Raw genomic sequence first — 71,177 nt, 5'->3', positions numbered from 1 at the left:
GTATTGGGCATATGGGCTAATATCCGATTTATGGACTCGATCTGGACTGGGATAGGATGTTTTCTCAATACTCAATTGCTCTTGTATCTAGACCTCTTTCTTATACACATATGCATCTTCCTGGATTTGTTTCTCTAGTCTACCCAGACTAACACAGGCACCATGAGCCAGAATGGACTCAACAGCAATCAGTTGGGTTGGGTTGGGTCTTGTACCTTCTGATTCTGACAACTGCAGTCAGGGGAAGGCAGTGGTGGCGGCCTGCATCCCTGGAATGCCCCTGGCCCGTGGCTGGACATCGCTGAATGGTGGTGATCCAGCGTCGGGGTCCTCCTCCTCAGGCTTTGAGTGCCATTACCGTCACCAAGAACCGCCTCCTTCTGCAGCGATGGTGAAGTCTCTGGCATTGTTTCACCCAGCGTGGCTTCCCTCTGGGCTGTGATTGGTAACACCCACCCCCCCAACCCAGATTCCACTGCAATCCAGGCATCCCAGCTATGTCAGCGTGACTCAAGTTGTATGAGCCTGACATCTGCCTGGCCCCATAGAAGGCAGCCTACAGACGAAGGTTATTTGGAACACTGGTGAATGTTTGAAGGCTGCCAGGTGTTCTTTCTGGGGTTAGGCCATTAAAGTGGCATCAGACGTTTTATGGAACAAATGCAATTGAGTTCAAGTTGAAACCCATGGGCGGAGAGTAAACCAGAAGGAGATTTTTACAGAAGTAGACACAGCGGCAGTTAAATAAGGGTTTGGTGTATGTGTGTTTTCAAAACTGGGGTGTCTAGGTGATCCATTAAGAACTTGGGGTGATCTCATATCTCCAATCAAAGAACTCTGCTCCATCCTTAAATTCTCTACCCAATCACCTTCACACGCTCTGTAGGAAGGCTCATTTTTCAAGCACACCCAAGTGCCTTTTCCTTCCATGCCTGTGACCTCTCCCTTCATCTACTCTCAACCCTAAGAGGACCAGTGCTTCACCCACACAAATGATTCCTGATCTTCTGAGCAAGCTGTGAGGAGCCCCGGTAGTGTAGTGGATCTGTGATGGGCTGCTAACCGCAAGATCAGCTGTTCGAAACCACTGGCTGCTCCGCAGTAGAGACGAGGCCTTCTATTCCTGTGAAGAGTTCGTCTCAGAAACCCACAGGGGGCAATTCTGCCTTGTACTATAGGGGCACTATGAATTGGCATTGACTGAATGGCAGTGAATAGTGAGTCAGCTGATCATACTATGCCATTCTTCCACCTCCATTCTCTACCCAGACCATTTCTGTCTGAGATGATCAGCCAGATGATCCCACAAAGAGTCAGCTCCAAATGGACACACAGCCAGACAACCATACAGAGGACCAAGCAGCACAGCCTTCCAGTCCTTTCAGTTCTGACTCGAATGCCACCTCTTCCAGGCAGCCTTCTGAGCAATCTCCTCAAGGGACCCCCTTGGTCTTGTGTTGCCCTGTCTTCCTCTCCTGCTAGAGGGAAAACTTCCTGGGTCGGTGTTCGCTCCGTATGTGGCTGCTGGAGATAGGGACGTCAGGGAGTGCGTTTTCTTTCTTGGACCAGAAAATCTCAGAGCTTCTGGCCTCCCACTGATAATGCAAATGTACAAAAAAAAGGACAACGATGCATGATAGGAGTTTATTTATAAAAGCAACAAAAAAAATGGCGGGGAGGGAATGAGCACCGAAATCCCAATGAATCCTAAGAAGTCGTTAGATCACGGTATGTCCTGACTGGGACGAAGCCTTCCTCCGCAGTTCTCCTGAGTGAGGTCGACCTGCTGTGCATTGGCACGGATAGACCCCAGCAGAGCGACACTAGCAGCAACACAAATCAAGGAACAACACAGTACTTGTTTGTTGGCACGGTTCTAGGTTACCTTTTAAACTCCGATGTGCAAGAGAAAAAGGTAACTGTTAAAAGATCTCTCAATAGGACTGAGAAGGTTATGGTTAATCAGAAACTGTTGGGCTAGGTGATTTTTTAAAAAAAACGATCCTGATAGACTTGAGATATTTTATTTAAACTTAATGTGTATTTATTTACCTGTCTTTTGATGTCAGTCCAACCCCTTTTTTTTAGCATAGGTCTGCTGATTGTAGCTCGATCATCATTCATGTGTAAACCACACCCCTTACTGTACTGCCCAAGGTTTCTGTTTTCATTTGCTTTAAAGGGGAGGGAGAACTTCAATCCTGGAGCCAATGATTTGGGTGCAGGATCCTAAACTCTGATAGGTAGAGGCTGTGTGACCTATACAAGTTAAACCACCTCTCTGAACATCCATGTCTTATCTGCAACAGACAAGTAAGAACAGTACTTGGCAGTCCCTGAGGTAAGGGAGATGATTCTGTGTGTGCACTGCCTAGTGCGCAATAAGGCTTAGCTCGTCTACAAAGCCTTTTTCTTTCCGATGACTAGAGCCTCCACTAGCCTGACAGCTTGCTGTACTCTGTTGACGTCCGTGTTGCTATGGTGTTGGAAGTCTACCACCAGCCTTTCAAATACCAGCAGGGTCACTCCTGGTGAACACATTTCAGCTGAGCTTCCAGATTATGAACAGACTATGAAGAAGGAATGGGTTGGGCATTCCTGAAGGATTAGCAACTGAAAACCTGATGAATAACAATAGAACTAAGCACTGTCCTGACACAGTACTGCAAGATAGCCCCTCCAGTGATGGGTACTTCAAAGACAACTGTGGAAAAGCTGTGTGTTAGTCTGGGAACTTTAGAGAAACAAATCCACAGAGACTCATGTAATAAGAGAGAGTTTTATATAAAGGTTAAGTGCGCATCAAGAAAATATCCTAACCCAGTGCTGCCCAAGCCCACAAGTCCAACATTAACCCCTATGTCCAACACCAATCCACAAAATCCTCCTCTATCTCACAAAACAGACATAATGATGCTGACTGCAGGAAGAAAGCCAAGTCAGTGAATGTGTAAGCATCTCACCACTGGCAGGGGACTCCACACGGTTGCTCCAGCACCCAGGGCTGCATTGGGGTAGGTCCATGTGGCTTCTCCGCAGGGATGTCTTGCAGGAAGTGAGCCTTGCCAGCTAAAACAGGGAACTGGCTAAGGTAGCTGCACCCTGGTCCGACCAGCAGAAAATAAGAGACCCAAGAACTAGAAAGACGAGGCTCACTGAACCATGTATCCCTCCACCCTTCAATTAGCCCCACATGTTTGTCGGCCAGGTTGGCACAATAAACTATCTACCTCAAGCTGTCTTCTCAAAGTACAGTTGACCTTAATGAGAGCTGGAGCAAAACTTTGGAGACCTTCATTTACTGATGGGACATAACTCCAAATGAGGTGGCAGGGAAGCGTAACCAGAACATGGAATGTACTAAGTATGAAACTAGGAAAATTGGAAGACATCAAAAATGAAATTAAATACATAAAAATCAATATCCTAGGCATGAGTGAGCTGAAATGAACCGGTGTTGGCCATTTTGAATCAGAGTTTATGATTCCAGGAGTGACAAATTCAAGAGCAATGACGTATTCATCAAGAAGAACTTTTCAAGAAGTGTTTTAACGACCAGTGTGTGTGATAGGGTAATATCTGTCTGTGATAGGGTAATATCTGTCAATCTACAAGGAAAATCAGTTAAGTCAACTATTATTTACACTTATACATCTACCATGAAACCCAGTGATGCAGAAATGGAATATCTCCACAAATGTCTTCAGCCTAAATTTGATCAGGCATGCAACCGAGATGCATTGATAATTACCAGTGATAGGAACGCAAAAATTGGAGACAAGGAAGAAGGCACGGTACTTGGAGAATATGGCCTTGGGGGTAGAAATGAAGTTGGAGGACAAATGATAGAATTTTGTCATGAAGATAACTTCTTCATTGAAAATACCCCTTTCAACCACCAAAAAAACAGTGACTAAGCACAACCTTTCCCAGATTGAATGCATAGGAACCAAATGGGCTCTACCTGTGGGGGGATGGCAGTGGAGACGCCAAAGCATCACAAGCCAAAGGCTGACCAGGGGCTGATTATGGGACATAACTGTCGGTGGCTCACAGGCAAGTGTAGGCCGAACTGAAGAAAATTAAAACAAGTCCTCAAGAGCCAAAATATAATCTTGATCATATCCTGCCTGAATTTAATTGATATCTCAAGACCAGGTTTGATGCATTGAACACCAATGACAGAAGACCTGAGGAAGAGTTGTAGGAGAACGTCATATATGAAGAAGGAAAAGTCACTTTAAAAGGCAGGAAAGAAAGAAAAGACCAATGCAGATGTCAGAAGAGACTTTGAAACTTGCTCTTGAAAGTATAGTAGCTAAAACAAATGGAAGAAGTGATACTGCAATAGCAGTGAACAGAAAATCTCAAAAGGCAGCGTGAGAAGACAAAAAGAGTATGAAAATGAAGTGTGCAAAGATCTGAAAATGGGAAAGCCAAAAAAAAGAACATACTGTCCATACCTCAAGATGAAAAAATTAAAGAAAAAGAACTCAAGCCTTAAATTAAAACATCAAGGAATGCCATGGGCATGAAACATTGAAAATCGTGGGAGGCATCAAAAGATGATGGGAGGATTACACAGCCACTGAACCATTTCAAGAAGTAGCATCTGATGAAGAGCCAATGGTATTAAAGGAAGAAGTCCAAGCTGCACTGAAGGCATTAGCTACCAAAAAAAAAGTCAGAAATTGACAAAATAGCTATTTAAATATGTCAACAAGCGGAAGGAGCGCTGGATGCACTCAATCAATCATCTATGCCAAGCAATTTGGAAGACAACTACCTGGCCAACCGACTGAAAGAGATTCATATTTGTACGATTCCAAAGAAAGGTGTCCCAACAGAACGCAAAAATTATAGTACAGTATCATTAATATCACATGCAATAAAATTTTGCTGGATAATTAAAAAATGGCTGCAGAAGACAGGGAGCTGCAAGAAATTCAAGCTAGATTCAGAAGAGGACATGGCACAAATGAGTCGTTGCTGATGGCAGGTGGAACTTGGGTGAAATTAAAGAATACCAAAAGATATCTACTTGTGTTTTATTGACTATGCAAAGGTATTTTGGCTGCGTGGGTCATAACAAGCTGTGGATGTCCTCAAGGAGGATGATAATTCCAAAAACAATTGTGCATCTGCAGAACCTACACACGGACCAAAAGGCAGTCACTCGAACAGAACCAGAGGGTACTGAATGGGTTAAAATCAGGAAAGATATATGTCAGGGTTGTATTCTTTCACCAGATAGTCAATCTGAATGCTGAGAAAATCATCAGAAAAGCTGCACTATATGAAGACAAATGTGGCATCAGGATCGAAAGAATGCTTATTAATGACCTGTGATATGCAGATGGAAAAGCCTTGCTTGCTGAATTGAGGACTTGAAGCATTCGCTGATGAAGATCGAGAATGGCAGCCTTCAGTGTGGATTACGACTCAGTGTAAAGAAGAGCAAAATCCTCACAACAAGACCAATAGGTACCATCATGATCCATGGAGGAAAGGGTGAAGTTGTCAAGGATTTTGTCTTGCTTGGATCCACAATCAATGCTCACAGCGGCGGCAGCAGCAATCAGGAGATCAAATAACTCATTGCATTGGGCAAAACTGCTGTGCAAAATCTCTTTAAAGTGTCGAAGAGCAAGGAGGTCGCTTTGAGAACCACCAAGGGGCACCTGACCCAAGCCATAGAAATTTCAATTGCCTCGTAAGCATGGAAGAGTTGGTGAGTGAATAAAGAAGACAGAAGACTTGATGTATTTGAACGATGGTGTTGTCAAAGACTGCTGAAGGTACCATGGACTTCCGGCAGAAGGAACAGCTCTGCCTTGGAGGAAGAACTGCCAATGAGGAGATTGTGTCTCATGTTCTTTGGGCATATTGTCACGAGAGGCCAGTCCTGGGACAAGGACTAGTCGGCTTGGTGAAGAAGAGGGTCAACGAAAAAGAGGGAGACCCTGAAGGAGATGGATTGACACCATCGCTACAACACGGACTCAAATCCAGCAACTGTGGTGATGGCATAGGATCAGGCAGTGTCTCATCCTATTGTACACAGGCTCTCTGTGAGTCAGAACCAACTTGAGGGCAGTTAAAAATAGCATCCTTAGCGCATAGAAGACGACGGGGTAGCAGAGGACCACCATAACGGACACCCTGACCACCACCTCATTCTGTTTCAATGATGGCCAAAGGCCAAAGACCTCAGGAGGAAGTGAATGTGCTAACATTAAGTGTAGCTGAATGAGGGACTATTATGTGCATTTGATGTTGTGGCCATGTAGAGCTTAGTAAGCGAGTCTCTGTTCCAAAGGGCATTATAATCCAACAGTAGCTAGTTGGCTATACATGAGGTAGTGGTAATAATACGGAGTTATCAATAGTGCTAATAATATGGAGTTTTCAATGAGAAGATTTTTTGTTGCAAGTGGCAAAACTAATAAAGAGTCCACATCATCAAATGGAAGTCCTGTGAGTGGCTTGGAACTAGCTCCATTCATTTCAACACTAACTCACTCACTTGGCAAATTTGTCGGGATTACACTGATTGTGTTGGGACAATGAGGTCTCACCCATAGATCTGGTGATGGGGTCAATGTACTGAATGTGCCTTTCCATATTCCAGGCACTGTACTAGGTGACTTGATATGGATTATCTTTACATAGATTTGTCTTTACCTACTAGGTCAAGGCTAATATTGTGTTGAGTATATGAACAAGGAAATTGAAGCCCAGAGAAGTTAAGTGATTTCCCAAGATTGCGTAACATAGAAGTTGAAGCATCAGGATTCATAGTTAGGTCTCTGCCTCCAGATCCCACACTCATAACCACTAAACCCTAGCATATTGTGGCACCTAATGTGCTGCCTTTGCTGGGTCAATTGGGAAGAAGGAACACATAGCTACATCGGGAGATGATAGAGCAGTAGGGCCTTAGCTAGGCTTTACAAAGAAGTGGGACTAATTGGTAAGGTAAACGTTCAGAGATGGGATTCATGCTATAGTAGAAATAGCCAAGTAATAACAAGGGCCGGCCAGACTGCCAATTCTGCAATGTACAATCAAGTGGCAATTTCTGAGTTACTTGACTTCTGATTCAACAGGTGCAATACGAAGCCATCAGAGTTGAATTTAAGGTTTTGGGGGCAGAGTCTAAAGAAGTGCTGGCAAAACGACTTGGAAACACAAAATGAAACCAGATAAGTCAGATTCTAGGAAAACTGGAAAGTCCCTTGGGAAGGTGGCGAGTGGGCAGCTACAAAACTATGGATTCGCCATAGTGGCAAGCTTCGAGACATTACTCTACTGCTCTCTCAGCCCGGCCAAACCAGAAAGCATGCAAGACAGGCGTACAGATGAAACCTTACACTCTATGAGAATGTCCTAGTAGAGAGAATACCTGCAGTCGCCCTAAACGGGAGTTGGATGGAACAATGGACAAGTAGTACAACTTGCTTCATTTACACATAAGGAAGGAGATGTATTTGAACACTTACGCATGGCTTGGCGGTAATATGCCTCCCACAGTGCTTGGTAAATCCCGAGTGTTCAATAGATAGTACCTTTTATTTTTTGAACTGACATCTCCAAGGTCTCAGATATTGGTTAGTGACCAAAGAAGATGAAAATTCATGTCCTCCCCTCGATGCAAGAACACTTTGTTCTAATAACCCAGCATTCTGTGATGCTCACCTTCCCAACAATCACTGAAGACAAAGTGGGTGCATAGGCAAATGTGGTGAAGAAAGGTGATGGTGCCCGGCTATCGAAAGAGATAGTGCCTGGGGTCATAAAAGCTTGAAGATAAACAAGCGACCATCTAGCTGAGAAGCAACAAAGCCCACATGGAAGAAGCACTCCAGCCTGTGTGATCACGAGGTGTCGAAGGGATCAGGTATCAGGTATCAAAGACCAAGAACAAAAATCATATCAATGTGAATGAGGGGGGAGCACAGAATAGAGACCCAAATCCCATCTGTAGACAACTTGACATCCCCCCCAGAAGGGTCACCAGGAAGAGATGAGCCAGTTAGGGTGCAGAATAGCACCGATGAAACATACAATTTTCCTCTAGTTCTTTAATGCTTCCTGCCCCCACTATCACGACCCCAATTCCACCTTACAAATCCTGCTACACCAGAGCATGTACATGGGTGCAGGTAAGAGCTGGAAACACAGGGAATCCTGGACAGATAAGCCCCTCAGGATCAATAATGAGAGTAGTGATACTAGGAGGGGAAGGGGAAAGTGGGGGGATAAAGGGGAAATTGATCACAATGATCTACATATAACCCCCTCTCAGGGGGACAGACAACAGAAAAGTGGGTGAAGGGAGACATTGGTCAGTGTAAGACATGAAAAAATTATGAATTATCAAGGGTACATGAGGGAGGGAGGGGGGAAAGGGGGAATGACCTGATAGCAAGGGCCTCAAGTAGAAAGAAACTGTTTTGAAAATGATGATAGCAACATATATACAAATGTGCTTGACACAACGATGGATGTATGGATTGTGATAAGAGCTGTAAAAGTTCCTAATAAAATGATTTTTTTTAAAAAGAAAATGCATGGCATCAAATGCTGAGTTTAGTTCCTTCCATTATTATTTGTTAATGACATACAACTCACATATCACACAATCCAATAGTTCAATGATATTAATTTTAGAATGTGTTCTTTTTTGGATTCATTGTTGTTAGCTCCCCATTTCCCCCAACCTCCCTGCCCTGCGCCTAGGTAACTACAGAAAACCACACAAAACAAAAGCAAGGAATAAACAGGCAAAAAGCAGTAACATTGACAAAATGAAACAAGAAAGCCCCAGTAGAAAAGAAAGCAGAAATTATTAAAAACTGGAACAAGAAAATATGGAACACTTCACAAATTTACATGTAATCCTTGTATAGGGGTCATGCTAATCTCTGAGTCATTCCAAATTTAGTAGATGTGCTTCCGAAGTGAGCACTCCCTCCACTATTCCTAGCGTCCCGGTTCATTCACAGTGAGAACATACCAGATAGGAAACAGAGATAGCACCAGATGAAGAAAAGGAGAAAGAAAACATGGTTCATCTCTTTCTCATCCCAACCCATCAGAGGACTGTATAGAGTACACATCTCACAGTCGACCCACATACATAAAACACAGGGCTGTCATAGAGTACACACACAGCTCACAGCCGACCCACATACATAAAACACATGGCTGTCATAGAGTACACACACATCTCACAGCCGACCCACATACATAAAACACATGGCTGTCATAGAGTACACACACAGCTCACAGCCGACCCACATACATAAAACACATGGCTGTCATAGAGTACACACACATCTCACAGCCGACCCACATACATAAAACACATGGCTGTCATAGAGTACACACACATCTCACAGCCGACCCACATACATAAAACACATGACTGTCATAGAGTACACACACATCTCAGTCGACCCACATACATAAAACACAGGGCTGTCATAGAGTACACACACATCTCACAGCCGACCCACATACATAAAACACATGGCTGTCATAGAGTACACACACATCTCACAGCCGACCCACATACATAAAACACATGACTGTCATAGAGTACACACACATCTCACAGCCGACCCACATACATAAAACACATGGCTGTCATAGAGTACACACACATCTCACAGTCGACCCACATACATAAAACAAAGAGGGCTATCATAGAGTACACACACATCTCACAGCCGACCCACATACATAAAACAAAGAGGGCTATCATAGAGTACACACACATCTCACAGCTGACCCACATACCTAAAACACAGAGGGCTGTCATAGAGTACACATCTCACAGCTGACCCACATACATAAAACACAGGGCTGTCATAGAGTACACACACATTTCACAGCCGACCCACATACATAAAACACAGGGCTGTCATAGAAGGACAGTGTTGCAAACACCCCGCACAAGTGGTTTGCTAAGCAGGATTACAGACCTTCTCCTGACACTAACTAATGGTCTGAATCAGGTTAGTCCTCAGTTTACTCTTCTGGATAAGTTGACGTTCAGACAAGAGATTCTCAGCTTTCCTCCAACTCTGAATTTCTATAAAAGCAATTGCCTTGGTAAATCCCCTAGCTTTCCATCAAAGTCAATGTGATGGGTCCCAGGACGAGCTTTATAGTGCACCGGAGAGCGCAAAGAAAACAATAAAAGTGGGACAGGACCTAGGGTTGGTTTCAAATCCCTCTCGTCCATACAAGCCAGATTTGCTGGGCACGAGGGCTGAGGAGCAGATGGAAGAGACCCAGGAGTCTACATGAAGAAGGAAAGGTTTTTTAGCTATGTACATGGGTCGGTTGTGCGATGTGTGTGAACAATGATGTGCTCCGGTTCACCCTTTTATCCTTATAAGATGTTCTTGTCTCTAGGGCAGTGGCTCTCAACCTGTGGGTCCCGACTCCTTTGGGAGTCGAACAACCCTTTCACAGGGGTTGCCTAAGACCATCGGAAAACACAGACACGGCTCCCTCTGGCGTCTCCAGATGGGTCCACCCACATACAGTTATGTCCCCATGCAAGTACTCGGTGTGAAGACTGTTACCCATGCTACACCGTGCTTCAAGACAAAATTTCATTTATTTGTCATTAGAAATAAATATTTCACAATATGTAATTACATATCGTTTCGTGATTCATCACTATGCTTTGATTATGTTCAATTTGTAGCAACAAAAATACATCCTGTCTATCAGATATTTGCATGATGATTCATAACAGTAGCAAAATGACAGTGATGAAGTAGCAATGAAAATAATGTTATGGTGGGGGGGGGGCACACCACATGAGGAACTGTCTGAAAGGACCGCAGTGTGAGGCAGGTGGAGGACCACTGCTCTGGGGAAACATTTAGACAAAGACTAGATGGTGCCCTGCCGCCACTACCCACTGCTCTGAAAACATTCACATTAGAATGTTCTGGTTAGAGTGGGAGAGACACATGAAACAAAGCCCAACTCCTAAAAGAAACCAGGCTGACTGCTTGAATAAAGACGGGTGGAACCCCCCAAGACTATGGTCCTTAGTCAACCTTTAGGTCTAAAAGTAAACTCACCCTTCTACCTGGTATTAGGATAATCAACCACTTAAGACCAAAAGGTTAAATTATTTGCAGGCATGAGTTGCCGAGCCTGGAGAATCAGGACCATAGAATAATCAAGGACAAGAAAGTCTAACATAATCCCCAAACACGGTGTTGTATGTTCTACTTGCGTGAATATCAACAGGGCACTTAAAAGTTTGTGTGTGGCCATGATGATGCAAACCCTAGTCTGTCCTTGTTTGGGGGAAAGGAGATTGGTGAAAATCGAAAGATAAATGGAGGCGGTTAGTGCAGCGGACTAATGGACCACACCATTATCAGTCTCCACAACCCTCAGACCTGAGGAACTAGACGGCTCCCACTGTCACTCCAGGAACAGGAACGGTGACATAAGAAAGTCCTGGAGAGACTGGGAGAGGGGATGTGAAATAGGGCTTAGAATCCTAAGAGAGCAGACTGACTGGTTGGAGAAAGACAGGAGGACCCCATGAACTCCCCCATGTGGTAGAATAACCAACCAACTAAAACCAGACGGGCAGCATTAACCCAAGGACAAAGTTCTGAGGGTTAGGGCAGAGGTAGGAGTGGAAACAGGAAACACAGGGAGAAGGTGGGACAGCGAGGGCACCTTGAGGGCGGCAATGGATGAGTTGACACAAAATGTGGATGGGCTATGAAATGTAAACTGATGCTCTGCACTGTAAACCTGCTTAAAAAGACAAAGAAATAAAAGATATCCAGTTAGGGGGAGTTCTTGTCACTAGTAATGTTTGTGGTAAAGCCTATTTTGTCTGACAGTGTATAGTCAAGCCAGCTCTTTGGGTCATGATTTGTGTGGGGTATATCTTTTGTATCTCATTACTTTCAACCTCTTTATATCTTTGACTCAAAAGTGTGTCTCTTGAAGACAGGGTATCATTGAAAGTCCATTCTGTCAACCTCTGCCTTTTAATGGAAATGTTAGTTCATTTGCATGTCTTGTAATTACGGATGAGGTAGATTTATGCTTATTATTGCTCATCTGCTATTTTAAAATTTGTTTTCATCTTTTCAGCTCCCCTATTCCTTCATTACTTTTTTGTGTTGAGTAGATCCATTATTAAAATTTAAGTGTTCAATTCTGTTATTCCATCATCTCCTCTGTTTTAGCTACTTTCTTAGAGGTTACCATGGGGATTACAATAATTAACATTTTCAGTTAAAATATGCTGTGGTTGTTAGGTGCCTGTGTCAGTCTGGGTAGACTAGAGAAACAAATTCATAGACATTCATATGTGTATTAGAAAGTGTTGTAGATAAAGAGTAATTGTATATTAAGAAAACATCCCAGCCCAGTCCAGATCAAATCCATAAGTCCAATATTAGTTAGCCCATATGTCCAATACCAGTCTATAAATTCCTCTTCAGAGTCAGGCAACACATGCAATGATACTGAGTGCTGGAAGAGCACAGCCCACTGAGTGAAAAATCCTGAGTATCCAGTGGTGGTGGATGCATCTCAGCGCTGGTGTGGGTCTCCATGTGGCTCCTCCAGTTCCCGGGCTCTGGCTCTATCGGCGCAGCTCCACATGGCTTGTCAACAGGAATGTCTCACAGGGGGTGTGTCCCAACTCCAGTGAGCTATTTATCTCCTTCGTACCTCCAAATGAGGTCATCAAGCGGCGACCTGATTGACAAGCCAGACTCCACCTCTTCTTCAAGTTGACGGATTATATAACTGCCACACTGTGTCAAGTCAGTTCCAATGGAGAACACATGGCAATACGTGGGATACTCAATAGTCTTTGCCAACACCATGGTCCAGATGCAGCGATTCCTATCCAGTCCTAGTTACTACCCAGCCTTTGCATGCATATATGGTGACTGAAAAGACCATGACTTGAGTCTGGTGCACCTTAGTCCTCAAAGTGACGTCCTGGCTCTTCAACACTTTAAAGAGGTCTTGTGCGGCAGTTTGCCCAGTGCCATATGTCGTTTGATTTCTGAACTAATGCTTCCTTGCACATCGATTGTGGATCCAAACAAAATAAAATCCTTGACAATAATGTTGTCTACTGGGCCAGTTGTAAAGATTTTTGCTATCTTCACATTGTTTCTTCGCTGTGAGCCATACTGAAGGCTGCATCCTCAATCTTCTTTTTTAAAAAAAATCATTTTATTACGGGTTCATACAACTCCTATCACAATCCATACACACATCAATTGTGTAAAGCACATTTGTACATTCATTGCCCTCATCACTCTCAAAATATTTGCTCTCTATTTAAGCCCCTGGCATCAGGTCCTCACTTTTCCCCCTCCCTCCCTACTGCCCCCTCCCTCATGAACCCTTGATAATTTATAAATTATTATTTTGTCATATCTTGCTCTGTCCGACACCTCCCTTCACCCACTTTTCTGATGTATGTCCCCCAGGGAGGAGGTCACATGTAGATCCTTGAAATCGGTGCCCCCTTTTTCAACCCACCCTCCCTACGCCCTCCCAGTATTGCCACTCACACCACTGATCCTGAGGGAATCATCAGCCCTGGATTCCCTGTGTTTCCAGTTCCTATCTGTACCAGTGTACATCCTCTCTTCTAGTCAGATTTGCAAGGTAGGATTCAGATCATGACAGTGGCGTGGGAGGAGGGGGACAGGGGAGGGAGGAAGCATTTAGGAACTAGAGGAAAGTTGTATTATTCATCGTTGCTACATTGTACCTGACTGTCTCATCTCCTCCCCCAAGACCCTCTGTAAGGGGATGTCCAGTGGCCTACAAATGGATTTTGGGTCTCCACTCCGCACACCCCAGCTCATTCACTATGGTAAGATTTTTTGTTCTGATGATGCATAACTGATCCCCTCACACCTTGTGATCACACGGGCTGGTGTGCTTCATCCATGTGGGTTTTTCTGCTTCTGAGCTGGATGGCTGCTTGTTTACCTTCAAGCTTTTAGGACCCCAGACACTATCTCTTTAGATAGCCAGGCACCATCAGCTTTCTTCACCACATTTGCTTATTCACTGGCTTTATCTTCAGTGGTCCTATCAGGGAAGTGGGCACACAATATGATTTTTTTTGTTCTTTGATGCCTGATAACATCCCTTCAGCACCCCGTGGTCACACAGGCAGGTGTGCTTCTTCCATATGGGCTTTGTTGCTTCTGAGCTAGATGGCTGCTTGTTTACCTTCAAGGCTATAAGACCCCAGATGCTATATCTTTTGATAGTTGGGCACCATCGGCTTTCTTCACCACATTTGGCTGTTCACCCTTTGTCTTCAATGGTTGTGTCAGGAAGGTGAGCATCATAGAATGCCAATTTAATAAAGAATTCTTGCATTGAGGTAGTACTTGAGTGGAGGCCTAATGTCCTTCTGCTACCTTAATACTAAACCTATAAATATATGCACATTGATCTATTTCCCCATGCTCATGTATAAATATATTTACATATGTACATGTCTTTATCTAGACCTCTGTAAATGTCCTTTGCCTCCCAGCTCCTTCCTCTGTCTCCTTCGACTTCCCTCCTGTCCCACTATCATGCTCAGTCCCCACCAGGGTTTCAGCAATTCCTCTTAGTTACATTACCCTTGATCATGCCCAACCAGGCCTCCCACACCCTCCTCACCACCAATTTGGATCACTTGTTGTTCCCTTGTTCCTGGGTTTATTAACACCACTACCTTTCCCCCCACCTCTCCCTCTCCCATGTTCCCATGGAACTATCAGTCCCGTTGTTTTCTCCTCCAATTGTTCATCCAGCCTGTCTTATTTAGACAGACCTGCAGAAATAATAACATGCACAAAAACAAGACAGAGCAAAACCAAGCAACAATATACAACAAACCGATGACAAAAACCAAAACAAAAGAAAGAAAAGCTGTAGTTTGTTCAAGGATCATTTGTTGGCCTTTAGAAGTGTTTTCCAGTACAGTCTGTTGGGGCACCACGCCCGGGCCCCAAAGTCCTCTTCAGCATTCCCTGGGAACCTCGTCGCTCCATTCCCTTGCTGTTCTGTTGCCCATTTAGTGTTTTACCTTGGTGTGGCGGGATCAGATCGGGTGCAATTTCCACACTGTGTCTCCGGTGTTGTCCCCTGTCGGGCTATGGGTCAGTGAGGGACGTCGTGTCTCATAGTGGGGCCTGCTGTGTGGTCTTCTCTGTGGACTGGCTACTGTAATTGGGAACATCATCCTCACCGCCTGATGGGCCAGAATGTGCTCCATTCTCTCCTCCTCTCCTTTCATCTACTCCTGTGTCATCCGATCAGATATGTCCCTCTCTCAGAGCTGCATATTCAATCCTGTCCTTTGAATAAATTATTCTGGGGCGAGGGGCAGATGTCCCCTTAGTAGTTGGGATAGGGGATGGCCCCCCAGATCTCTCCACTGGTTCTCTACTCCATGCCGGTATGTTGCATTCACATCTTGGAGCACTGGGTTGAAGTCTGGTCCCTCTTTCACTGTGGAGACACAAACAATACCCTCCCCTTGAGTGGGTTAGTGCCCTGTGCCCCCACTACCCTTTTCTTTTTTATTATTATTTTTTTCCTTTCCCCACCTCCTTTTTAGTTGTCTACCATGTGTATCCCTGTATTTGGTCTGGTCCCTGCCATATTACGGGGTCCTCACCCCAGGAATGTTTGTATACTGTAGCTTTTTCCCTATGCCCCATTTGCCTTTTTTTTAAAGCTTACCTCAGCAGGCTTTCAAGTCTTTCTATCTTTAAGTCAATGCTATCTTGAGGTCTGTTTTCTTTTTTGCCCTCTGGGTGAAGTTGTTCTATGTGGCGGTCTCTTATTTATGCTTGGTGAATGTTGTTCTGCCCATACTGGGTCAGCAAGGATCTTTTGTAGGGCTGGGTTTCTTCTAACGTATTCTTTGAGTTTTTCCTTGTCTTGGAAGACTCTTACTTCTCCGTCTATCTTGATCGATAATTTGGCTGGGTAGTGTATTCTTGGGTTTGCATTGTTTTCCTTTAATTTTTGGAATATGTTACTCCACTCTTTCCTCTTCTCCATAGTTTCTGCTGATAGGCCTGAGCATATTCTTATATGGGAAATTTTATACGTGATTGCTTGTTTTTCCCTAGCTGCTTTCATGATTTTCTCCTTTTCCTCAATGTTGGATAATTTAACTATTATGTGCCTTGGTGACTTCTTCTTGGGAACCAATCTTGCTGGGGTTCTTTCAGCCTCCTGAATGGTTGCCTGGTTTTCATTCACTAAGTTGGGGAAGCTTTCCTCCAAGAATTCTCTCACTATTGTTGCAGATGACTTCTTTGTTGTGTCTTCCTCCGGTAAGCCAATAATTCTAATGCTGTTCCGCTTCATAGCATCAGACATAGCTCTTAAGTTTTCGTCAGCTTCTCTGATAATCTTATTAGATTTTTGTTCGCGTTTGTTAAAATCTGCTTGGCTGTCCTCCAAGTCACTGATGTGGTTGTCTGATTCCTCCAGTCCCTTCTCAATGTCCATGAGTGTGCTGCTGGTTTTTGTTATCTCCTCCCTAAGCTCCTGTATTTCTCTTTGATTTATGGCTTTTATCTTTTCTATCATTTCATCCTTTTTCTGTATTGTTTCCCTCATATCCTCTATGACTCCAAGTAGCATTCTGAAAATTTCTTTCTGTGACAGCTCAGTGTCTGCTTCCTCTATGCATGTTATTATGTTCAGGACATCTTCTGGCATTGCCTTTTGTTTGTCCCGTTTTTTTCGTTGAGGTCATTGGGGCTGATGCCTGTTTGTGTTGCGTTGTTTTAGAGGAGCCAGGTGCCATTTTCCAGGGAGTCAAAGAGCACTGGCTCTCTCTGGGCGACTTGGAGGAGTGCTTCTTCAAACTGCAGATAGCTTATTTTACTATGGGATTAACCTACCACATTATCCTCCTGTGGCTTCCCTCTCAGGGAAGTGACCCAGAAGGGTTGCCTGCTTTGGTGTTGCGGAGGTTGAGCAGAGGTTCCTTCAGCAGCTTGGAGCATTGAGGAGTGTTGGCTGAGCTGCCTTATGCCCCCAGGCACACAGGCAGGAATTGTGCAGTAAGAAGTTGAGCAGAGTATCCCCCTAGTGGGGTCAGCAAGGTTTTTCCCAGCCTAGCTAGCTACACAGGGTGGAGCTCACCTAGCTGGGTGTGGCGCCAGTGTAAATGCCCTAGGCTGAGGAGAGTGGTCTGGAGGTTAGCAGTACAGGTGAGAGACCAAGAAAGAGATAAGAGGAGAAAAAAATGTTAAAAAGCAAGCCCGCTGAGCCTGAGGATTTTATTTTTTTAATCTCCCTGACCAGCTAGAGTATAATCAAATGAAATTGTCTCTCACAGTCACTGGGCTGCAGCTCCTTGAGGTTTAAAGCTGACTCTTGCTACAGTGGGTCTTTGTTATGCTAAAATCTCCCAGGCCCTGTAGTAGAGTTCTGGCATTCCTTAGCTAGGTTGTTTCTTATGCTGATTTATGTTAAGGGCCTCTGCCTATGTGATCCTTGGAGCTGAGCAACCAGACTTGGGTTTCAGTTTTAAACCAATAATATATATTTCACTCTTTTTAATTATTATTATGCTTGTGATATGCTATGATTTGGGGACTGTCAGGCTGGCCCCAGAGGGGGAGATCCAGCTTATTAGGGGGATTGTTTCCTTCACGGCCAATTGGAACTAAATTTGCTCCCTGGACTCCAGACTTTCTCCCACACTACAATCTTCCTAAGGTAATACTATATTTTTTCTTTTACTCTAAATTATGGCTACCTGCCACCACTTCCCTGGCCGTGAGCTCAAGGCAGCCAACCACGCAGAGAGCTCCGGAGTGGGGTTCCCCTTGTGCCTGGGATTCTGTCCCCTCTTGGGTGTCTACCTGCAGAAATCACTGCTCCTGGCAAGGGCACAGCCCGTGCCGGCGGGCTCATCAAAGCTAGAGTGCTTTAAAGCGTTCTTAGTTTGCTTTGTGAGTGGAAATCCCACACAAAAAGGGGTTCAGGATAAACCCTGGTACTCTAGTTCTAATTTCAGGACTCCACCTCCCCATTTCCTTCGCCTTACCTCCCAATTTTCTGGTCTGGCAGCAGGAGCTTCCGATGGATGAGTCCTATCTGGTCGCCATTTTCTCCTCCCTACAGTTATCTTTTAAATCATGTAGTGGAAGAAAAACATTACACACAAGCATAAATTTATATAGTCTTTTATATTTATGTGGTTACTTCTACTAGTGTTTTAGTTTCCTTGAGATTTGCATTATTGTCTACTGTCTCTTCATTTCAGCGCAGAGGGTTGTATTTCTTTTTTTTCTTTTTGACAATTACTTTAAAAAATAATATTATTAGGGGCTCATACAACTCTTATCACAATCCATACATACATCAATTGTGTAAAGCACATTTGTACATTCATTGCCCTCATCATTCTCAAAGCGTTTGCTCTCCACTTAAGCCCCTGACATCAGGTCCTCATTTTTCCCCCACCCTCCCTCATGAACCCTTGATAATTTATAAATTATTATCTTGTCATATCTTACACTCTCCAACTTCTTCCTTCACCCACTTTTCTGTTGTATGTTCCCCAGGGTGCAGGTACAAAATATCTACTAGTGACAAATTCTCTCCATTTTTATTCATCTTCAGAATGTCTGAATTGCTCCTCTGTTTCCCAAGAATAGTTTTTCTGGTTATAAAATTGTTGCTTGGTGATCTCTCATCATTTTGAATATCCTACAGAGCTGCCTTCTGGCCTCCATGGTTGCTGATGAAAAATTGCACGTTACACTCATTGAGGGTCCCTTGTGCCCCATAAGTAGCTTGTCTCTTACTGCCCTCAAGATTCCCTTTTCACTGGCTTTGGCATGTTAACTATGATGCATTTCGATGTCAATTTCTTTGGATTTGTTGGAACTTCTTTTGTAGATTATTTTTTCTTCCTATTTTAAAACTTTTCAGCAATTATTTCTTTTTTTATTTTAGCAGTTATTTCTTTAAGCATTATTTCTGCTCCTTTCTCTTATCTCCTCCTCTGAGACCCCCATCCTACATGCACTGGCAGGCTTGATAGATCTCTGAATCTCTAGGGCTATGTCTCTTCTTAAAGATGTTTCTATCTACCTGAAGCTGTAGTCATCTCATTTCAAGTTGGTTAATAATTTATTTTGCCAGCACAAATAGTCTGCTGGTTCCATCCAGTGAATTTTTAAATTTTAGTTATTATGCTTCTCAACGACAGGATTTCAGTTGGAGCATTTTGTATAATTCCCATCCATTCAACGATGCTCTCTATTTGGCGGGACATAATCCTCCTGGTTTCATTCTGTAGGAAGTTTCCTTTACGTCGCTGAGTGTATGTATACTAGCTGATTTAAAACCTTTTATCTACTATAACCACTGACTGACTGGAGGTCCTCAGGTGTTTCATCGACTGCCTTTCCCTGTATGTAGATCATACTCCCCTGGTTTTTTGTGTCTCATAACTTTTTATTGAAAACTGGACATTTTACATAATTCAATGCCAATTAGACCCTCCCCTTCCTGAGTTTATTGTTGCTGTTTGTTTTTGTCATGTACTTACTGACTTTTCCATTAGACATTTTGAAAGTCTATAGTCTTTGTCAGATGTAGGCACTGAAGTTTCTCTTCAGTTATCTTAGAGCTCAGCTAATGACTAAACAAAGATTTCCTTGAACCAGTATGTCTCCAGGCTTTTCCAGGAATGCATATTGAGACATGCTTTCAATATTTTGGCTGGCAGTTTAAAATTGTCCTTAAGCATCATTTCCTGCTACAGTGATCCTCAAGGTCAGCTAAAGGTCAAAGATGAAGGTCTTCTCAGGTCTTTCCTAAGCTATCAAATGGCATCCTAGACTCAAAGGATGTGTTGGAGCTTTTACAGGCCCTGATTGACATCACCTTCTCCAGGGTTTCTTCTCAAGTTCTTTGGTTAGTCTTTCATTAGGATTGACTCATATTGCTGCCCCAGGTAGCTGTAATGTTAAACAATTGTCACTGATTATTATGCACAAATGCTCTGCTTATAGGATTGTTTCCAGCTAGAATAAGGTCTGATTCAGATCAAATAAAACTCAGCCCTGAGAATTGACTTGACCAAGGAGTTTCCAGATAAGTCATACAGCGACAATTCTCTGGAGATGGGGTCTTGGGGGGTGTATGTGTCGGGGGGACAATGACTAAATCTGTTCTGCCCCTTCTAATGGCTGCTGTTTTTTGTAACTACCATGATCCCGAAGTTGTTGGTTCTAAGCTACAGTAGACCTGTGGAAAAGGAAATGAGAACAGGTGAAGTTAAAAGGTCACAAAGCCTGGTTTTCTGACTTTCCATTGTTTTTCTTGAGTAACTATCCTTAAGACCGTTGCAAGTGATTACCTTCAACCATTATTTTAAAAGTTGACTTTGACCATCTTGCTGCTTTTTTGGAGGAGATTTTCAGAGGCCCTTAACCTGCCAATCTGCAAGAACGAATTTCTAACAATTCTGTATGCCCAGCTACAGAATGGATAGCCTTTAAAGTGCACATCCCTTCTATACTTCCCCCAAATCTCATATAACATAATTGTAGGACTCCACACACCAGACACAGCTGTTGAACACCCCCCATACACATAAACCATCCTGTTCAAATACTAGGTTCTCCTTCAAATATTAAGAAAATATTGGGAAGATAGCAGGGTATAGGAAAATCCACCTGGAGAGAGAAAAGTCACAGGCAATGGTGCTCTGGTTAAAAAAAAAAAAAAAAAAAGCCTACCAATTGTGAAGTCCCAAGCATGGAAAATCATTAAAACTGAATGAGCAATAAGAATTTTCTAAATTATACATGCACACCCATGTTTATTGCAGAACTATGCACAAAAGGAAGAAAATGGAAACAACCGAATTGCCTGTGTTAGTCCGGGTTGACTAGAGCAACAAATCCAGAGACACTCATATGTGTATAAGAAAGAGCTTTATATAAAAGAGTAATTGTATATTAAGAAAATATCCTAGCCCAGTCCAGACGAAGTCCATAAGTCCAATATTACCCCATGTGTCAATACTAGTTCAAAAATTCCTCTTTAGACTCATGCAGCCATGCAATGATGCTGAATGCAGGAAGATCACAGGTCAGGAGGTGGAAAGTCTTATGGATTCAGAGGCAGTGGAAGAATTTCAGCACTGGTGTGGGTCTCCACATGGCTCCTCCAGCTCTCTGAGTGTCTCAACAGCAGGAAAGGAAGGCACAGTGTGTGTGTGTCCTGTCTCCAGGGAGGAAGATAGGAGTTCCAGGAATCCTCAGAGAGCCATGGTCACACAGAAACATTATTGGCTATGACCTGATTGACAGGCTGGACTCCACCCCTTCACAAGTTGACAGGTTATGTAACTGCCACAGCTCCCACCGGTGGAAGCAAGGGTAAGAAACTGTGGTCCATCCACACAGCGGAAGACTACGCATGGTTAAAGAATAATGAGGGAACTGGGAAGCCTTCATGACACAAATGGAGCCGGAGGACATTAAGCTGAGTCCATGAAAGGACAAACATTGCACAAGACCACTCATATATAAAAAAAAAAAATCACACATACCCTCACCAAGTACTTTCAGTAACCAAATATGGGGGAAGAGGTTAAACATGATGGTGTAAATTACCACCAAGTAATAAAACCAGCTAGGACCATTCTGAGCAGGGATCTTTAGATCTCCTACAGCACCCTTTGCATTTTTATTTTCTTCAATGACTCTAGCACAAACACTGCCCATTGTCTTTGGTTTTCAGATCATTGGCAAGTGCCAACTTGATTCCCATCTATAGTTATCACAAGACTGTTTGTGCTCATTTAGTAAGGGCTTCCAGACTGCTACGGACCCAGTTGCCCCAAGATGAGGAGCAGATGCTTAGGGCACTGAGGAATTACCCCTACATGGACCATTCCCACCAACACATCCGTCTTTCCTCGTGGCACTCTGACCTTGTTCAAGGAGCACCTGTACCTACTTCTCAGTACATTCAACACGAACGGGAGAAAAATTAAGATAAAAATAAATAGACTTTGATGGCTACCAGGAGAGGGAAGGATGGAGGGAGAGGGACATAATAGGGTAGCAAGTATACAGGTGTCCACTAGGTGACGGGGATGACAGCAATCGACAAAAAGGAGATGGGAAAAGGGCGAAGGGGTGCCAAGCTAATGGGAAGGTTGGTAAATGAAGTTATCAGTTCCAAAACGGATAATGTGATAGGAAATCCCCACCTAATTCCCAATTAAACATCTTTCACAAACTAAAAAAGAAGTCTCTGAAGGTGTTCAGAGAGCAGAGTTCATTTGTGAAATGGAAGAGAATGCAGGAACAAAAGAAAGAGTAAACGATAAGGCTACTGTCGCAATGGAAAGCATCCATAGGAACGCGCTCTGCTCCCGCTCTAGCAAGGACAGGTATGGGATGTGGCGCGCAGAGGGGCTCGGACCCTGCCTGCTCTTCTAAGGAAGAGTCACAGCCAGGATTTTCCAAAGCGTAGCTGTCCACACACCCCAGTCTTCATTAAAAACAAACAAACAAACAAAACAAAAACAAGCATCTATAGTCCAATCTGGGAGAAAGGCAAAGCCCATAACATTAGACCTGATTTGATTTTCAACATTTTCTGTATTTTTGTTTTGTTTCTGCTTGTTCTTATTACAATGTTATCTCGGAGGTGTTGTGTCATTGGGGGGGGGGGGGGTCACCCTCCTGAGGTTGTGTTCTGTGTTTTCCTGTGTTCTGGTATGTGAGACCCAGGATTGGTGAACCTATAGGGGCAGCAAGTAGAATAAGAATTTTGGGGAGGGGAGTATATTGAGGGTGAGGGGGCAAAAGGAAGATGATGTCCAGGAGTCCAGAAGAAAAAGAATGTTTGGAGAGTGACGGTGGTAGCTATTGCACAATTCTGCTTGACGTGGTTTAACTATGGAATGATATATGTATTAATTCCCAATTAATAATAATTTTTTAAAAGCTACTCTCTAAAGCCCAGAAGGCAGTTAGTTCTACCCTGGCTTATGGAGTCAGCAAGTCCTAATCGATTTGATGGCAGTGAGTTTATATCTCAAATGATCCTCTTTAGTGTTTAAAAACTGCTTCCCTCTTTAAACATACACATTACTTTTTTGTTTTTTATTATTAATCGTTTTATTAGGGTCTCACACAACTCTTATCACAATCATACATACATCAATTGTATAACTCACATTTGTACATTCATTGCCATCATCATTCTCAAAACATTTGTTCTCCACTTAAGCCCCTCATCTTCCCCTCCTTCCCACTCCCCCTCCTTAATGAACCCTTGATAATTTATAAATTATTATTTTGTCATATCTTGCCCTGTCCAACGTCTCCCTTCACCCACTTTTCTGTTGTCTGTCCCCCAGGGAGGAGGTCACATGTAGATCCTTGTAATTGGTTCCCTCTTTCGAACCTCCCTCTACGTTCCAAGTATCGCCACTCACACCACTGATCCTGAAGGGATCATCCACCCTGGATTCCCTGTGTTTCCAGTTCCTATCTGTACCAGTGTATATCTTATGGTCTAGCCACATTTTTAAGGTGGAATTGGGATCATGATAGTGGGGGAGGAGGAAGCATTTAGGAACTAGAGGAAAGTTGTATCATTCATTGTTGCTACATCGCACCCTGTCTGGGTCGTCTCCTCCCGGAGACCCCTCTGCAAGGAGAACTCCACTGGCCTACAAATGAGCTTTGGGTCTCCACCCTGTGCTCTCCCCCTCATTCACTATGGTAAGATTTTTTTTGTTCTGATGATGCCTGATACCTGATTCCTTCAACACCTTGTGATCGCACAGGCTGGTGTGCTTCTTCCATGTGGGCTTTGTTGTTTCTGAGCTAGATGGCCACTTGTTCACCTTCAAGCCTTTAAGACCCCAGATGCTATATCTTTTGATAGCCGGGCACCATCAGCTTTCTTCACCACATTTGCTTATGCACACGTTTGTCTTCAGTGATCGTATCATGGAGGTGAGCACACAATGATATGATTTTTGTTCTTTGATGCCTGATAACATCCCTTCGGCACCTCGTGATCACACAGGCTGGTGTGTTCTTCCATGTGGGCTTTGTTACTTCTGAGTTAGATGGCCGCTTGTTTACCTTCAAGCCTTTAAGACCCCAGACGCTATATCTTTTGATAGCTGGGCACCATCAGTGTTCTTCACCACATTTGCTTATTTACCCGCTTTGTCTTCAGTGGTTGTGTCGGGAAGGTGAGCATCATATAATGCCAATTTAATAGAAGAAAGTATTCTTTCATTGAGGGAGTACTTGAGTGGAGGCCCAATGTCTTTCTGCTACCTTAATACTAAACCTATAAATATATTCACATAGATCTATTTCTCCATCCTCATATATAAATATATTTGCATATATACATGTCTTTATCTAGACTTCTGTAAATGCCCTTTGCCTCCCAGCTCTTTCCTCTATTTCTCTACTTCCTTCCTGTCCCACTATCATGCTCAGTCCCCACCAGGGTTTCAGCAATTCCTCTTGGTTACATTACCCTTAATTATGCCCTACCAGGCCTCCCACACCCTCCTCACCACCAATTTGGATCACTCGTTCCCTTGTCCCTGGGTTTGTTAACACCTCCCCCTCTCCCATGTCCCCCCAGAACTGTCAGTCCTGTTGTTTTCTCCTCCAGATTGTTCATCCAGCCTATCTTATTTAGACAGACCTGCGGAAATAATAACATGCACAAAAACAAGACAGAGCAAAACCAAGCAACAGTATACAACAAAACAACAACAACAAACCAATGACAAAAAATAAATAAATAAATAAAACAGAACAAGAAAGAAAAGCGTGTAGTTAGTTCAAGGACTGTTTGTTGACCTTTAGGAGTGTTTTCCAGAGTAGTCTGTTGGGACACCACGCCCTGGCCCCAAAGTCCACCTTCAACATTCCCTGGGGACCTTGCTGCTCTGTTCCCTTGCTGTCTGTTGCACCCTCTTAGTGTTTTGCCTCGGTGTGGTGGGATCAGATCAGGTGCAATTCCCACACGGTATCTCCAGTGCTGTCCTCTGTAGCGGGGCATCATGTCTCATAGTGGGGCCAGCCATGTGGTCCTCTCTGTGGACTGGCTGCTCTAATTGGGGTCATCGTCCTCAAGGCTTGGTGGGCCAGGATGTGCTCCACTCTCTCCTCCTCCCCCTTCATCAGCACCCATGTGCTCTGATCAGATATGTCCCTCTCCCAGAGCTACAGATTCAATGCCGTCTTTTGAAATAATTTCTTCTGAGGGGAGGGGCACTCTTAGCAATATTTGTAAGTTTAACATATATCATTGCTCCCCAACACCTCAAGCCTCTGAAATAAACAATGTTCCCTCATATGCCACCTTCCCTCTGTTGAGAAACACCAGATATGATGTCTAGGGTTCTTTACACTTTGGTGATTGTGTGGATGGGTTTGCCCCATTCCTTTCATCCAAGTTTGATGGTGACCTCCTGGGACACATCCCTCAGAGGATTAGGCCACCTGGAGCATGGACTGGACTCCTGTGAGACTAAGCCCTGCTGGTAAGCAGCCCCTGAGAAAGTGGGATGTGTTCCAGAATCTTCCACACTGTCATGAAGGCGATGAAAGGCACTGACAGCCTCATAGGTCAACTCCTTGAACTAATAAACTGGTTCTGAAAAAATCAGTGTCATAAGAACAACATGGTGCCTGGCTATCAAAAGATACAGCATCTGGGGTCTTAAAGGCTTTAAGATAAACAAGCGGCCATCTAGCTGAGAAGCATCAAAGCCCACATGGAAGAAGCACACCAGCCTGTCTGACCACGAGGTGTAGTAGGGACCAGTTATCAGACATCAAAGAACTAAAAATCTTATCAGTGGGTGCCCACCTTCCTGATACGATCACTGAAGACCAACGTGTGCATAAGCAAATGTGGCGAAGAAAGCTAATGGTGCCCGGCTATCAAAAGATATAGTATCTGGCGTCTTAAAGGCTTGAAGATCGACAAGTGGTCATCTAGCTCAGAAGCAACAAAGGCCACATGGAAGAAGCACACCAGCCTGTGTGACCACGAGCTGCCGAAGGTATCAGGCATCAAAGAACAAAAAATCATATCATTGTAAATGCGGGTGAGTCAGAGTGGAGACTTAAAGCCCATCAGTAGGCAACGGGGCACCCCCTTACTGAAGGGTTATGGGGAGGAGATGAGCCAGTCAGGGTGCAGGGTAGCAATGATGAAATATATAACTTTCCACTAGTTCTTAAATGTTTCCTCCCCCTCAATATCATGATCCCAATTCTATCTTATAAATCTGGCTAGATCAGAGGATGTAGCAACTGGAAACACAGGGAATCCAGGACAGATAACTCCTTCAGGACTAGTGGTGAGAGTAGTGATACTTGGAGGGTGGAAGGAATGTGGGGTAGAAAGGGGCAACCGATTACAAGAATCTACGTATAGCCTCCTCCTTGGGGGATGGAAAGCAGAGAAGAGGGTGAGGAGAGACGTCGGACAGTGTAATATATGACAAAATAATAATAATTTGTGAATTATGAAGGATTTATGAGGTAGGGGGGAGTGGGGAGGGAGGGGGGAAAATGAGCAGCCGGTATTAAGGGCTCAAGTAAAAGGCAAATGTTTTGAGAATGATGATGGCAACAAATGTACATGTGCTTGACACAATGGATGGATGGATGGATTGTGGTAAGAATTGTACTTGCCCCCAATGAAATGGTTTTAAAAAGAACAACAACCCCCTTTGAGCTTGGTCCGTTCTTACTGCTTGCCAGGACCTTATGCAAAGTCATTACACATGTTTACTCCCTGCAGTCACTGTGTTTGGTAGCCACTGCCAGCCTCTGTTGTCACAGCAGAAATGAAACGCAGAGTGAAGAAGCTCAACAAGCCCAGGGAGGGATTTGAAGGAGGGTATGTAAGACCCTCTCTAGTCTACTAAGCACACCAGTGCTTCCCAACCCTCAGCCATCAAGTACGACCATGCACTGCTGCAGCAGAGTCCCATCTAGACCAGGAGCCAGCCAACTGCGGCACCAAACCATAGGCGGTTCCTTCGGTACCTACAGGTGGCTCTGAAGTAAAACTGAAAATGAAAATAAAACTATCATAGTTTCATTGATAACCGTTTAAAGGACATTCCTCATAGAATAGTGCTTTAATTTGTTTGTAAAAAATATAGTTATGGCGCTCAAATAATTTTTAATTTTTGTGAGGGACAAGACTGGATCTTCTGTCTCAAGAGTTTGCCGAGGCTGTTACTTAACTCAGTTTTGTTTTTATTTTCTTAAGTTGACTCACTTTTAAAATTCAAATAGCTTGTTGTTAAAAGGAATCTTATGTCACTACTCAAAATGGCAACTCAGCCCGATTATCTGAAGAATGTCAGGCTGGTGTGTTAATTGTATTAGTATTATTTTAAATGCTAATGTGAGGCCACTGGGAGCCCTGAGGTATAGGGGTTACACATTGGGCCTAACCATAAAGCCAGCGGTTGGAAACCAGCAGCTGCTCCTGTAGAGAAAGGGACAGGCTTTTCCACAGAGCTGCAGTTCTACCCTGTCCTACAGGTCTGCTTTGAGTTTGCATCCAATCGATGGCAAGAAGTTTATAGTTTGGATTTTGGTTAGTAGGAGACCACATCTACTCAGACTAAGAATGCTCTTCCATCTACCCCATAAAAGCATCTTGGTTCTCCCTCTGGAGAAACAACACTGCCCCATCCTGCTGTCCAGTCCAAGGCCTGAGAAGAACCACAGACCTCTGGTGGAAGCCTCAGTTAGCTGCATGGGTTCCCTTCTAACATCCCGCATGAGTGGCCCCAAGTCCTTTATCAACACTGCCATACTCAGGGAACGTCGGCTGAGCAAACTCATTCCATGAGCAGAAACCTGCCTTCCCTGAAAGTGTTATCAGAGACAGTCGTCTTGTTTCCCAGGGCCAAAGAACAATTCTAATGGACAGATCAAGAAAATCAAGTGTAAGCTTGTGTTTTATGAATCAGATCAGTCTGCAGAAGATAGAATGGAGCCATTTCCCCTTTCTTATTGAGTCAAATGTGTTCCCAGCAGGACTGGGGGTGGGTGTGGGGTTTTTGGGGGGCGGGGTGTGTTTGCTCCAGGAGAGTAGAGCTGGGGAAGGGCCCCGTGTGTTTTGCTGTGACTGATTTCAGCGGCTGCAAGTTTCTGAAGTAGCTTCAAGTGGCTCTTTCTTATTAGTTACACTTTCAGGAGACTGCACTGTAAGGTGGCTGTCAGTGAACCAATCAGACCCAGAGGTGAGCAGTCTGCTGGCAGGTGGGTGAGGGGAAGGAGGAGTTTTGCACTTGGGGGAGTAAGAATGAAGGAATCCCATGCCCACCCCAATATCTGACCAACTGTCAGCATCAGTGAGGAGGTGGCTGGTTCTACCTTGCTTCAGTGGCCTGAGGAAGCACTGGGGGGTAGAGAATGCCAGTAACTTCAGTAAGTCAGTTGACCTATTTGAACTTCAGGTGCCTAATGTCACGTGGTACTGGAGAAGATTCCATCAGGCAGGCGAAGGACAGCACAAGACCCGGCGCATTGTAAGTAGATGCTCATCAACGTGGCTGTTCAGATGTGGATGGCCCATTTCGTCCAAAGAGAGAAATGTCTAATATAGACAATGGCTCTCTGGGACATGACTCCCCAGCAACAGAAATGTTTTAAGAGGCACCACCACTGATGACTGCCCTCCTCCTCCTCCTTCGTCGGGGAAGTTCTAAATGGTTCCTCCATGAGGGCTAGGAGTGGACCTGGGAGGCCCACGGGCTTCCTTACAACCTTAGAGTGCTGAGCTCGCCTAGGAGACCTGCCTCAGGTTATATAGTTAGTGGAAGAGTAGGACCAGCACTCATCCCCCCACGCCCTCAGCCCCCAACACACACACACACACACACACACACACACACACACACCAAGCAAGCCCTTACTCCCATCATACTGGATACCATGGGATTTTAAAAAGTCATTCTCTGGAATCTTATTTGGAAGCCATTCCAAATGTGATTATTTATTAACTACCACTGGTTTCTGTTTTGTTTCTTTCTTCTCAAGAAACCAAACCAAACTCTATGGCCATCAGGCTGATTCGGACCCATCACGACCCTAGGAAGCCACGCTTTAAAAAGCAACCTTGTGTCTGAAAACACACCGTATCCTGTTACACAGAATAATTGACAATAGCTAAATGGATTTCGTGGGAGAGCACAGAACCCTAATGGATGAAGTAAGTCTCTTGAATATTCAAAAGCAAGGAAAAATGAGGGAGGAAAGCAGGGGAGTGGGCGGGAAATGTTAACTTTTTTTAACCCCCTATTTAGGAGGACTTGCCTAAGACTGCACTTCTGAGAAGTACACTGTGCTCCCCTCTCCCCAACCAGGTCACCTAATGCTTGCTCCATGAACTCCAAGTATCTCAAAACAAGCCTTGTGGAAGGAGGCCCATGAAGACCCGGAGCTGTCCCTGAGTCACCTGCAGAAGTCCACACTGCGTCTCTCCACATGCTCTCCCAGGGGTCTGTCTGAGCTGTAGAACGGCATTTCATCACTTCAACTACGTGCGGGCCTGGGCTTGCTGACACGGGGTTCTCCGGAGCTCAGAGGTCTGCACCACACATCTCTGCCGAGGCCATCATCAGACTCTGTCTCCCCATCAAGGAAAACCACCCTCTCCATCAGCTGCCAATATGCACCGAGGACCCACCTGTATGAGGAACCGCATGTAAGGACTTCAAGCCCTTGATCAGTTACTACCCGGGAGTGGAAGTCTACCAATGCACAAAGGAGGCTAGCGCCTGTGACTCCTAGGAAAGATGATGGCTATGCTGATTAATGATCACCGGAGCCGCAGACATTTAGAGCTGGAAGGGAACTTCATGATCATTTATGTTAGCAAACTAACTTCGTACTTGGGCAAGCTCAGATTCGGAAGCATGTCCACCCCCCGGGCCACAGTGCTAGTTGGTGGCAAAGTAGGACAGCGAATGCAAGCGTTCCGACTTCTAGCTCTTCCCGTGCGGGTGCAACTGCACAAGGCTCAGAATCACAATCCTGTAGCACCAATGCCAGGAGATGCCCTGGCGGATCAGCAGAGAGCTGTGTTCTGCTCTGTCCATGTCTGGGTGACCTAGGACATGTAAGCGAGCCACGCCGACCTCAAGGCCCCTAACGAAAGGAGGGAATCAAAATCAATACACTGTCACATCCAGGAAGGCTTCACTCCGACGAAAAACAGATGCTTTGGGGAACCCAGAGACTCAAAAAAAGGAATGTTGCTCAGAAGGCGGACTAAGGGAACAAACATCTTTATCTTTGGCTACTTTAAAAGGACTAGCCCAGCCAACAGATAGACACCCAACTAGCGAGTTCTAACAAATGAAGAACAAAATTTAAAAACAACTTCAGGACCCAGTTTAAACACCCTAGGGGTCGGAGGAATAATTACTCAGCTCCACAGAGGTTCGATGCAAAGGTAAATTACCACCTCCCTGGTAAAGGGCACATTATGTAATATTAGATCCGGCACAGCATCGCCTTCTTTTGTCTTTCTCATGTGTGGTTTTATTCTTTATTTAAAGACATCCTCCGCCCCTTTGGGATTAATTTCTTCCCATGTGTAAATCACATGGTAAGGTGATTCTCAAGAGCAGGCGTTTTTTTGGTTCACTCTTTTTCCCTTCCCGTCTGCCTTCCAAAATATTTACTGAGCATCTGCTATGGGGCTGCTACGTCCCAGACGCCTTGCACAGGGTGTATTGCATACTGCGGACTCCATTACCACCAAATGAGTGAGTCGACCCATCACAGAAGCCAAAAGCATTCTCCACATGCACAGAAACCTCAGCCTCTCTGACTTTTCCGTCTCAACCATTTAAACTCTATCTTACAAGCTCAAAGCGTGTCCCTGACGTGCTCCAATGTCTCTCTGCACAGTCCTGTGATGTTATCGGTTTAACACGTATGTGATCTCTCGGCATGAGTGACCTGGATAAATGCTGTATAGGATTTCAGTTGCAGATCCCAGACACAGAAGGCGTATTCGATGACTGGCCAGGATGTCCTGAGGTTCTCCAGTGCATGTCCCTGTCTCAATGCCAGACTGGATCTAATCGCCGGCAGAGAATGATGTTTCCCCAGATCTGAACGATTTCCACCGAATGAAACTAACGGTCTGCTGCGGTCAAGCCGTGAGTGAGTATAAGTGGGAGGACCGGCTTTGAGTTCTTCAGGTGAGAATGGTTTTCATTGTAGCACATCTCACTGAAGCTCTGTTTACCGACTTGTTTAAATCATGTGCTAGATGGGATAAAATTGCTGATAATTACATACCAAAGAGAAATCACATGAACTCTCGCAGGGAAGCAAGTACATTTGAGTTTTAATCAATACTCCTGTTAGGGAAATTTTAAATTAGATATACCATTTTGTTTTTTAAAAAGACACGTGTGAAGGTATCTTTAGAGCAAAGCATGCAGGGGAGTGGGGGGGCAGGGGGGAAAAACCCCGCGATTCCCCAGCTTCTTGGGGTCGCCCGGTGGAGATCACATGGTGCTACTTGATATAACTGAATTTCATGAGTTTAAATGATTTTCGGAAAATCCACAGGTAAAGTGGCCTGCACAGGCTTAACCCATGATCTCAACGCCCACCTCCCTCTATATATTTTTAAATAATGTATTGTAAAATAATGTTTCCTGATCCAAATAGTTGATGAGCATGGGATGGCAGGTGGAAGGAATGCATTTCATCTGAATCCCTATGTAAACTGACCCAAACGATCTGCTTCAGGCCATCTTCCTAGGGACCAGGCAGAGTGTCAGTGCTGGGCTTGCTTTTTAGCTGATGGGCCAACTGGGCGCCCTCAAGAAATGGAAAACATATGTAGGCAGAACAAAAGGGAGGAAGGCTTTAGCAGTGAGGCAAAGGGACTTTCTTTCTCCTCTTTCACCCCTGCTTGGTTTTAGTAGCTGTACGATTTTGGTGGTTTTCCTCTTTTTCCAAAGGAAAACCTTAAGACTGCTTGCGGTGGACCTTCCCAGGACAAGCATTTAGCTTTAAGATACATAACTTCCTTAGCGTTGGTAATTAATGCTATTTCACGAAAGGCATACAAGCGAAGGCTACCACACACACTCTCTGCAAAGAGAAGAAAGGGATGAAGGAGGACCATGATAATTAATATACTAACTACTCTTACTGCCGTTATTAAATATGGGTGGTAGGCACTCACTCCTGCACATCACAAAAAATTCATTGGTTTATGGCTGATCTGACCACAATTAAAATGAGATGTGAACAGGCTAGCGTCAGAAATAAACTTGGATTTTCTAATTTCACCTTCCTCGTAAACCTGGATTTGTGCTTTTCCAGGCTGTTTACCTACTATGGAAGGCTGAGGCTTTGTTTCAAAGTTCCTATAAGAGGAGATGTCCTTACTTAATGCTGGGCAAAGAGGAAGTACATTCCTCATAAGAGTCTAAATTCAATCTAGCTTGGATTGGACAGCGTACTTCTACACTAACTGCTTGCTTTCAGGTCAAGCCTAAAATACAACGTACATCTCTCTCCAGAGGTGCACATTTTGAAATTTATAAAAATTTTAAAAACAACCTGTTTCACATTTCAAAACTCATTCCTTTAGACATTCACAAAAGGTTACCCAAAAAATCATTTTAGAAATATTTTCAATCTTCCCTCCGAAATTTGTCACCCGAAGTGGAGGGGAAAACGATTTCTCTGGTTTTCACAAATTAGTTTCTAAAAGTTTCGAATATATGAATTCACCATGTTGTAAAATTATGCTATAAATCGTAGTAACAGATGCTAACAATCCTTGTGTTAAAGATTGAAAAATAAAATATGAAAGGACTATTTACTAGATATTTTATTTTGCTTCAATTTGGTTGTAAATAGGTAGGTAGCTAAACCAAACCATGAGACCAAAAGACTATCCAAGCACAGTGGGAAAATGGAGATTTTAAAGTCGAATAAATGTTTGAACTGGGGCACAAAGGTTTCAAAAACCCAATAATAATTACTAACTCACCAAAACAATTTCTAGTGCAGATAATCTTGACATTTTACTGAAAATTTACATCGACCAGGGGCTTAACTTGACCTTACCTAACTTAAATGTCCAAAATGATGCTGGAACAACATTTAAAGAATGTGTATCCTTTGGTTTCAAGTGCTTTCTTTTGCGCCTTCCTTTTAAGAAATTTTAATAACTGATTCTATTTTTTTCTTATCTTGGGCACACGAACCAAGTGTCTGTAAAATCAGGCACCACACAAAGCAAAGCAGCATATTTCTAAATAAAGTCATCCAGGTTCTGCTTCAACAGAAATTATTGGCATTTTAATTAATTTTAACCTTTTTTCCCAGAAGAAACCAAACAAAGTCGTTTGACTCAGGCTAGCAAGCATTAAACGAAAAATAAATAAATAATAAGTGAAAAATGGAAAGAACACGTTAAAACGAAGGAAGAAAGTACTGTTCATAAGCAAACTCAGTCATCTTTAAAAAAATGAACATGTCCACACTTCCTATCAGATTCAAACAGAAAGCATCTCCCTTACTTACGTGTGAAACAAATAATCCCACCTCAAATCCACATTTTCAAAGAAACCCCTAGTTTTCTGCTAGTTTTTCTTTTCAACCTCATTGAGATAAAAGTCAGTTCCCAATTGCTATTTTTCTTCCATGTGTACCCATTAAAAGTTCCTTGTAAATTTTAGCATCGATCTCACTACGGGTTAGGAAATAGTGGAACATTTCAGAAATCGCCCCTCAATTAAAAAAAAAATTTTTCCCCCTAATTGCCAAATTTTGGGAACATGAAGGTGCGTGGGATGTTGGGCTTTTTTTTTTTTTTTTTTGGCTATTGCTGTTTGTCTAGAAGGTTCCCCAGGAGGTATGATACCACATGGGTATCCAGCCAGGGGGAGGGGAGCTGCCCTCCATTTTTTTGCCCGACTATTTCTGACAAGCCTGTCTCTTCCTGAATGTGTTCCCAATAGAGCAAAAGGCACCCTGTGGCTCACACCCACCCGCTGGAGACAGCTTACATGCCGCTTTCATAGCTTCAAGCGAGCCAGCTCGCAGGCAACTAGTGCATGGGGCAGCAAGGGATATGTCGCGCGTTTAGAACTCGTGGCGTTAAAATTTTTAAAAAATAAATAATTTTAAGCAAATGTGCAACTTGCTACCGGATGAAGAGAAAAATACATTCGTACTTCCCTGGCTGGGAGGGGGGATGGGATGGGGGGTGTCCAGAATAACTGGCCAGGCTTCAGGACCAACAATCGCGACTTTCGGTCTGATGTCTGTATCAAGCGGAAATGGACCACAACCGAAAGAGACATTTTTTTTTTCTTTTTCGGGAGCAAAGTGCTGTCCTGGATTGCAAGGGGGTTAAAAGAAAAAGTAAATAAAGATACTCCTTGGGAGTGAGGAGCTGGGAGGAGGGCGGAGGGCGGAGGGGGAGGGTGGGGGGGGCGGGGAAAGATGGTAACGCCTGGGGAGCTAGCCAAGGCAAGCCTTGGGCACCTGGCGGGCCAGCCAGGGACCAACTGCACGGCCCGCGGGCTCCTGCACCGCTCGCAGCGCCCACCACCCGGGCGCCCGCAGCGCCCACCGCCAGGCGCCTGGGGCGCCGCGCCGCCGCTCCCCGCCAGGGCCCCCGCCCCCGCCGCTTCCTCTCGCTCTCCCAGCCCCTTCCCCCACGTGTGGGTGACGTCAAAATTCCGCGAAAAAGCCGCGTGGTGGCTCCCGGAGCAGAGGCGCGAGCCCGCCGCCCAGAGGCCCCCTCCCCGGGGGGCGCACGCGGCTGTGGAGGAGGGGCGGGGAGCTGGCGGGGTTAGAGGAGGGAATGGTCCAGCGAGATGGGCCAGTCCCTAACCCCCCTTCCGGGCCGTGGCCCCCTGCCCACAATTTTTTTTGGGGGGGAATGCACTTTTATTAAAAAAAAAAAAAAGGCATCTCCAGCGCTATTTGCGATCAAGTGAGGCATGTCCCGAAGCAGAATCGGGCAGGGTTTGGGTCATTTTAGGTCCTCCCCACAAACACCCCCCCCCCGCAGGGAGGGGAGCAAAAGGCAAAGTGGGGGAACAGACGGCAGGCGAGGCGGTCTTGACCCACGCCTACCGCATCTGCCACACCAGGAATACGCCCGCTCCAAGAGAACACCGATCGGGTCGTTTCAATCAACAGGCCAAGCTAGTCCCCCCCCACCCCCCGCCACCACACACCCCTCCCAGGTCCTGAGCGCCCCGTGGACCTGACAGCAGGCGGGAGGCGGTGATTTGAGGGCCCCGGAAGCGCGGGGCAGGGGACCTCCGGCCCCGCGTTCACACCTGGAATGGCCACGCCAGAGAATCCGGGAGCCTGGGACCGCCTGCCCCCACCCCCACCCCCTTCTCTTAAGTGTTCTTAAGCGCCTCACCTTTTCTCTTTCCTTCCTCTGCGTGCCCCCCCGCCCCCTATTTCCCTTCCCGCTCCTCTTCTGCTCTTTTTCCAGTTCCTTCCCCACGCCTCCGGCGGCGGGAATCAGGAGCCGAGGTTGGGAGCCCCTTCACCATCTACTTAAGCGACTGTCGGGTTTTTCTGTTTTTAATTTTCGGACCCTCCATCCCTCAATGGAGAAACACAGACGTAGCTTTATTCGTCGGGAGAGGAGGGGGGGGTGATGGTCCCCCAGCCCCAGTCCTGGCCTGCGCGGCTTTGCGCACGGGGCGGTGGGCGTCGAACCCGCGTGGCTCCTTCCTGTGCTTGGAGCCAACACGGGATCACCTGGCTGCCTGGCATCCGCCAGGTGAGGTTGGGAGTGTGTGTGCTTAGCGTGGCAGGTTCTTGCAAAGATGTGCCTATAAACTCCCAACACCCGGCTGCACCCTATACCTACAGGGTTTTGTATACTTTCCAACCGAAACTCGGAAACACGAGGAGTGGGGGGTAGGGAGTCCGCCAGGAGAGAGAGGGAATAAAAAGCCCAATAAAAGTTACGTTTGCAAAGGTTTATCACCGATCCTACTAGGGACAGGATTCCCCCCGCCCCCCTTTCTTTGAGAAGTGAAAAAAGGATAGGGACGAACCAAGATCCAACCCCCCACCCCCGCCCCGGTGCCATAGCAAAGACGCGGGCGCTGTTTCCCTGCAGTGGAGGTACCCTCAAGGGAAACGCGCACAGATGCCCAGGAGGGGACGTGCCTTCTCCCGCGTGCTGGGAGGCGTGTTTTTTTATCCAGCAAGGTTCAGGTTGTAACCTATGTGCCCAGAGTCCAAGTGGCGAGCAAAAGGGAAAACTCAATTTCCAGTTCAGAGTTCCTGGATGAGCTCCTGCCAGCCCCCAGGCTCCCCTCCCCCCACCCCACGTGCTGGGGACTGAAATTAAAAAGGGGGGGAAAGACCCGGACGGCTTCGATGGAAGGTTACTGCTTGGGAACGGTCTGTAATAGGAAGGGGAAGTGAATGGGGGGACTTACAGAGCCTTTCAAAAGGCGAGCCTGCCACCGGGGAAGCGCCCGAGCGCACAGATCTCCCGGAGTGGAGCGGGTCGCCAGGAGGGGGTCATCTGCCGGACCCCCAGATCGCTCCCTTTAACCAGCCCCCACCATCCACTGTGGACTTTCTCTGTCCAGCAAGACTGGGGGGGGCAGGGGAACAATGAAGGGGCGAGGGGCTCACTTGAGGGGCAAGAGCTCTAGCCACTCAGTGTTTCTCCCCGCGACACCACCTCTGGCTTTTCCAACCTAACACCCCCGCCACCCGCTGCACCCCCCGTCCCCCCAGTGTTGCCTGAACTGAGATGCTTTCTCCGCTGGGAGGTGGAGAAATAGACCGTGCACGCTCAACTCTCTAGTGATGTCATGAGCTTGGAAGTCCTCGCCCGCTTCTGTCCTTGCCGGTCGGGTTAGATTGATACTTTAAAAATACCTTGCTCAACCCACACCTTCTCCGGGTCCCAGCAGCTCTCTTTGATCTGCGCAGAGGTGACTGCGGTGCCTTTTAATATTGTTATGGAGGGGTCTTACGTTATTTATCCGGAGTGACTCAAAAGCTTAAGTCGGGAAGTCCAAGTTGACTCAAATGAATAGGTGATTGTGAGCGACCCGACCGGGTTCCCGAGAACCCGGTACTCAGCCACCCGCGTGTCATCCGCTGCTCAGAACTGTTGCATTCTGAGTTTGCAAGTTGGGTTTTACACTGAGGTTTCTCAATTCCCGAAAGCTAATGGCTTCCACAGCAATTAGACATTTTTCTCGCCCGCCCCCGTCCCTCCCCTTCTTTACAGACCCTAGATCGGATACTAATTGCCCGCAGCTATTGATAAGGTCGTCGGCGCTCCAGCCCCTGCCTGCCCCGTCCCCTCTCCCCCCTCCGCCCTCGCCTGGCTTCCTTTTGATGTAGCGGGGAACGCGTCCTACTAAAAAAAAAAAAAAAAGTAATCTGCCCGGTAACAATCAGCGCGCAGTAGCAGGAGCCCCAGAGCTATTGGCTATGCAAATAGAGGGAGGGGAGACGGCGCCCCAAACTCTTACTCACCCTTTTAAAGCGATATCTGCCCCCACCCCGCTCCCCATAGCCACCCACCCCTTCCGCCCCACCCTCGTTTTAAGAGGCTGGCTCCGGGGCCTGTGTTAATCGCCCGCACCTCTGGTTTATTCTCTCTCCGCCTTCTCTTTTCCACTGCCCCTCCTCCGCCTTTCAGGGAACCTTGTGAACAGCACACCCAGCCTGGCCTCCCTAACCCGCCCCCCTTCACCCCGCTCTCCCTGCCCCTGTCCGGGCCCCCATTCCCCGGGAATGAGGTCTACGGTCCACCTCGGTGTGTCCAGAGAGCCCTAAATCGCGCCAAGTTCGGTGCACGTGCCAGCCAGCCTGGCGGCCGACAGGTTGGGGGCGCTCCCCTTCCTCCCGGAGTGAAAAGCACTGACGTGCAGGGTGGGGGACCTCGGAAAGAAAGAAGGCGATAGGAAACGCTCGCCGGTCTCCGGTAGAAACAGCCTTGACCCGAGGATGCGTTTGAGCACGTGTCCGCGCCGGCTGCTCTAGCAGCGTCTGCGCTGCAAGCCTGGGGAGAAAGCCCTGGCTAGTGGGCGCAGCGTGAACCCAGGGGGAGCGGCGGGGATGCAAAAGGTCCGAGGGTGGAGATCTCGGGGCCCGGAGAAAAGGAAGAGGTGGTGGTGTTTGTGCTCGGGGAGAAGGGGAGCCACCCCCCCTCCCCTCCCCCTCCCGGGCCATTTCCTAGAAAGCTGTATCAGTGTGGCCATGCTCGGCGCAGACACCTCGGGCGGCTTGTCAGCAGATGCAGGGGCGAGGAAGCGGGTTTTCCTGCGTGGCCGCCAGCCGCGGAGGAGCCGCTGGTAGCCCTGCCCCCCCCACCCCCTTTGCAGCAGCCCCGGGCCGTTAACCGCGCGCGCACGCGCGCACGCACGAGACTCCTAAAGTGCCCCAAGAACAGAAGGGTCACATTCTATCACGTCCAAGAAATAGCCCCCTCCCTCCAAGGCCCACCTCTTCCTTCTCTTCCTCCACATGCACATCTGGGGCCATGGGGTGGGGGCGAGCCTTTCTTGTCCATTTCATCAAGCTTTGAGGTTTTGAAATAGCTTCGAAATGACCAGGAACATTAACTCCCAACTACATCCCCCATGCCTAACCTTTATCTCTAGGTATGCGCGGTTGCCATTTTCCAAAATCACTCCTATTGTTCACGTACAAGGTCAATTTCTGAATCGTCCGCGCCTACCCCATCTCCCAGGACTCTACCGCCATTCCTTCATTTGAACCCAGGGTCCGGGTTGTGTTGGATCGGGGTTAAGGAGGCCCCGAGTTGGAGGGTCCAATGTATTGGGGTCTGACACACCTCTAGAATGTTCGACATTGGAGGCCATACAGAGAGATCGCGTCTTTTTCTTTTTCTTTTTGGGTTCCCCTCTCCGGGGGCCCTTGGCATGCGGGCCTGGATGAGGGGGAGAGGGCCTCGGAGAGCCCGGGAGTGGTGGGGGTGGGGGGCGGGGGACCGCGTTTGAAGTTAGGTCGGGCCAGCTGCTGTTCTCCTTATTAACGAGCGAGGGAGGGAGGGAGGGAGGAGGGAGGAGGAGGAGGAGGAGGGCCGAGAGGGGAGGAAAGGGGAGGAGGAACCGGAGAGGGGAGCTCAGCTAGAGGGAGGAGAGCTAACTGCCCAGCCAGCTTGCGTCACTGTTCCGAGTGCAGAGCGGAGAGCGAGCTGGGGAGAAGGAGACAAGTTTGAAGGGGTGGGCAGGCGCGAGATCGGCAGCCCCCAGGGCGCCCATCCCTTGCCTCTCTTCTCCTCAAGCTTCTCTCTGGGCCCCGGACTTTCTCCCCCAAACCCCCGGCTTAGCCGAAGGAAGGAGGTACGGGGTCCCCCGCCACTCCCTCCTCCACAAAAAAGCGAGAAAAAACTTTTTTCAGTCGGACGTGAGCGAGGACGCCAGCGCGCGCCCGGCTCGCCATGGAGCTGCTGTGCGGCGAGGTGGACCCTGTCCGCAGGGCCGTTCCGGACCCCAACCTGCTCCACGACGACCGCATTTTGCAGAACCTGCTGACCATCGAGGAGCGCTACCTGCCGCAGTGCTCATACTTCAAGTGTGTGCAGAAGGACATCCAGCCCTACATGCGCAGGATGGTGGCCACCTGGATGCTGGAGGTAAGACTGTGGGCGACGCTTTCTAGGAACCGTACCCCAACCCGGGCTCGCAGCCCCCACCCAGGGACCCTAAAACTGGGACCCCGTAGCCTCTGCACCGACCTCTCTCCAATTCTGGACACGAGGTGACCCCCCCCCCCAGCCCATTGGCGGGACGCGTGGCTTCGTCTCCATTCCTGGCTGGTTGCAAGATTAACTTGGGGGAGGGGGAGGGGGGAGGAAAATCTGGGAGAAACGAGGCTGTCCTGGGGCGGGGGTGAGGGAGCATCCCTCGCGCGTGTGCCTGCCTGTGGCTTCCTCTTCCCACCCCCATCCCGACCTGCCTTTTGCAAAGTCGCGAGTGCTTTCCGTGCGGCGAAGAAGGCAGTAGGGGGTTCAACATCAGAACCCACAATAAAAAGCAGCCCCCCCCCCAAACGCCAAAGCAAATTCATCTGAGCTTCAAGTCCCCTCATGTGGTCGCGACACCGCGTTGGCACTTAATGGGGGGGGGAGCGAGGGAGGAGAGGCGGGAGGACAGAAACGGGGGGATTCAGGAGCCCCGGAAGTCGCATTGAAGAAACGTGTTTTAGGGGAACCCAAAAGAGTTACTTTTTCACTCTTGCTACAAATCTTTGCCAAGCAAGCCGTGTGCCCACGTATGCACAGCTCTGGACCTGCCGGGGTTTCGCCATGTTGCTTTGCAAACTCCGGCTGGAGAGGCTGGAGAAGTCGCCGGCGTCCCCTGTACCCCATTATCTTGGCCACCCCACTTATAATAATGCCCACGCCCCGACCCCCACCTCACAAAGTTTACTTACAGTTTGGCTTTCCAGCTTCCTCTGTGCGGAGAGTTGGGTGGGGTAGGAAGGGGGGAGGTGTGGGGGGGAGGATATCGGGGCACCCCGAAACTAGAGGTCAGATTCCCCCTGTGCCTCATCCCAAAGACACTCTGGCCTCCGTTCTTTTCCCCAGATCGCCCCCACGTTCCCTAGTTTCTGCCCTTGTGGGCCGCAGCCGGACGCTCCTGCCGCGGCTCTCACCCCTTCAAGTTTCCCCCGGGGATCCATAGCCCCAGGGGACGGGGTACAGACCTTTCCGGCACCCGAAACCTCCGTTTCAGGAAGCCTGGATCCTTCTTGGGGTTTTCAGGCCAAAAGGGCTTTTATAGGTTATTTCCTCGATTTTTAATTATTTTTTGAAACCATCGCCCCCCTGCTCCGACTCCAGCTGCCGAGGCTGCGGCGCGCTTCCTCCTCCTCTCCCTCCCCTCGCTTCCACACTTCTCCCCACCCACCCCCCTATTAGCGGCGCCTGGGCCGCAGGGACCCCCTCGGGCAATTTTTTCAATTGTCGGGAATGATGGAGCAGAGTCTGGGGAACCGAATGGGACCAAGCAGGAGACCCCCGGAGCCTCCAGAATATTTTTATTGATTTTTTGAAAAGATGACGAAATCCAAAAATGAGTGAGTTCCAGTGAGCAAAGGAGCAGCGAGAGGGGAGCGCCGGGCAACCACTGCGCGTTGCGCGTCCACCAACCCCCCCTTTACCCTCAGCTTGGAGGATGTAATTCACCCCGTTTGTTAGACTCCAGCAAAATATTCGTATTTGGAGGGGCTTGTTTAGATGTACTCCATTGCCTCTTTTTTTATTCTTATCGCACATTCTCCCCTCCCCCCACACCAAAATTAAATTTTAAAACATTTCTATCATTTTTTCCCCATTCTTTTTTCCTGTATTGTTTCCTCTCTCCTCCCAACCTTTCCCTGCTCCCTTTGTAGGTCTGTGAGGAGCAGAAGTGTGAGGAAGAGGTCTTCCCTTTGGCCATGAATTATCTGGACCGCTTCTTGGCTGGGGTCCCGACCCCTAAGTCCCATCTGCAGCTCCTGGGTGCTGTCTGCATGTTCCTGGCCTCTAAGCTCAAAGAGACCATTCCACTGACTGCCGAGAAACTCTGCATCTATACGGACAACTCCATCACCCCTCAGGAACTGCTGGTAATCACTGGCCCCTTCTTCCCTCCCCCTCCCCCAAAATAAATTCTTAGGATCCAAAATGGCCCCACCACTAGAAGTTTGACACGTTTGGACACTTTTTTACTTTGGTGTGTGTGTGTGTATGTGTCGACTGTGTGCTGGGGCACTGCCCTCAGCACCAAGGCAACAGGGACGCACTCAAGACCACCTTGGAAATTTTGCGTTGGTGCCAACCTGTTTGCCAACAGGATGCTTCCTTTAGATTCCAAATGTTCAGTCACTGACCTCTGAAGACCACAGCCTGGTCTCTCACAAGATAAGAATGTGTTTCACATCACAGGCATGTGTTGGTGCTGTGTCTGAGAACCCTGGGGGTAAAGGCATCTATCAGTCTAGACTCAGTGAGTACCTGAACTTAGTGGCTGTTCACTAAGTATCAGCTCTTTGCTTTTGAGCCAAGTCATAAGTTGGCCTTCATTTGAAAGCCCCTGAGGCCTGGGTTCCTAGTTGAGGAAGGGGTTGTGACCTCTTTACCACCCTGGTGGTCCCGGCTTTGCCTCTAGCTTTCTGCACAACCCCCACGCACCCCCCAGGCATTTACCCCACCAATTCCCTGCAAATCCTGCCTCCTTAAGATATTCACATCACCACCGCACTGGAATGGTGTGGAAGGAGCTCGGAGACCACGCCCACCCTACCCCCACAAACCCCCTCCTTTGTGGCCTCCACACCTTTCGAAAGAGTTTGGAAAAGGGGCCCCCATTCACCCCTCCCCCTCCTATTGGCTGGGCCTGCGCTGCGTCCGGCGCCTAGACGGGCTCCTTTGTGCGGAGCCTGCCTTTCTGGGGCTGTGGCGCCACCTGGTGGCAGACACGCGCGCGCCCGGGGCGGCGGTGCCGAGAATGTGCAGCAGGGCATGAATGACTTCACCTTTGAACCGCTGCCAGGTTTCAGCTGCTGCTGGTTTGGGCCGAGAGGCCCAGAAAGGTACTTTCTTCTGGGAGATCTGCAGCCTTTAGTAATGGTGCGAGACGAGTGGCTGGTGCCCACGTTCCCCTATGAGCAGAGGAGGCTGGGATCTCCCACCATCTCTGAAGACTCGGATTGCCCAGCAGCCTGCCCGGGATGCCCGCACCCTCTTTGAAAAAGCCCAGGCCAACGCGAGCGCACATAAAGAAGAACTTGGGAGAGCCGGGGGTCCAGCTTGTTATTCTCCTGGGGAAATTAATCTTGCATCTGATCCATTTGTTTGCGCGTGGCCAGGCCCAGAGGTGTTCTCCGCGGAGTCCGACGGGTTCCACACGAGCCAAATTCATTGATATTTGCTCGAAACAAACCTGCCTTTATGCTGCCTCCCATGTCTTCAGTCGCAAAGTACATCTCTGGGTCTTGGGGAGTGGGGGTGTTCTATTTTACAAAAGTCCCGCTAGGGAAGGGGGCTGCCTCCTGCCACTTGGCCACTTGCTGAGTGCAGCCAGAAGAGGAGCCCCCCCTCACCTCCCCCCACTGGGAGCGACTTGTCATTCTGAACTGGTGGGGAGAGGGGGCGCTGGTGAGCCATTCTCCATAGTCTCATGCTGGTGAAGATGGACTGACTGCCTGCCCCCTCCCCGTCCCCACTGCCCTGATTTTTAAAATTTTCCATTTAGACTTATTTCCTTTTATTTCTCGCTCTCCCATCAATCCTCCAAAAGTATCTCCCTCGCTGAGAGAAACAAGGTTTTTTACCAGAGGGTCTGCTGGTCCTGAATTTGGACAAAGGGTTTCTGTGACCTTGGATGGCCATTCATACCTTGCTAGAATGACCTTCCTCTGGGGCCTGAGGGCGGCTCAGAAGAACCCTGGTGCCCCTAGTTAATACAAACCCCCAACAGGCTCGCTGCTAACTGAAAGGCTGCAGGGTCAAGTCCCCCAGATGCACCTCAGTGATTTCCTTTTAAAAAATAAAGCCATCGAAAGCCCTAGGTGCCTAGCACAGCTCTCTGAGCCACGTGAGTTTGCCGTGAGTCTCAAGCCCACTAGTGGACAGCTGATTGAATGGCACTCCTGGTCCTGTAGTCATAATTAGGAAGGCCTGAAAAGCCATTCGGTGATGGGGTGCTGTGGCCAATTGTCATTTCCCCATCCCCCAGTTTCCGCCGGATGTGCCAAGGGGAAAGCTCAGGATGGAGAGAAAAAGCAGCACTTTGGGGCACCAAGTACGAGCAAGCTTACCTGGTTGCCCTACAGATAACCAGAGAAACTTTATTTTGAATTTTATGTGAATCGGTTTTTTTCCTTTGAGTGTTGAGAGGACTGTTGATCCAATGACAGGGACCTTTACAGTAAAGTACCATGATGACCTTGGCAGTGTCTTAGAGGTCAGACAGGGTGGGCAGGAATCCAGAGCATCGCATGGAAGTGAGAGCAGGGGTTCGTAAGCGAGCTGGTGAGGGAGGGGAACTGAACCAGCCACAGCTCGCTGGGCCCTGGTGATGTCCACAGGGAAGCTTGAGAAGAGCCAGTTAGAACTGCAACCCTTCAGGTAGGGCCACTTGACACTTTGGGCCCCATCCAGCCTCAGACTTGGAGTCAGGTTTGGGTCAAACACTCTTGATTTTCCTACCTTCCTCATCAGGAGTGGGAGCTGGTGGTGCTGGGCAAGTTGAAGTGGAACCTGGCCGCTGTCACCCCTCACGACTTCATCGAGCACATCCTTCGCAAGCTGCCCCAGCCAACGGACAAGCTGCCCTTGATCCGCAAGCACGCGCAGACCTTCAGCGCTCTGTGCGCCACTGGTACGAGCCGGCTGGAGCCCCAGAAGGGAGGAGGGGGCAAGGTCTGGGGAGGGAGACGGAAGGGGAGCGCGATGAGCATGGCGGGCGGGGCATGACGGTGCTATAGGGCTCATGTTTGCGTGTTTCCGGGAGGGTGGTCTAGAGTCTCAAGGGCATTCACTCCTTGGGTGGCTGTTAGTTCTTTATCTGAGCCCGTACATTCCCTCGCTGCTAAACTCATAAATGGTTTATGAGGACAGGTGTGGGGAGGGGGGGAATAGTGTCTGTTAAAGTCTCCTTTATGATGTCTAAAGTGCTCTTTGAAGATTATATACATGGCTCGCTGGGGGTGTGTTTAAGTCTAATCTTTTGAGGAAAAGGATGGCTTGGAGTTAAGCCCAAGAGGAAATTTGGGAGGGGGGTGGGAGCCGACATAGGTGAAAGGAACTGTGTCCAGATAAGACGACGACGCTGCCGCAGCTCCCTGGTCAGGAAGACCAAAGGAATTCCTTTAACCGGACAGCCTTTACTGCTTTCTAGTCTGTTCCTCCGGCCATCCGTCTATGGGGCTGGCTGGCTTTTTGAAGTGCTGTGTTTATGACACCCTGACGGAATGGTGGTGTTTTCGGCGGGGACACTGTAACCATTGCCCTTTTCCTGGTCAAAGCGTTCTCGCCAGCCATGTGGACGCCCACCGCCCCCACCTGATCATCTAGCTCCTATGGGCCCCTTTGCTTCATAGTGGCCCAGTAAGCCAAAGGCAATCATGTTGCCTCATGACATTGAACCTTGGCCAGTTCCTGGGCTCAGTGAGCTCCCTAGAAACCCTGAAGCCTCCACATGCAGGGGAGAGAAGGTGGCCGGGGAGCTCCTCATGTCACAATCAGTGGCGTGCAGGGAGGAACGCGCCCATTGGGAAGACAGACCTCTGAGGGCAGTGCGGCTCACAGTTGTCAGGAGACGATTGAATTGCATTGGGGGTCGGCGGGGGGGCACGATTGTTTTTCCCATAAGCTGATGCATTTGTGGACACGATCACGAGTAGTGGACCACCACCCGCACGGTCGGAGTTGGGATCCACCCAGTGGTTCCTTGGAAGTCATTCTGCTCCTGAAGGTCGCAACCTTGGAAGTCCGGGGGAGCACAGTTCTGCGCTGGAGCACGGTTCTACGCTATGCACTCTGGGTCACTGTGAGCCGTCAAGGGCTGGAAAGCAGCTACCGCTAACAGTGGTGTACACGCGCTCCGTGCTTACAGTCAATAGGCCAGGTGTTGCTCCTTATCCTTGGGAGGGGGCCCTTGGGGGGGGGGCTGTCCCACCTCTCCAACCTCCAGCTTCTTCATCTGCAAGATGCCTAAGCCTGGCAAACCGGCAGCCTTTTCGAGATACGTACAAGGAAGTGCTTGGTGGACTGGGAGGGGTACAGGGCAGACATACAGATACATGAATTCCATCTCCCCGTTCCTACTCTTGCCTCCTCAGCCCACACGGCGTGTCCTGACTCTTGTGGCTGCCTGCGCCTACCCCACCAGGCACTTTCCATTCCAGGGATAGGGGTCCCCACGGTCACTTCTTAGTCCTTCTCTTTCGGGCCAGGACCTGGCCTCACGGTGCGTGGACCTTTGGCCCTTCAGGAGGTAGAGAGTTGGCCGGCTGTCTGTCCACAGACTTGGGGACCCTTCAGGAGGACCCTGGCCGCTTCGTTCCCTTCCCTTGCTGCCTGGCCTGGGTCTTAGAGGTCAGTCCCTCCTTGACTTGTCTTTGTCTCCCAGGCCCGCTGTCCCTGCTCTCACCGTGTTCATGGTTCTCTAGGGGGGAGGTCAACCAGTCTTTTTACTCTGGCCCCAGGGTGGCTGGGCTGGCCTCCGACCCTAAGCAACCTCATCCCCCCCCCCCGGCTGCCAATAGTCAGGGGTCTGCCCGCCCCCTCCCTGCCCGCTCAGTTAGGGTGGGGAGTGGTGGGTGGAATTACCCAAGCCTGGGCAGATCCCCAGCTTCTGTAAGGGCTCCTTCTGTAAAGTTGGGGGTCCCATCCCCCACCTCTGGCCTTCTTGCCCAGTTCCTTGGATTTGGCTGCCAACTTTGGGGCCAGAGGAGGGAGCCTGGGACTGGGGACTGAGGACAGAGGTCTGAGGGAGGCAGAGGAAGTCAGGAAGAAGCTGTGGCCTTCAGGGGGCCTGGATAAGGGGAAGAACAAACCCCTCCAGCCAAATGGAACCAGCTGCCCCATCCCGAGCCCCAGACCGGGACTGAGCAGAGGGAGGGCCTCCGAGGAGCATTCTGGGTCTGGAATGGCTGGCTCAGGGGCCAGCACTCCCTGATCTGCGCTTGGGCCTAAGCGAGGGAGCATCCCATGGGCTCCCTGCACCCCCTGCATGATGGACGTCGACATCAGCTGACTATCAGTCCAGGAGGAAAACCCTGCCACGTGCTGGGGGCATCCAGGGCAGAGGGGATGCAAGTGACCGCAGATACAGGGTGCCCGGGGGGGGGGGTGGTAGGAGGTGCTGGACGGCCTTGTTCCCCATCTCACCCCTCAAGTCTGGGATGTGCTGTCTTGGAGCAGATGAGGTACCTGCAGCTTGGGTTTTGGTTTACCGGATTGGGGGGGCCGGTAGCCAGCCCCTCTCCCCCAGGCTTCTAGGCTACTTTGTGAGAAAATCTGGTTGTGAAAGAGTCTGCCAGTGAGAGCAGAAGTGCAGAAGGTGAGGGGAGCCGGACCTGCCCAGGAGGGCAGTCCCCTCCGTTCATTGCACTCTCTGGTCTGCTACGTGCTGCCCGGACCCCTCCTGGGCCCGTGGGAGGGGAACCCCCAGCACCTGACATTCCATTTCTGAGCGTTTCTGATAGTGGGCCATTGAACTGAGCCTCTGCCCTGCTGGCTCCTTGTGGTTCTGACCCCTCCGGGTCAGCAGACGAGATGACTCAGGATTTCGGGCTGCGCCGAGAGATTCTTGACACCCCATGTCATGTGAAGCACGTGATTCCAGCTAGTCTAGGAGAGCCAATGGCAGGGAATTGGAGATGGGTCCTGCGGAGCTGCTCCACCTCCTGACCAGCACACCCCAACCCCCAACCTCCTCCTGCACTGGGTGGCCCGGCTTCAGACGTTGGCCGGAGCTAGGTGTGCGCGCCCCAAGAGGTGCCTCCTTCCTGGCTCTGGAGGAGAACCCGTGGTGCTTTTCCACGCTGTGGCTTTGCCACGTGCTTCACCTCGAGGTGGTTCAGCAGCATCTGTCCCTGAGTTAACATATCAGAGCAGTAGTAGGTCCAGGGAGTTCCCCAGGGGAGGTGGCTTGGCCCTTGAACCAGAATGGGAGGGGCTGCCTTCACTCCAGCCCTAGCCCTAACCATAAGGGGCTGAGAGGAAGTCTCTGGGCGGGGGCTGACCTTGTAAGAGTAGCTCTCTCACTTCCCATCGGGCTGTAAGATGAATGAGTAGCAGGCCCCGCCCACCAGCCTTCCACCTGCGCCTTGGGAGTTTCAGTGCCTTCCAAGGACAGCGTGTGCTGAACCTATTCTGGGGGTGGCAGATAAGGGGGTTGACGTCATTCGTGGGCCAGTGAGCACCCTGGGTCTGGCCTTTCAACTTAAACCTGACTGCAGGTTGGAGGAGGGGCAATCACAGGGGTGGTGATTGCGACATCCGGCTAGGGCTTTTTCCTCCTGCTTCTAGAATGCTCTCCTAGAACCAGCAGTCTCCTCCTAGTGGCGAACACAGGCAAAGCAGTCGTGCCTGGTGCAGGCAAAGCCACACTACGGTCATGGGGGCCGAGCTTGTCCGGCAGAGCCATGCCACCGAGGTCTTAAACCGCTTTCTCTCCAACACTTGTTTCGCTGGAGATACAGGCGGCAAGTTGATGGAACTTGGAACACACCGTTGACCTTGGGAGGTGGCGTCCTGGGTGTGTGAGGGTACGCAGCTTGCTGCTTAGGGGGTCCCTGAATTTGTCCTACGTGGGTGGGGGTGGCCTCCTGGAAATGCAGAGAGAGCACTGGAGAGGGAGTCCACAGCTCTGCTCTAACCACGCACAGTAAAGCACTGTCGGCATTGTCTACTGGGTAGGTGCGCCCTGGGGGAGGGGAAGCTCAGTTTCTCTTGCTCCTACACAATAGCAGAGGCTTTGGGGACTCGATGAGGTCCTTGTTGTGACACCATACAACTGGACAGCGAGAGATTCTCGAGAAAGCACGGAGCCCCCTTTGTTCCCGGCTCTCTACATCTGGCCACCACCCAGGTGCCTCTCCTCACCCTCCTGATACTCTGAAGAGAATCTCCGTCACATCCCCTGTCACCATCCCACTGGAGGTGCAGGTCATGATGGTGGGGCTGACCTTCATGACCCACCAAGACCCAGGCCCTGGGCTTCTCACTGGGCTGTTTTAGTTAGTCCCCACAACAGCCCTGTCACATGGTATAATCATTTATGTGCAGATGAGAAAGTAGAGACTCGGATAAGTCCCATAGTTCCCCCTTCCCCTTTCATAACCACTGGGGCAGGGGAGGGCAGAGACTCCATCCTCATCTGACGGCAGAGTGCCTCTCTGCTTCTGGTGGTGAGCCAGAGCGCCAGGCTTGGGGGAGACGGCCCTCCCTCGCGGGTGCGCCATTAGACCCCCAGGTGTAGCAGCCTGGGGGAAGAGCACTCTCGTAGCTAATGGGAAGTGGGGGTGGGGAGAAAGCCAGACTCCCACGAATTACACCCTGTTGGAGATGCTGACTCATTCATCACCCACATCCTTCCATCGCCATGGAGACTGCTTAGGAAGCATCACCGGTGGTTTCTGTCTCCTGGCTCCCTTTCTTCCGGGTTGTCTGCAGAAGTTGGTTACCAGGTAGTGGTCAAACTCCGTTGTTTCCTTACAGGACAGTTGCCCCAGTTCCACAGCGACTGCTGTCTTTGGAGTAGGAACCGTGTTGGCCTTTTGTGTTTTTGGTGTCATGGTGCCTGGGACAGATTAGAGGGATGGTCAGAGAGAGATCCCTGTTCGTGGAATTGCCTCTCACTCTGCTTTCGGGGCGGGGGCCTTCTCAGGAGCTTGCTGACAGCTTACCTTTCCAGGTGGGCCCCAGGGTGGAGAAGGGAGAGAGACCCTCACTGCTGAGTGTGTCTTCTGTACTGAAGTACAACTCATGCCTAACAGTGACGAGGAAAGACACAGACTTTCTCATCTTCCCCCACCTGGTGGGAGACTTTGCGTGATTGACATGGCCGTCTCGTCACGTCCATTCTTAAAGCGCGCGCACTCGTGTGTGTGTGTGTGTGTGTGCGCGCGCGTGCCCGCACGCAGGCACACCGGGGAGATAGTGCAGGCTTGGATCCAAGCCGTGGAAAGGAGGCAAAGGTTGCCGTCAGCGAGTCCCACGAGTGACTTGGCTTCCCACGCACATGAAAGATTTGCTGACACTCGACCACTGTGTATTGTGAGAATGAACCAAACGTGGCCCGGACACAAGGTGAGCGAGCTCAGATTCCTGGGAGAATTACTCCTCCACTCGATTCTCCCTTTGGAAAGAGTTGCCACAGGTGGGCCTTCGATTGGCATGACGTGCGATCCTTGAAGCACCATGAAGCGCGAGTTATGTGTGAATTGTTACCTGCTTATATAAAAGTGTGCGCGCATACGCACACACAACTACTTTGGAAGATTATTATCTTAGGCCTAGCAAGCTCACATCGAGTTTGGCTCTCAGCTGCCGTCACCACAGGCGCCTATTTCTGGATCCTTACACAGTCCCTGCCTAAGGTGGTCAGTCATGGCTTGAGTGGGATTGTCCCAGGAGGCTGGACTGGAGCGATAGCTCTAGGTCACGACCCTTTGGATCAGCGGTTCTCAACCTGTGGGTTGTGACCCCTTTGAGGGTTGAAGGACCCTTTCACAAGGGTCACCAGATTTATCACAGTAGCAAAAGGACAATGATAAAGTAGCAACGGAAATAATTTTATGGTTGGGGGGTCACCACCACATGAGGAACTGTGGGAAAGGGTCGAGGCATCCGAAAGGTTGAGAACCCCTGCTTTAGATGATTTCAGAGTTGGAGCGTCCCCGACGAGGGGTCCTGATGCCCTTGTACAAAGGAAAGGGGGGTTGCAATTGACTGGCCGGAGCCAAGCAACTTTCTGTTGTCTGTAACTTGTTATTGTCCTTGTGAGGATGGAGGGGCCCCTCACTCCAGATCCTTGAGTCTGTGCAGATTGAGGCGGAAGGCATCTGGGAGTTCACCCAGCTCTTGTCTCCAGCTCTGTTGACCTTGTGCCCACGAAAGAAGACCGACATTTCTCACCTGGACTCAGGAGACGCATACAAGCAGTAAAAACAACACCCAGAAGGACACTTCTTAGAACAGCACATACTTGGGTGATGGGCAGTTCTTTCTGATGTTGTCCAACCTGTTCTGGACAGTAAGCGACGACGACTGAGATGTCATGGGAGACGCGGGGTGCAGATGCAAGCTTGGGTTACGGGAAACCGCCGTCGCTACCAATCCCTAACTAGACGGATCCTGATCTAGAAGCGGGAGGGAGGCAGGGAGTTGCCCGAGGCTCACAGCCTGGGCAGGCCATGGATGCTCCCTTGCCCCAGTGGTTGGCTGACCAGGAGAGCAGAGCCCACTCTCAGGCAGCTAGTCCAGCTCGGCTCTCATGGGTGGCCTGGCGCTGAGTGTAGCTGGACTGGCGCCAGCAGGGTGCTGTGTGAGGACCTGCCCGTTGGTGAGCAGCGGGGGCAAAGAGCGACAAGTCCGCTCTCTGTAAGTTCTGGTCCCCTGGGCAACCCACGCGTTAGCACCTGGCTCCCAGAGCTTATGAATCAGCTGAGATGAGAAGCCGGTGTAGCAGCCTGAGGGTCTACAAAGCTAGGCGTGTGCACAAGCCTTGCTTCCTGGTCCTAGGCCTGTGGCAGAGGGGAGGGAGGGTCCGGGCGCCTCTTCCCTGCCAGATGCTTCTACCCAGGGCCTTGTGGGCCGCGGGCCATGAGCTGGCTTGCCTCCTTTGCATGATGACTGTCACAGGCGGGGAGCTAACGAGGTCACTGGGCAGAGAAACTGCTCTCCTGTGGCCCCCGTGGGGAAGCAGACCTACAGCGGAGCAGGGGGCGTGAGGCCAGCTTTGTCACACCGTCCCCAAGAAGAGAGAAGGCACAGGAGGGGCCAGTGGACCACAGGCCTTGCTCGGCGGCAACGCTGTCAGGTTGGTCCGTTGAGGTTTAGAAGGGGCTAGGGCGCTGGGGAAAGACACCTGAAGAGGCACTGGACAGCCAGCCAAGCAGAGACAGACAGACAGACAGGCGAGTTCTGGGAGTGCGTCTGTCTTAGGATAGTGTGTCCATTAGGAGCGCTTTTGAAATGTGGCCCCGGTACCATACAGCCTGCATGCACGGTTCCTCCAGGGCTCCGTACAGGAGGTTGGCTGGAGTGGTGTGACGCCAAGGAGCCTGTTGGTGCAGCGGTGAGGTACTTGCTTGCCGAAGGTTTGCAGTTTTGAAGCTACCCAGCAGCCTTGTTTTCATGGCGAAGACCAGCAGGACCTTCCGACTTGGTCAGGCCTGTCACCGGATGAGTGACAGCACTCTGGCTCCTCCCATGCCGCAGCTGCAGGCAGGGAGGGGTGAGGCCAAGTTCACCTCTCAAAACCTGGCTTTCCCACCGGAGACACTGGGAAATTAACGGGGGTGCCCTTGATGTCACGAAGGCCAGGGGATGGTGGGAGCCACTCGGCGGCAGGCATCTGTCGGCAGCAGTCCCAGGAGGCAGGCAGGGCCGGTGCCTTCGTCCTCTCACGCTGGATGCAGAAATGGCTGGCGCATGGTCAGCCGGCCTACGAGGGGCACAGCTCAGAGGACACCACTAAGAACGTGGCACTCTGTGACGTGTCACTTTCGGGGCCTGCGTCAAGCCCCGCCCTCCTGGTCGTGGCGTCCTCGGCACTGGGCCGGAAGGTGGAACTTAGGTGAACACCCCCGGCCTCTCTCCTGCCTCAGAGAATACGTCAAGCTCTCCCGCCCATTCTCTGCTTTCCATAGTTCGGGGGGAAGTTTGCACGCACAGCAAATGAGTCTCCCAAGTTCGTGCACATGGGTTTGGTGGCATTGCTTGGCATCCCCTCGCTGGCTGTAACGCCTCCTTTTGCACTTCCTCCCTGGGCTTCCAAGTCCCCATTCGCCCTCCGCTGTTGCCCTGTGGGTCTTGCAGAGATGCTGGTTTCGAGGGGCCTGGTTCTGGTGAGGTCACTGCCCATCCGCTTCATGGGACTGTCTGCCGTGGCCTCTGAGGGGTGGGTGGGTGCAGCGCCAGTCAGGAAGAGTGGCTCTGGGTGGGGAGAAGGGATCTCCTTTGGATTGTCCTGCATCATCTCTTGTCCATCCGCTGACCCCACCAGTAGGGTCTCCTGTGGAGTCCTTGGGTTACAACACACAGAAGCACAGAAAGGCGCCTTCTCTGCGGACTGGCCTCGGCAGCCCTGCTCCCTGCCACCCCAGGGAGGCATGTCTCCTTCTCCTGCCTACCCCGCCAGAGCCGAGACTGCTCACCCCTCATGGGACTTGGGGCATTAGGGTTCCCTGTGTCTGTCCCCTTCCTTACTGCTCAGGCCAGTACCCGGGCCTCAGCCTCCTCTTTCTAACTATCGGACATAGCTGTCCCGGTGTGTGTGCTGTGCTGCTCCGTCATGGATCCCACGAGCTGTGGGAAGCACTGTGTTCCCTAGGATTTTCTTGGCTTCTGCCTTGATGGCAGCCGGACTTTTCTTCTGCGGTACCGCCGACCGGTGGGTTAGTGGCAGGACGCCCAGCCGGAGCAGCCACCGCGATGGCAGAGAAATAAGCCATGGGCTGCTTGTGAGTGAAGGGCCCCGGGGAGGATGTGCCTACATGACAAGGAGCCCCCGGCCATCTTGCTCCTGGGAGGCACTCGCAGCCCGGGGGCCTCCTGGAACCAGATTCTCCCCTCCTGAGCCTTCTCTCCCCCTCTGTTTAATTCTGCAGACTTCAAGTTCGCCATGTACCCACCGTCCATGATCGCCACTGGGAGCGTGGGGGCGGCCATCTGCGGGCTGCAGCAGGATGAAGACGTGAGCTCGCTCACCTTCGACGCCCTGACCGATCTGCTGGCCAAGGTCACCAACACCGACGTGGTAGGTGGCCACGACCGGACCTTTCTCTCCCCCAGTGTAGAGAAGCCCCTTGCCTCCCTCATTTTGTTTCTGTCTCGGCTCGCGAAGGAACGTGCACGAGCGCCTTACACTGGGCAGGTCACGGGGGATCGTGGGTGCTGAGAGCCTGCGGGCTGTATAGAGTACAGAGAGAGTGGGACGAGCAGATGCCGGGCCGAGGGGTGGGTGCTTACTCGTTTTCCTGTGTGGCACAGGCTTCGCTTCCATTTATGTCCAGGCTGTCAGGCAGCCTCCCCTCCGGCACGGAGCGTGCAGCAGTGGTTGCCTGCCTGCTGAACACGGCACCGTAGACTCAGGAACCAGGGCAAGTCAGAGCCAGGAGCCTGCCACTCCCAGACGAAGCAGGAGCCCCAGAGAGAGATGCCCCTGGCCTTGGGCAAACCTCTCTGCTGCTCCTCGTCTCTCGCTTCCTTTTTGTGCAGCATAGTGACCGATTAAAAGCACTTAAAAAAAAAAGAGTACACTGCCATACCAGGAACTATTATTAGCAAGAACTATTTCCATTCTGTGTGCCCTGTGGACTGGCCCAGCGGCCGGTGCCTTCTGCCTGCCAGAGTCTGAAGCTCATTAGAAGAACTGAGACGGGCCAGGGTCAAGGGAGAAGGCTCTGCATTGGCCCGATGAGACATTTCAGCCCTACAAGAGGCGGAGCCGGTGCGGAGAGATCAGAGACAGGGTCTCCCTGGGGCTCACCCACAGGAGAGGAGACACCGAGAACTGAAGTCAGCAGCAGCTGGGGGTGGGGAGTGGGAGTCGGGGGTCAGGGGCAGTAGCAGAGCGGGCCCTAGACCCTCAGTGCCCCCACTTCAGGCCAGTGTGCCTTACCCCACAGCCCAGTGTGTAGCTACGGAGGTTCTTTTTTCTGGGGTGGGAGGAAAGGGGGAGAAAAAGCTTTTGGTCGAAAGTGGGGGGAGGGGTTTCAGCTTTGAAGCTCTCATGAGTCACCATGGTGAGGCTGGAGAATGCAGGGGGACTGCTCCACCACGGCAGGACGTTCCAAGGGGATTGAGAATGCCCTAATGTGGGAATAGACCGAGTGAAAGGCGCATGTGTCATCCCCTCCCTGTGGGTGCTGTCCCACAGAGCGGGAGCACGAGGTGGGAGCACAGGAGGGTCTGGGGCATCAGCTTGACACCCCCCCACCCCCAGAGCTTGCCCCGGGATTTGTCACCAGTGAGAGAAAGGCCACTGGGCGATGTGTGGGACCTGCTTTCGACATACTACTGTCCGAGAGTTTGGTGGTTGGTTTTTTAAGTAGTAAATGCTCCAAAACGGTGGGTTTTTTTGTTTGTTTTATTTAAAGTATGTGTTTCAAAATGCAGATTAAAAGGTACCTTCCGTGTAGCGTGGGAAATGCTTATCTAACCCTCCAGAGGGAAATCCTGGGTGGAACGGAACGTTTACAGAAAGGATATGCTCCCATTTCTGCTGAGTCTCTCCTATTAAGGCAGCCTTAGGACCGGGGCTCCCACTGCCCCCAGCCAGCCAAAGAAAAGTCCTTTCTGGACCCCTAGACAGAAAAATGTCATCCACAGGAGCCTGACCCGACCCCGGCTTTGTAACCTCGTTCAGATAGTTACAGACCCGCTGTGATTGGCTGGCACATCAGCCCGCACAAAGGCTGTCCGTGCACTCCGCCCAGGCCTCTCCTCTGCATCCCTTGTGGATCTCTCTTGGACAGAGGTCAGGCCTGGGGAGGGGGTGGCACAGAGGCTCTTTGAGGGACATGCCTTGCTTCTTGGGACTACAGACCAGTCTGCCGGCGGCTCTGCTTGGAGAAGCTGCCTGCCTTTCTACACATATTGTGTGAGCAGCCACCGGGCTCACTGGATAGCAGCCCGTTCGTTACCAGGGCTCCAACCACGTCCCTCTGCCGTAGACTTGTACCCGGTTTCTGTCAAGGGCCGGGGCCATCGTGTTCTCTGGGTCGTGCAGACAAATGACTGCATTCAGTTACTAACCCGAAGGTCGGAGGGTCGACTCCACTCAGAGGTACCTTGGGAGAAAGGTCTTTTTCCGAAAGAGCAGCCCTCAAAAGCCTGATGAAGCAGTTCTGTGCTGACAGTCGTGAGGTCACTGTGAGTCGGTCGACTCCACAGAAAGCGGTGTCTTTTCCCTGTGCCGGCCACCGGCCTCCTTCCCACCAATGCGCCCGGGCCGTGCAGCGAGAGCCTGCCCTGTTCCTTAATGTAAGCACTTTTAAATCCGAGCACGCAGATACTTTCAGGTAATAAACACCAAGACCTCCCCCGGGGGCGCTTGGTTCTTACCTCCTTTCCTGGGGCTTTTTGTTTTCTTTTTTAGTGGGGAGGGCTGAGAAGCGCCAAGCTCACCTGTATTTGTGTGGGCACAGCTTCCTGATGTAACTGTCCTCTTGTCTGTCCGCTGGTCCAGGCGTGTGGGGAAGGGGGGGGGCAGAAAGTTACAGGGACGAGAGTTCAGAAAAGCATGCGCTGCTCATTTCGAAAGTGGGTTGAGATGGTCGTGTCTTCCAAGCACTTCCTTTCCGTTTATTGCCGGAAGTCCACTCCCTAAGCACTTGCTGGGTTGGGCAGGGCATGGCCTCTGGAGTACCGTCTTTAGAAGCCGGCCGGGATAGGCAGGCAGAGGGGTGCATGGGAAGTTGTGGGCATGGAAAACAGTGAGCAAATCCGTAGCATGGTGTGTCCACCCACGTGCGTGTGTGTGTGTGTGTGTGTGTGTGTGTCCTCTCCTGTAAATGCTGTGGAGCTTCACATCAGAGCAAGGCCGTGTGTCCAGTGGCAGCCTGTTGGAAGTGTCCAGAGGTACACGATGAGCCTCTCCCTCAGGGAGGCCGATGCCCACAGCCCCGCGGAGTCCCCGGCTGGAGCGCACTGTGAAAGAGCCCACCACTCCGATTGCATGGGAGGCCCTGGTGCTCACCCCGCTCTCTCGGATCACTGGGTTTGGGGGAGTCCATGAGCTACCATGGGCCGAGGGGAGGGGATCCGGCTGCTGAAGGGCAGGGAGCATCTCCCCAGGTTTGCTTGGGCCCTGCACCAAAGCTACACTCCAGCCCCACCCTCTCTGGCTCACTGGCCAGCGGCAGGTAGCTTTTGATAGGAGGGATGGGGGGCCCTGAGAATGCCGGCCTTTGTTGCTCCCTCTGGTTGCCAAAATAAACCGGAACGCTTCGTTCCAAAGAGAAAGCTTGAGTGAGAAGCCTGACAGTTTTACAGGGAATAAAAGTCTCAGAGGGTGGTACAGTTTAAGTACTTTTCCTTCCAAGTCATAAGTGTTGCTAAAAACGGGCACTGGACAGTTCTGGCTTTTTTTCTTTTTTTGGTGGTGGGGGGGGGGGGCAGTGTGGGGGACTTCTACCGGGACTTCCGTTGCCAAGGCTAAGTTTGAAGGGAGGAATGGGCTGCCCTGGTTCCCTGGCGAACCTGTCCCCGGCTCTGCGGGCCTGGTCGAGGTTCCCCTTCCGTCCCTCAGCCTTGTCCAGCCTCTGCCAGCATTGACCTCACTGTTGCCTTGTCTATAGAACCTCTTGAACAAGACCCAACTGGCAGGGCCCTGGGGGGGATGATGCTGAAGGGGGGAGGGGGGAAGGAAGGAAAGAAGGACAAAGGGTAGGCAGCCTTTCCGACGGCTTTGTGTTTCTTAGCATGGACGGTGTCCGGCAGGGAGGCCTGGGGGAGAAGAGACGCCAGTGCTTCCCACTGACGCGGGCGACAGACAGAAAGGGGGTTGAGAGGGCACTCTGGCAGATTCTGGCTCTCGCCGGTGTCTCTCATGGGGTGGGGTGGGGGTGGGGGCTTTGAGAAGGCCATTTTAACCCACAAAGGCTTTGAGGCCCCTCATGCATGTCAAAGCCCCCTGTTGGGTTTCAACCCCTGGTTTCGGCTGACTTTTTTTTTGAGTCAAAATTCTCAACGTCGTTCCATTTCACTCATTCGCGTCTATTAAGAAAGGAGACTTGAGACCCACGGCCGTACAGACGTGGTGACGCCCCTGGCAGGAACTCAACAGACCTGTGGAGTCTTTCTGCTCCGGTAGAGTTACTGGCTCAGAGAAACCCACTGGGGGTCGCTGCTGCCCTGTCCTGTCGGGGCACTGAGTTGACACCAACTCTGCGGCAGTGAGTTTGGTTTGGGGTCTGTGATAGTCTCCAGGCTTCTGTGCTGATACCTATCCTCCCCCCTCTCCCCCCCCCCCCGGGGTTCTAGGGAGAAGCAAATAGACCCAAGAGCGGATTGCGCGGTGCCCTGCTCCCAAGAGGCACCTGGCATTTGGCGTTTCTGGGGGCCAGCAAGGTGGCAAAAATGAAGAAGTCTAGGGGTGGATCCGTGCCCCGAGCCAGTCGCACATTGACACACTGCACCCTGTTCTCAAGGGGCCCCTTAGACTGCCTGCGCAGAGAACCTTGGGCGGACCTGCAGGCAGAGGCGAAGTAGCAGGAGTCGAACTCGCGGCTGATGCCTCCCTCTCCTGCTTCCTTTCCACACCCCCACCCCCACCCCGCCCGCGGGCTTCATTTTGTATGCAAGGAAATAAGCCAGAGAGCCTGCGGGAGAGGAAGCATGAGATAGCTTCCTACGGCGGCTCTGCCCGAGTTGGCCGCGGGTCTGGGCTTCATTCAGCCCTTTCTTCCCCCGTTGAGTGGGGTGCGTGTGTGGTGACAATGGAGGACGCAGTTCCACAGAGGGCCAGTGCTAACAGTTCTGTCAGCCCATTCATGGAGGCCGAGGAGGGTGCAGGGCGCCGAGCCCGCGCCAGCCAGCAGAGGAAGTCAGGCCGGGTAATGTGCTGGAGACCGCAGGCCCTGCTGCCAGGGCTCCGCGGCCGGGGAGGGGGGGCCCTGCCATCCCAGAAGCTGGAGGTTTGCCCGACCTCCAGCGCTGTGGAGTGCCACCTGTCCAGGCTGACAGACAAGCATTATGGCTTCCTGTTAATGGGCTTCATGGGGGGCATCCGAGCACAAGGGCTGGCCTTGGGGAGGCGGGAGGTCCCTCCGGGCACCCACCGCGCTCCACATGCACAGGAGGGGCTGCCGTTCCTTCTGGCCCCTGGGCCTTGCCCCTTGCCCGGAGCTTCCTTGCCCTGTAATGTCTTTACGTAAAGTCCAGAAGAGACGGACGGACGTGAGTGGGGAAACAGGTCTGAAGCGGGAGGCTTGCCCTTTTAAGTCCAAGCTTGGCTTGGAACTCGGTTGGAGGATGGGGGCATTGGGCTGTCTGATCTCCAGAGGCTCATCTGAGCCTCAGTTGCTCCAATCCAGTGGTTATTTGTGGTGTGCTGTGTGTGGCGGTTACACGCCGTGGGCTCCTCACTGCAAGACCAGCAGTTCGAAACCACCAGCTGCTTCAAGGGAAAAAGATGAGGCTTTCTACACCCCGAAGGTTACAGTCTCAGAAATGCACAGGGGGGCAGTTCTACCTGATCCTGTGGGGTCACTGTGTACCACCAGTCACTGGATGGCAGTGAGTGAGAGTCCTGCCCCCCAGGAAATACAGGAACTCATCTCCTTCCTCCTGTTTCCAGGTTCTGTAACTCCCCGCCCCTTCTCCCAGGGGAACCCCCCTAGCAGAAGTTGCTTGGCTAGACTGAGGGGGGGGCTGCTGCTTCCTCCAAGTCCCTCCTCCCTTGCTACCCTCCTGCAGTGCTGCTTTGGGGACAGGGAGACCCTGGGCAGAAATGGGGCTCTGGCCGGGAGTGCGCAGTGGGGTTCTCCAGCTGTCACAATGCTCACCCTCATGTGTGCCTCTTCCTTCTCTTCCTGTTGGCTCACAGACTCTCCCCAAAGGGGGGAGTTCAGGAGGTTCCCATTGAGACTAAACAGGGCATTAATTGAGGTCCCCGACCACTCTGGCCATGCGGTGGAAGCCCCAGAACCAGTCCCATAAGCCGTTTTTTTCAGTCTTGTGTCCACATCCCCATACTGGCCGTTTCCCCGCCTGCACACAGTGACGACTTGAGACTGCCACCAATCAGAGTCTTTCAATGACTTCCTTTGCCTTCTTTCATCTATAATTAGCCCATGACAGTGAACTCATTAGACTCCTTTTGGACCTCATGGTGAATGATCGTCTTTGTCCTGTTTAAGGCTTCAGAAGGGTTCACTGTAGGAAATGCTCGCCTGGGCACGCGTGCGCACACAGCTTTGGCCAGGTTTAGCAGCGGGGATACCTGTGCTGCTGGGCCGTGTCGGACTTGGTCAGCATTGCATCCCCAGAGCCTTCCAAAGAGAGAGGCTGGCCGGGATCGACTCAGAGCGGACGGCTTTAGCTTGAAACACCACAGGCCCTTCCTAGTGACCTTCCACCCTACCGAGCTAACCAAGCCTCAGCTGGGACAGACAGCCCACTCGGGACTTGCCCCACCAGATCGAGACGGAGTAATAGCAGATGGGGGAGGGGGGCATTACCAAACCTATTGCCATTCAGTTGGTCCTGATTCCTGGCAGACCCACGAGCCCCAGAGTAGAACTGGGCTCCTTGGGCTTTCCATCTTCAAAGGACAAACCGGTTCCTATGGACCAGGGGTCCGTATGAGAATGAAGAGTGGAACCCTCAGCCAACACAAGCAGCCTGCGCATTAGCAGAGCCTAGCTCCTCCGGGGGCTGGAAGGCCTTCGTGGCAGGACGGCTGGACGGGCTTGAACTGGCAGCCTTTGGCGGCGGCGTGGTGTGCTAACTGACGGGGACCCCATAAGACAGAGTGTAGCGCTGGCCCCATAGAGTGCCCTTGACTTTATGAGAGCGCATTGGGTGCGCTGCCCCCTCCCAGGGCTCCCTTGCAGATCAGCTGCGTGCAGACCCTGGGGCTGCCGTGCTATGAGGGAGGGGGTCATTTTCTGCTTTGGTTTCCAACGTGTCCACAGTTGGGGGTGAGGGCTTTGCGGAACATTTTAGTCCATATCCCTCACGTGTGGAGTGTGACCCTCCTGGTGGCCGTCCTCCTTTCTCTGTGGTCTTCTAACTTTCCTAAGCAGAGCATGCCGAGTTGGCTCCCGGGGTACCTCTTTAAGTAGCCTGTCCTTGAGGCCAGCGCTGCTCAGACTGCCAATGTGTGTGCTCCATGCAGGTCATCTGGGGTCCTATGAGAGCGCAGATTCCAGTTTGGTTGGTCAGGACCGGGCTGACCACGCTGCATTCCTCACCTGCTCCCAGGGCTTTGCAGATGCTGCTGGTCCCCTGGGCGGGCGGACTTGGCATGGGTTTCCTTTCTTTTGTCATCATTTCTGCACCCGCCCTTCCCTGGGCTGCATGCCTCGCTTCCAGAGGCCAGGGTGCTGTGTGAAAAGCAGCCTTCTGGGAAAAATGGAGGGATGACCGCACCATTGCTTAGCAAAGTGTGGTGAAGAAACTAGATGGTGCCCGGCTCTCAGGAAGACTACGGTTTTGTCTTCAAGCAAGCAGCCATCAAAGTGGGGCACCGTTGCATAACTGCCAAAGTAGATCGTGCCCCCAGAACAACACATCCACTTCTGTCGGCTGCCACGTCATTCTCCTGCAGGGCAGGGTTTAGTTAGCATGCATGCGCGCAACACGGGTTTCCTCTTCGTCGGATGTAACTGCCCAACCACTGAGAATCTCGAAGTTGACTCAGCCTTCCCCTGCCTCTTCGTAATTGGACAGAACATTGGAGAAGAGGGTAATCGATAAGTGAGGAGCCGGTGCGCTGAGCGACTAGCGTGTGTTTTGTGAGCCCTGAATGCACGTGTGTGTGCTTCACAACCGGCTCTGGGTTCCTCTTGCTAACGTCTGTGTTGCGCCCCCCCCTCCCCCCCAGGACTGCCTCAAAGCTTGCCAGGAGCAGATCGAGGCGGTGCTGCTCAGCAGTCTGCAGCAGTTCCGCGAGGAGCAGCGGGAAAACGGCAAGGAGGAGGAGGAACTGGACCAGGCCAGCACCCCCACGGACGTGCGCGACATCGACCTGTGAGGATCGCCGCGGCCCAAGGGGAGAGGCGCCTTCCTAGTCGGCCCTCTCCTACCTTCCCTCCTTCCCTCCTTCTTTTCTTCTGGTTGCATTTTGCTCTTTGTGTTTTAGGATGAAACTTTTTTTTAAAAAAAACAAAAAAAAAATCTGCCCCCCACTTAGATCCTATTTAAACATCTTTTAGAAGTGAGAGAAAAGGGCCTATACAATGGAATGATTACAAAGCATGTGGTGCCTATTAGCAGTCCAGCAGAAAGGGAATCCCTTATATATGCAAGCAGTTACTATTTGATTATGTTCATGTAATCGTTTAAAGGATTTCTGGAAAACCTGCGGTATAGCTAGCGGAAAAAAATGTGCGCCTGCATGATAGGAACAGATGAGAGGAGGCTTTCTTTTTCATGTGACACACTAGTGCATGACACCCCACGTAGAATCGTTTCAAGGAACTGGTGTATTCCGTTTACGGCTTGATTAGACTGTAAAGCAGTGGACTCACGAAGGACTGAGACTCGAGGGGGGAGGACAAAACAATCTCGCTACAGAAGCGAACCCTTTTGGATGTAGGAGCGTATCTGCTCTCGACCCGAGGACGCAGGGCGGAAGCCTTGTTGGGGCTCTCCCTTCTGTCCTCTTGTTGGGGCTCTCCCTTCTGTCCTGCTGCCACAGGAGCTGCTACCTAAATGAGACGATGCTTTATTTTGCCAGTGGGACCCAGGTGGCTGGCTGGCTTCCAGGTTCCCAGTTTTTGATACCCTGCTTCTTCAAACGTGCCTCTCTGCAGACACCACCTTCGTGTCTCGTGGGGAATTAGCAATGGGCCAGAACCCAAGTCCACGTGGAACGGAGCTCCCTTGTGTTTTGAGAGGGCCGTGTGACCTTGGCATCCCTTCCTAGGAAAATCCAACTTTTGGTGCTGACTGACATGTCTGGTCCACAGTTCAAGCGTTGTTATAAACCATTCCATTCGAAAAGCACTTTGAAAATTTGTTCCCAAGGGATAGATGGGATGGTTTATGTAAATCATGCTGAATCAACTCCTCCCCTCTTGTCCTCTCTTCCCCTCCTGCTCCCACTCTGGGTTTCAATTAACTTCTGGTATCTGACATTCTCCGGTACTTAATTCTGGCATCCCTGCCAGGACACGAGAGACACCCCTTTCCCACTGACAGTCCCATCCCGACATTCCTTACAAAAGCCTGATGAAAACAAACACCTTGTTAGCATTCTGACAGAGAAGTATCTTAATCCCACCTCTCTACTTTGGGCGTGGCCAGAAAACCTGCTGCTGGTGCAGAAGACCAGACAGGCGACCATCAGAGTGCAGCCTTTTGTTCCCGTTTCCATTTTATTTTTTTGTTATTTTTTTTTTTGCAAAGTTGGATTCAGCGTACTTGAAGTTTTGGGGTGGTTTTTCCCCTTCGTTTCTTTTCCGCCATTGCATTTGACAGGTGATGAAGCTATTTGTTAAAATAATTGCCTGGAGACAATAAAAGTCAGAGCAGGGCAACTTGCAAGAACGATCCACAGACTGCCATGTTTCCTAGAGTAAGGGTGTTCATGGAGAAACATCTAAGGGTCTCTTAGTACTTCAGTTTATTCAGTTGGGTTTTGTTTGTTTGTTTGTTTTCTCTCTCTTTTTTTTTTTTGCGCTGCTACAGAGCTGAGAGTCCTCCTTGCTCACACAGCGACAGTGCCCGGCTGTAATATTCACAGAGTGTGCTGCTATTTTATAAACATTTTTTATAATATATTATTTTACCGCCTGAATCCCCAGTTCTGAAGTAGATGGGTTGAGGTGTGAGCTCTTCGTACTGGAAAAGCCCTTCCGTGGTTCATTCTCTTCAGCTAGTGTGTTCGTGCCCGTTGGCTTTGTTGTTGTTGATGTTGTTGTTTCTTCGCTTTGCCTGATCACATTCTTCAGAGACGAGTACTCTTTACCTCAGGTTTACTGGACACAATCAATAACTACAAAAGAAAGTGATTCACATTTCTGTTTGCATAATACCTCACAACCGACAGATTCTGCTCGGGAGCCCCTGAATGTGGGGAATAGCGAAAGATGGCGAGGAGGCCACTCCTGTGGACAGCAAGGTGGGTGTGGCCCCCGGGTCTCACACCCAGGGACCTTTTCAGGCAGGAAGGCCATCGGGCTCCCATTTCTGACTCCGGTTTCCGCTTCATGATGGAAAAAATACATTGCACCAAGAGATTCCCTCTCTCCCCGGCCGACTTTCAACACAGACGTTCATGCGATGGATTTAGAAGGTCATGATTTGCACATGTGGACCAGGTATCAAGACACAGACTTAAAAAAATGACAGCAGACCCTTTGGAGAACCCTCTCCTCACAGGCCTTCCATCTGCGTAGAGCCTTTCCATCGTGGAACCTTTCCCCTTCTCGAAGGTGGACACCCCCGGCTTAGGATAATCTCCGTTGTTCTCTGTCTAAATCTGGGTGTGTGAACCTAACATGCAGGCTTTGAGCTAATGCCTTCTGACACCCCTCTGAGAGGATACAAGTACGAGGCAGGGCCAGGTCCTCTTGTTAAGTAGCATTCCGTGGTTTCCAGTGACGGTGAATTGGCAGGACAGGAGCAAACACCGGTCCAGTGAGATGTGGATAGTCGTTGAGACAGGTGGAGAGGTTGCTTCTCAGCAAAGATGACTTCAGATGAGCCAAATCCCTCTTGAAGGGTGTTTAGATGGGTAGGGTTCAGGACATGGTGAGTTAGCATGAACCTGGAATTCCGGGGAGTTTCCGGTTGAGCAGTAGGCACTGACTTCTAAAACTTGGGAGAGGTAAACTGAGCAGCCAGTGAGCTAGTTTTGATTTTTTTTTCCCTTTTTTTTTCAAAAATCAAGAGCCCACTTGGCACAGGATAGCCGATGGGTACCAAGAAACCCATGGAACAGGGTTTCATAGAAACCTACAGAGAAAAAGAAGGTGCAGATACAGTGGAACAGTGACTGGCCCCTAAACTCGAGCCGAAACAGGTGAAATAAAACGCCTGACCAACACAAAAGGCAACCGACCCTACTTCAGGATTTGAACCTGTTTTCCCTCCCCCTCCTTTGTCTCCTCCCGCTTGCCAGGTTCCACGTCTATTGTCCTCTTTTCCTAGTTTGTTGTTGTTCTAGTGTTTCTCTTCTCTCTACTTTTTGATGAGTGTTGTCTGTTTTTCTCCATCAGTGGGAGGGCCAAGTTTTCCCCTAGCCTGACACATTTCACCCCTTCCCCTATTTTGGCCAAATCCTAGGGGGTGGGGAGCAGAGATCCTAGAATGCCAAAAATTGATACCAAGCTCAAAATCCACGCAGGTTCATACCAGTCGAGGCGCCTGCAGGTACGAGTTAGGGACCCTTCCCTCAGCAGAAGGTCCCTCATTTGCCTGAGACTCCAGCTCCTTAGAAGAAGCTTTATTCTGAAATGGCCCCGGGCCCCCATTGAAGAACCACATCAGGTCTCAGAGCCCGGCCACCCTAGGTCTGTCTACAAGCTTTATATACAAGAGGCTTTGGTGTCCCGGTCCCTGTCATCGGCTGAGTCTGGAGCCTGTGTGCTTCACAGGCTGTGACTTCCAGCAGGGACTCAGGACAAAGCCAGAGGGAGAGGCAGCCCAGTGTGCCTCACACGCTGCCTCCCTTTGCTAGCAAGGTGGTTTGCTTGGCAGAGGAAGGTGGGCGCAGAGCCTTGGGAGCCTCCCTCACTGCCTTAGGGGCCTCCAGGACAAACGGGATACGGTCATTAGGCTGGATTGCAGGACTTTCTTGAAAGCGGGAGAGTGATTTTTCTCCTCCTGGGCCACAGGAGTGGGGGGCAGGCAGGGCTGGGAAAAGAAATAGACTTGCACCTTATAACCTGTAAATAAATCCTGACTTATTAGTTGAAGACGATATTGGAAGTGGGGACAGAGGAGCGGGGAGGAAGTCGAGAGTAAAGCCAATTGGCTTCTAAGCCAAGAGGGTTCCTCTTTGTTTATCTTTGAGTCGGTCCAACCCTGAGGATAGCTTTAAAAGGGAAATTTAGCGCCGAGACGGTGAATTCAGTCCCCCTCGAGCCTGCATACTCTCGGTAGCTATAGAATGCACCGCAGGCCCCTGTCGCGTGGACTTGAAGCGGATGTTCAAGAGCGGCACGGGCAGCCTGCCTTTTGTACAAAATAGGATAGGAAGGCTCAGGAGCATGTTTATGACTTCCTTGTGCCACGGGCCTTGTAATGATTCTGGATTCCAAACAACCCAGAGCAGTCGCTTCAGCCAGAAACCCTGCTCCTGCCTTCGTGTGTTTCTGCCTTTCTGCTTGGCTGTGCTTTCCGGCTGGTTCTTGGCTCGGGTTGAAGGGAGCCATCAAGCGTAGACATACACACATGCTGTAGTCCCACCCTTGACTCCTTTGCCTGCCAGTCGACTGGAGGGAAAAAGTGCCTTACTGACGGTAGCCATGACAGTACCCAGTGTATTTCGACAGGTGCCTGTCCTTAAATAAGGAGCCTTTTGTTGCGCGTGCTGTTCTTTTTGTGACTGGTCAACTCTTAAATCCCCAGCGGATCACCGGGCCATTGGATTTTTTCCATGATGTTCATTATCCTTTATATCATGTACCTCACTCCCTCCCTCTCCCTCTTTCTCTCTCTCCTTCTCATTTACAGATGTTAGTGTTGAACATTATTATTTTTTACCTACCCCCCCCCCCGCTTTAAACAAGTGTGATATGCCGCATTGAGTCGATGTTACTCTCTCACAATGTACTCTCAAGAGGTGTGGCTGTTTGGTCGGTCGGGATGTTAGAAAGTGCTTGAAGTAGCATGATGCGTATAAACAAAAGGATTTTAGGAAGTAGGGGGGGTGTTTGATTGGCTCTGGTTGTGATGCGGTAGCTCCCTCTTGAAGAGGCTCTATCTGTTCAGTGTTAAAAGTGGTTTTGAAAAATAGTAACCTGTTCTTTTGGAATTGTTTAAAGATGGATTTGGGAATGGTTTTTGAATGCGAGTAGGTTATGCTATTTGGACAATAAAACTCACCTTGACCTAATTCCTCTGGCCCATGTGACTTCTTTCCAGACCAAACCGCCTTTAGAGTAAAGATGTCCTGGTAGCCCCACAGTGAAGCATTCGACGGCTAACTGAAAGGTCACCGGTTCCGGCCCACCAGCCGGAGAAAAGGACCTGGCGGTGGCCTCCCACAAAGACTACAGCCTCTGGAGTGGTTCTACTCTAGCGTATGCTTTAGGGTTTGAAAGAGACCCCTAAATGCCCAATATAATAAATCTTTCTACCATATTGGGTCTCCATCCATCGCTGCTATCACATCAGTTCCAACTCAGAAGTACACTGTGGCTTCTTTCTCCTATGGGGCAGCTGTATCCCTCCCATAGGGCAGCTGTATCATTACAGGAGAAGACCATCAGGCCTTTCCTTCCGTGCGGCGGATGGTGGGTTTGAACCACCAACCATTAGGTTAGTAGGCTTACATTTAGCCATTAAGCCACCAGGACTCCCTTATAATAAATCTTAAAGAGTGTCAAAGACATCATCGGATAGGGGGCGTTGGCATGAGGTCATAATGGCGTCTGAGGGTTTACAGAATAATCAGCCACTTCAATAAGACACTGAAGGAGTCGAGGCAGGAGGGGCTGCTGAAGCGGGAGTGCGACCATCATTGGGACACATGACTGCTCGGTAGCTGACGAGATTGATCCAGGCCCCTTCTGGTCAAAGTGAGCCCTGCCCATGCCCACTCTAGTACCCCAGAGTTCCATCAAGGACACGCCCAGGCAATTCCCTACCCCTCCACGGGGAGCCTCAAAATGGATCTCCGGCTTTCAAGGTTCAACGGCAGCCTCCCACACACTCATGCTCCGAATTTCCAGCTCATCCACAACAAGGTTGCTGCAAGTCACGATCTACTTACTCACTCAGCCGTGATGTAAACGCGAGAGCCTCCTGCCACTTCCAGAAAGGACAGGGTCCCTACCTCCCCCGCACGTCACAGCTCCGTTCTGCTCCGTGCACACATCTGAGACTGCTCAAGGGGGATGGTGAGGCACTCTGGAGCCCGGGTCGGGACAGTCAGGCCCCTTACGAATCCCCATGCCCTGCTGCCCATGGCGCTTGGGCCTCCGCTCCTTAGAGCAGCTTCTTTCCCAGGTGAGATGGCTTGGTAAGCTGCCGTCTCATGGAGAACTCTGAGCACACACTTTGTCGGAGCCTGCCTCTGCCGTAGTCACTGGGAGGGGCTCTCCAGTCAGACTGATCGGCGCTTCAAGCAGTATGTTACAACTTGCCACTGGGGAAGTCCAAGTTACCGTGGGCCTTCTTTCTCAAGCCATTCCCCCTAATACATTGACGAAGGCTCTCGACATAGCCCCTTGTCCCTGTTCCCCTACTGACATCCCCGCTTCTCTGGGACTAGAGTGACGTGTTTCCTCAGGTTTGCGCCTAGGGGACCTCTGGTAGTTTCCAGGGTTCCCGGTTGCCCCCCATCACTCTCCCTGGAATCTTCCTGTACAAGGCCAAGTTCCTCTCCCCATCCCCCACCTGCCTGTTTGGGCCAGGGGCTGGCTGTGCAGATGCCTGCTGGACTCCACCTCTTCCAAATGCCGGGGCCGCTCCTCTGCAGAGTCCTGGGTGTAGCAAGGAAGGAAGAAAGCAGTCTTTACGTCACACAGCTGATTCCTGAGAGATCTCAGCTGCCCGGGACAAGCGCTTTAAGACCCAAAAGGCCTTACCATCGAAAAACTAAAGGGGCAGTTGTTGATGGCTTGAGAACATGGGGTTCCAGGTCTCTTGTGTGTCCCAAGGAGCCCTCGTCAAGTAGCAGGTTACACACAAGATTGTTTACCCCGAGGTCAGTGGTTCAAAGCCCCTAGTCGCTTCATGGGAGAAGGATGAGGCTTTCTGCTCCCGTCAAGAGCAGGCATTCTTGAAAACCCACAGGAGCCGTCGGACAATTGACTCAATGACATAGACTTCGTGTGTTCCAGTGAGTGCTGGTGGTCTTCCTCACAAACTTCCAGAGATCTGGATGTCAGTACCCACAGGCGCCACCAATAGTCCCCGGAAACCATGCAGGTGGTGTCGCTGCAGCCTCGACACGCTGTGCAGAAGGAAAGGCTCCCCAGCTAGGATGCCACCTTCTCCCACAGCAGCACGGAGACTGGAGGCCAGCGTGACAAAAGTCCTGGCTTGGTGTGGGCGGAGGTGGTGCAGAGTGGCTGCGAACCATGAGTTGCCTTAGGAGACAGCCCCGCGGGCCTCCTTCCCCCAGAGCATGCATGGAGCTCACACCCTGAGAAGCAGGTCTACTTGGCAGGAACTGTGTTGGCTTGGGTGGGTGTGACGTTTCAGAACACCAAGATGAGGCTGAAGTGCAGGGCTGGCAGGACCTCCATGGCTCAGCCTCCCCCGGGCTTTCAGGTGAAGGGCAGAGGAAACAGCGTGTGTTCCATGTTGCACACCTGGGACCTGTGAAACCCACAGATACCCATCAGCAAAGGAGAATGGAGACAGACGCACTGGCACGGAGGCATGGGAGGGGGCGCATTCAGGCTGGGGAGGGCCCTGAGACCAGGTATCCTCAAGCAAGCGGATTTTAGGAAAACACTGGTTTGGAGAAGATGTTCGTTGGTGTCAGTATAGCGCAGAGAGAGCAGATAAACAGAGATGGAGGCTTTCCAAGTAACAGGATGGAAAGAACGGAGGGGAAACGGCCAGTCACGTCGACTGACCAGCGCACCCAATACAGTGGATTTGAAAGGGCATGCACACGGATGCTGCTTGTGGAAAGGGGTGAAGTCGGCCGCCAACGTTGATCTGGGCTTAGTACTTAGCTCATGGAGCCTTGGTGGCATGAAGGTTACACGTTAGGCTGCTAAGGGCCATGGCCAGCAGTTTGAAACCACCAGGCGCCCCTTTGGAGGAAGGCAAAGCTTTCTACTCCTATAAAGAGTTGTACTCGCAGAAACCCGCCAGGGCAGTTTGACCCTGCCCGACAGCGTTGCTGTGAGTCGGAATCGATCTTGAGTCAGAATCAACTCGATGACTGAATTTCTTTTTTTTAGTCATTTTATTGGGAGCTCTTACAGACGTGATAACATTTCATAGTTCTGTCACATCAAGCAGGACTGTACAATTGCTACCACAGTCAGTTTCCAAACATGTCCTTTCTTGCACTCCTCGAGATCAGCTCCCATTTATCCCTACCCAACCCCCCAGGAACCCTTGTCTGTCTGTCTGTCTACCCTGCATCTTACACCATCCGCTATCGCCTTTCACATACCGTTCTGTTGTTCACCCCCTTGGGTGGGGTATATAGTTATCCATGCTATCGGCCGCCTCCCTGCCCCTCTTCCAGTCCCCACGGGACTATCATTCTGATGTTGGGGGGTGGAAGGGGATGCTGGCTGAGGACGTCCTTGGAAACTGACTGACCTCGGTTCCCACAGCCAAGAGAAGAAAAACTGCTCAGGATCCCGGGCCAGCTCCGGCTCTCCAGCCACAATAACAGTGAATTTGGTTTCATGTTTATTGGTGCTGCGTTGTCTAAGGAGCATTGCTAACTTCAGGATCAGCAGTTCAAAGCCATTATGTACTCAGTAGGAGAAAGGTGAGGCTGTCTGTTCTCCCTCAGGCATAAAGCCTCCCTCTGAGTCAGAATGGGTTCAATGGCCATGGGCTATCTGATTTTTCCTGGGAGTCTTGGGGTGGGGCGAACAGTCAGACACCCCACAGCTTTGTGAAAGCCTGGAGATTTGAGTCTACCAGAGGTGCCTGGGAACAAAGGCTTTGCCATCGGTTTCCGAAAATCCGGTCATTGGGAACAGCATGGGGTATGTGCAGTTCACCCTGACACACATCATGCCCTGAGTGGGAACCCATGCCATGGCTACAGAAACAAGTCTTGTGAGCCTTTGAGCCGCCAGGGTGGGGATTTGGAGAAAAGATGGGGCATCAAAAGCACAAATACAACATGAGCCCACTGAGGTAAGCTTTAGAAAAAAAAACCAAGGCAAAAGCTATTATATACATGCATTCCTGGGGTGAGGCCCAGCAACTATGGGGGAGGGACCAAACCCAATCCAGGGATACATATGGCAGCCAACTAAATAAAGGGGGGAAAGAAAGATTTTTAAAAAGACATTGGTAGGGGGTGGAGCAGGGCACTAACCCACCCCACCCCACCCAAGGGGAGGGTATTGTTTATATCTCCACAGGAGAAGGAGAGAGAGACCAGGCTTCAACCCGATGTACCAAGACGGGAATACAGCATACCGGCATGTGCCAGGGAACCAACAGAAAGATCCAAGGGGCCGGCCCCAATCCCCACTATGTGGACAGTCCCCGCCCCCCCCCTCAGAAGAATGCATGTCAGAGGACATCACTGGGGCTACAACTTGGGGAGAGGGACATGTCTGATAAGAGCACACAGGAGAAATGAAGAGGGATGGAGAGGGAGGGAAGGACATCTGGCCCACCAAGCCCCAAGGACAGTATTCCTGCTCAGAGCAGACAACACACAGAGAGGACCATAGGGCCGGCCCCACCATGGGACACGACGTCCCTCACTGAACCATAGCACTGCAGGGAACAACACTGGAGACACAGTGCAGGAATTGTGCACA

The 71,177-nt window shown here is 50.2% G+C and overlaps 1 protein-coding gene and 1 non-coding gene across 2 annotated transcripts; one reads left to right on the top strand and one right to left on the bottom strand.

Annotated features, from left to right (window-relative positions):
- Window positions 1-8,867: 8,867 nt before the first annotated feature.
- LOC142452069 (U6 spliceosomal RNA) lies at window positions 8,868-8,971 on the bottom strand. Its single transcript, XR_012785132.1, has one exon. It is a non-coding gene; the product is annotated as a U6 spliceosomal RNA (small nuclear RNA).
- A 30,312-nt stretch (window positions 8,972-39,283) lies between these two features.
- CCND2 (cyclin D2) lies at window positions 39,284-66,589 on the top strand. Its single transcript, XM_075552196.1, has 5 exons — window positions 39,284-39,771; window positions 41,532-41,747; window positions 44,344-44,503; window positions 53,466-53,614; window positions 61,409-66,589. Exons 1-5 carry the CDS (start codon window positions 39,577-39,579, stop codon window positions 61,556-61,558), a joined length of 870 nt encoding a protein of 289 aa, XP_075408311.1. The 5' UTR covers window positions 39,284-39,576; the 3' UTR covers window positions 61,559-66,589.
- Window positions 66,590-71,177: the final 4,588 nt, after the last annotated feature.

Source organism: Tenrec ecaudatus, chromosome 6 (genome assembly GCF_050624435.1).
Source record: "Tenrec ecaudatus isolate mTenEca1 chromosome 6, mTenEca1.hap1, whole genome shotgun sequence".
Lineage (NCBI taxonomy): Eukaryota > Metazoa > Chordata > Mammalia > Afrosoricida > Tenrecidae > Tenrec > Tenrec ecaudatus.
This window is presented reverse-complemented; position numbering and strand designations above follow the sequence as displayed.

Bases quoted from the DNA above. Each gene is read 5' to 3' on its own strand.
- CCND2 (XM_075552196.1), top strand. From the start codon at position 39,577: ATGGAGCTGCTGTGCGGCGAGGTGGACCCTGTCCGCAGGGCCGTTCCG. The intron at 44,504-53,465 runs GTACGAGCCGGC...TTAATTCTGCAG, and splicing joins CAGCGCTCTGTGCGCCACTG to ACTTCAAGTTCGCCATGTAC. The intron at 53,615-61,408 runs GTAGGTGGCCAC...CCTCCCCCCCAG, and splicing joins AGGTCACCAACACCGACGTG to GACTGCCTCAAAGCTTGCCA.